This window comes from Lynx canadensis, chromosome B2 (assembly GCF_007474595.2).
Source record: "Lynx canadensis isolate LIC74 chromosome B2, mLynCan4.pri.v2, whole genome shotgun sequence".
Classification (NCBI taxonomy): domain Eukaryota; kingdom Metazoa; phylum Chordata; class Mammalia; order Carnivora; family Felidae; genus Lynx; species Lynx canadensis.
This window is the reverse complement of record NC_044307.1, coordinates 39,885,615-39,956,465: the sequence shown is the minus strand read 5'-3', so window position 1 is coordinate 39,956,465 and position 70,851 is coordinate 39,885,615. Positions and strand designations below refer to the sequence as shown.

The window sequence follows — 70,851 nt, the reverse complement described above, 5'->3', positions numbered from 1 at the left end:
TCATCTCCAGGGGCTTTCCATTACCCTCAGTAAGCCATAAATTCTCTCTACTTGGAACCTAAGACCCTCCCACTGCTTTTCCAGCCCTCTTTTTGCCTGGTTCTCTCAAATGTGAATCCCTTACCCCAGCCAAATGGTCTTCTGATTCCTGATCCTACTTTACATTTGTTCCAGCTACTCTTTCCTGGTTCCTTGACACAAACTCATGCATTCTTAAGCCCAACTCCACTCTTCCTCCTCCAGCAGAAAGCTTTCTGGACCAACCAGTCTGTGGAGTGGACCATATTAGCTCTTGGTGTCAACACATTCAATCCAGCAGATGGGGGGTAATCGCCAGTGGTATTCACATGGTGTCCTGTGTGTGCTTCTCCCCAGCTAGACTGCAGGCTCTGTGAGATCAGGAAGAGTGCCGTATTCTCCATGATAGGTCCTACAGTTCTGGGCACATGGTAACTGGAGTGATGAAAAAGCCTGACATGTTCCCAGAACTGATGCTGTTAGTGTACTACCAAAGGAAGAGGCAGGCAGGGCCTTCTAGGCTCCATGGAGAGGTCCACAACTCAGCGACTCAACATGGGGGTCTTTGGGATTGACTAGCTGCAACCCATCTGTGACATCATAGTAGGGACAGGCGCCTTCAGTGATGTGTATTAAGTGGACTTCCATGGATTCAAAAAGACACTGCAAGAGGTGGAAAAGAGAACTCCCCCTTGTCTTCAATTACATCTTTCCTCTTGTCCCCTCTCTCACATTTCAGTTTCCAGCCCAGACTGTATAAAAGAGTCACTCTGACCAATTCCACCACTAGAGGTATGTGTTGGGAGAGAGGGTTTTGTGGGATGTTCTAATCTCCCAGGCTGAATCCTCTCCTCCTTGTCCTTTACCCTCCTCTCCCTTCCCAGAAAACTCCTCTGACTCACTGATATTTACTCCCTCCCACCCCAGCTCCCAATTTCTCTTCATTTTAGAGAAAATGAAGAGACATCCTTTTGTAAAATCCATGTCTAAGTCCTTGCTCCTGGAGGAAGACAACTTCCTTCGGAAAGAGGCAGGGTGAGTATTGCATTGGGACAGGGAGGCTCTCGTGGCATTTTCTTTATTTCTCTTTTCAACTGATCTGAATTTCCCCTCCTTTAGGAAAGCCAGGCGCCTCAAGGGATCAAGGTGGGAGGCAGAGGGAAGCCCTCAGTCTCTGCCCTCTAACTCATCGGGGACCAAGCTCTGCTTCTCTGTGCCCCATGTCTCTGAGCCCTGCCTCTGTGGGTGCAGCGTGAGGACCAAGGCAGTGCTACATCCCCGGCCCTCTCCAGTTTCCCGCCCAACCTCTCAGGTACTCCCTAAATTGTCAGTAGGGAGGAAGCAGCAGTCTCCTCCGGTGGTTATCTTCAGGCCTCAACTCTCCCAGAGTTCTCCAGAGCCCAAGGCCAAGACCAAGGCCAAGGCCCAGCTGCTGTCTTGGGGTGGGTCAAGAATTTCTTGCAAAGGCAAGTCACGCAAGCTGATACCCATGGGCGTGTGGCCCCAGGGATTTCTTGACCCACTCGCCAAGTCCTTGCCAGGGGACTCACTGCACACTATGTCCCCTGGGAAGGGAGCCATCTCCCCAGCCAGGAAGCCACATCCCCAATGATATTACTTGTGCAGGGTGACAAATGCCAGTCCTCTCTACCACTCTTATTTAAATAAAAATGTATTTAGTCAATTATGGTCTTTCTCTTGTGTCTACTGAAAGCATGGTAATCGTCTGTTTGAATTGAGAATATATTTTATCTTCTCATTCTACTCCCAGTTGGGTTTTCCAGGGTCCTGGTCTTATAATTGAGGGTGTTAATGATTTTTCAGTTATGGCTGCCTGTAACCCTGGGCACAGGGTACACTGTGACATTCGGATTTTTTTTTCCTCTAGTGTCCAGTTCCAGTGGGTCATGGACTGAACTACCTGAGTTCAGTTTCAATAAACCATCAACCTGGTGGAATTTTGACTGGAATTGTATTGAATCTATATATCAGTTTGGTGAGAGGTGGTATCATTAAAATATGAGTCTTCCCATTTGTGAACATGGTATATCTCTCCACTTATTTAAGACCTTAAATTCTCTCCATAATGTCTTACAGTTTCAGTGTAGGAGTCTTGCACATTTTTCGTTAGATTTGTTCCTGGGCATTGGAAGGGTTTTGCTGCTGTTGTAAATTGTATTTTTTATAAGGATTTTTAAAATGTTTTTATTTATTTTTGAGAGAGAGAGAGAGAGCATGCAAGCAGGGGAGGGGCAGAGAGAGCGGGGGGGGGTACAGAGAATTTGAGGAAGGCTCTGCACTGACAGCAGAGAGCCCGATGTGGGTGGGAACTCAGGAACCATGACATCATGACCTGATCCAACATCAGACGCTTAACCGAATGAACCACCCAGGCACCCCTAAGGAATTTTTCTAAGTACTGGTGGTGGGTAGTGTAAGAAGAAGAGCCTCTGCAATACCTACCTTTGGCTTTTTTTCTAAAAGAACAGCTTTACTGAGATGTAATTCACATACTATACAATTTGTCCATTTAAAGTGTGCAATTCAATGGTAGTATATTCACAGATATGTGCAATCCTCATCATAATAAATTTTAGAGCATTCTATCACCTTGTAAAGAAACCACATACCCTTTAGGTATCACCCACCTATTATTGCATTGCTTTTTATGATTTGATTTTCTATTTTTTTGTTGCTGGTATAAAAAATTGTAATTTATCTGAGTATATCACTTGCATTCAGTGACTTGGCTAGATACACCTATCAATTCTAGTAGCTTGTGATTCTTTGGGATTTTCTATGTACAATTTCATGTCATCTATGAATAAGAATATTTTGCCTTTTCCCTTCCCAATCTTTAAGCCTTGCATTTCTTTTTCTTGCCTCATTGCCATGGCTAAGACGTCCAATGCAACGCTGAATAGAAATGTTGAAGTGGACACCCATTATCTTGGCCTGATCTAAAGCCATGCTGTATCCCTAGTGTTTAGAACAGTGCCTGGAATAAAGAAATTGTTTCAGGCAGGACATTAAAAATTTTTTTGATGTTTTTATTTATTTTTGAAGGAGAGAGAGAGAGACAGAGCATGAGTGGGAGAGGAGCAGAGAGAGAGGGAGACACATAATTCGAAGCAGGCTCCATCCAGGCTCTGAGCTGTCAGCACAGAGCCCCATGAGGGGCTCGAACCCCACAAACTGTGAGATCATGACCTGAGCCGAAGCCGGACGCTCAACCCACTGAGCCACCTAGGCGCCCCAGCCAGGACATTTTTTGATTAATCGATGTCAATTTCCTCTTTTCTAGAGCCCTATGATTATGAAGCATTGTTCCGGGGCCTGGAATTATAGTTACCCCTAGAGAATCACACAGTTCTCTTGGGAACTTCCAAAGTTCAATGCCCAACTTACTTTTGACTTTGAAAAAATGTCGTTTTTTTTTCTCTTTCAGGTTGTTTAGTCAACATCTGCGATCCCTTCTTCCCTAACTTGCTATATGTCAATGATAGAGCTCTAGGGTGGAGCCTCAGCCTTCTCAGATGCATTGCATGGCGGTGGACAAGTCCTTCCCCATGAGTCCCTTAGACCCTAGAGATTTCCTCCAGTTGGATTCTAGTGCAGATGTGATACCTGTGGCCTTGCAAATCTCTGAGGACTCTGCTTTGCTTTATCGAAGTCTCTCCTGAGATCATCAAAGAAACCAGGTCCAGCATGAGCCTTCTAGACCCCCAGCAAGTTCGGAAATCAGGAAGGTGAATGAGGAACTTGCAGCCTGAGGGATGACGACCAGAATGGGCGTACCTCTGGGCACTCCCCAGTGCCATCTGCCCTCCGGTTTTCCAGAACACACCCTTCTCCCCCCCTGGAGTGCCTGCCCTTTGCCACCAAATCCTCTTTATCCTCTAGATCAAGAATTCTCAACCTTGGCACCACTGACATTTTGCACCAGACAATTCTTTGTTGTGGGGACTGCCCTGCGCATTATAGGGTGCTTAGCACCATCCCTGACCTCTAGCTACTAGGTGCCCAGGTGCTCCTGCACTCTGAGTTGTGATAACCCAAAATATCTTCAGACAATGCTCAATGGCCTGTGGAGGGCAAAATTGTCTCTGGTTGAGAACCTCTGCTCCAGATCATCTTTCTAAAGCCCCCCTCCATCAGCCTCTCCACAGCTCAAGTTGTCTGTTCCTTGGCCAGCCTTTCCTCTTCAACTTACACTCACCCCTCTTCTCTGAACTCTGAGCCAGGTGACAGTAGTGTCCAACGTTTCCAGAGCACCTGCCCCATGCTGTTGCACGTAGTATCTGATGTAAGCATCACCAACAGCCTTGTGAGCAAGTAGACGTATGGTCTTCTCCATTTCAGATACCAGGGCCCAGAGAGGTCAAGTCACTTGTCCAAGGTCACACAGCTGGTAAGTGGTGGACTGGGAATTCGAATCCGGGCTATTCAGCTCACATGATCATAAACTACTCATTGTATACCACTAGATAGTTCCTCAGTTGTTTCCTATATGTTCATCTGCCTCCAGACTGGACTGAAAGCCCTTTGAGGGCAGGGACTAAAATACCTTTGTGGATGCTCCACAGTGCTCAGCACAGGGCAGGAGGGCCCAGTACGACATTAGTGTTTGACTTCCTGCTGTTACAGAGTTTGAGGCATTAGAACATGAGGGTGTGTGGATGAGGCTGAGGATTGAGAAGAAAATCTCCATTTGAGGCTTAAATATATATTCACAAAATGCATTTAGCATAGGTGCACATCGCAGTGAAAGTTCACAAACTGAACACACTTGTCTGGCCTGATCAAGATCCAGATCACCATCAGCCCAGAAGCTTCTCTCATACTCCCTTCCCCTCATCTTCTCTTGAAGTAACTACCATCTTGCCTTCTAATAGCATAGATTCCTTTTGCCTCCTATTGAACTCTTAATAAATGGAAACTTGGAGTGTGAACTCCTTTGTGTCTGGTTTCTTTAGCCCACCATTGTCCGTAAGAATCATCCCTGTTGTTGTTGTGTAGCCATAGTTTTCTCTGTAGTATTCTGTTGCGTGCCTGCCTATACCAGTTGGTTCATCCATGCTATTGACAATGGACTTGGTAGTTTCCAGTTTGGGGCTATTGTGAGGAGTGCTGCTGTGAACATTACTGTATATGCCTTTTGGGGAACATGCTAGGCATTGGGGAAACGCCTACCCATGGAACTGCTGACTCACAGCTATGCTTCAGCTTCAGTAGACACTGAAATTTCCCCAAAGTCTTTGTATCTGGAGACTTTTTAGAGCCATATTTCTTTCCCCAACTCTGGGCTGCTTTTCTGAAGAGATGAGGGGAGTAGAGTGGTACGGCCTCTCTGGAATCTTCTAGGTGACCACTGTATGAGAACCTTCTTTATAGGAAAGTAATGTCAGAGATGGAAGGGACCGTACAGATCCCAAGTCCAAGACTTCCCTTATGCACAGGGAGAAACTGAGTCTCAGAGACAAAGGTTGCCTGGTCCAAGGTGGCATGGTTCTAGCCTGGTCTAGAAGCCAAGTTTCTGGACGTTGGATCCCATTTTGCCTTTTGAGTACCTGAAGATGGATGTTCATCTGGAAGGTGATGGAGCGGATCTAGGTGTACGACTGGACCCACCAGGATTGTATGTGAAGCATGAGAGTGTGTGTAAGTGGGGGAGGTGGGACTGGTGAGCTGTCTTGCTCCCTATATTTTCCTTGAGTCTGGGCTGAAGCCAAGGAAAACAGAAGCCTGGCTGCTCCCCCCACCCAGGGGAAGTCAAAGTGAGGGGCTTTACAATTAGAGTCTGGAAAAATCTTCCACCTCACAGCCTCCTCCCACCCTTCCCACCCCCCAGTCCAGGGCGAGGATTGGGGGCGGGGCGGGGGGGAAGGGCTCTTCTGGCAGTACTGGCCGGAGGTTCCAGAGTCTGGAAACAAGATGGGCTTCCCCCTCAAGGGGCTCACAATCTTCGGTAAAACCAGACAGACCTTGGGCGTAGAGCAAAACCCATTCATTACATACTGAAATTCCATCTACTAGGAACCTGGCGGGAGCCTTGAGCCAACCTGAGCGGAAACAGCTAAGCCCCGACGACCCGCCAGCTCCAGTCTCGGTCCTCACCTGGTGCCCCAGATCCGCCCTTATTCCTGCAGCCCTCATACTTACTTAGCCAGGTCCCTCCCCCAAGATCCACACCGGCCCCATTTGAAACTCATTTTCCGGTTTCAGAGTGGCTGAAGCAGACAGCCAGGAAGAAATAGAAGACATCCCCCCACCTTGCCCCATCTTCCCTCACCTCACACTCCCTCCCCAGACCGACAGGTCCCCATCGGATAACTGAGACCTAAGAGGATAAAAGAGGGGTTGCTTCTCTTTGCAAACTCTTTTGGCACCCCCCTCCTCCCTCCTCAACCATCTGCCTTCCCGCCCCGGCTCCCGCACCGGGCCGGGGAGCCAACTAAATCTGATCAAAATGCAATTGCCAAGTCGTTAAGGTATTTGAATTTAAAAAAAAAAAAAGAAAAAAAAAACAACTCCCGAGAAAGAAAGTATTTGATGGCTAATAATCTCATTTCAATATAATGGGACCTTCTTCTGCAGAGAGCAAGACAGGTTAAGAGATATAATTATGACTTTGCAAACTCTCTCCCAAGCGCGGGAGACGCGCTGACAGGTCTGCGCGCGGCTGCGCCCGACTCCGCTCGCTCCGAGGGGAGACGCTTTGTCTGCAGGGCCCGTTAAAGAGACACGGTCCCTTTTCCCCCCTCGGCCTACATTGCAATTTAACTGTCAGCCGCGTCTTCGCCCCAGGATCGGTGTCGGAGTCCCACGCGAGGATCTGGGTGGGGTGGAAGAGGGGGACCGGACAGAAGAGAGCGAGGGGCTGACCTGTCAAATGCAGCCCCAGGAACCTGGAGCTGGGCTTTCAAACCCGCTCCCTCGGGGGGTGGGGGGTGGGGGCGGACTCTTTCGGGTCAGGTCTGCGCTGCAGGGTCTAGGAGGGGCAATGATTGGGGTTGGGGGGGTTTAGGGTTAGGGTTAGGGCAGCGCGGATTTATCGCCCATCTATCTCCAAAGTGGGCCTTTTTGAAGGACCTCAAAGGAACGGATTCCTTCCTGGCAGAATTGTTTGATTTCAGCTGGTGGAAAGGAACCGAATTACGGAGCTGGGGAGAGATGGCGGTGGTGCTGTTCACTTTCCACCCCCCCCCCAACTCTAAGCAAACTTTTTTCCTCTTTTTACTACAATGGGAGATAAATAGCCATTTTGGAGCTCAGATAGGAAATCCTCAAGGAAAGGGGACTTTTCTTGGTTTTATATCTCGCCCCTTCAGGAAAGTTCGAGAAAGGAAATCTCTGATTTGGTGTATACGTGTGTGTATGGGGAGGGAGGTGGAGGCAAGCGAGAGGTCCCGCACTCAGGTTGTATTGATTGCTGTTCAGGTCGAGAGACTTGGTGTAAAGTTAAGGTCAGGAGCTCCAGAGGTGTTTGAGCCGTGGCAGCCTAGGAGCTGCGGGCGCAGCGGCGCCCAGGGACCCAGGACACCCAGGACACCGACTGGCAAGTGTGGCGAGTGTGTGTGTGCGCGCGCGCGCGCGCGAGTGCGCGGCATGTGAGCACCGCTCCCCGGAGAGCGCTCGGCTCCCCCGCAGTCACTAGTTGGAGCCGAAAAGAGGAGGCAGGGACGCCCTGAAGACAGACCAACAGACACGCCTCTCCCGAGAAAGGGGGCTGGAGGCCATTGGGGTCCCGGTCTTCGCTTGTCCCCGACTCTCACGGAGCTGATGGAAAGCGTTACTCGGGGCATTCCCGGCCGCTCTCGGAACCGCCCAGCTTTGCAATGAAGGATTTCGGAGGAAGCGGGTGCGCCACCGCCCCTCCCCAGCACTCCAGTGCCGAAGCTCCAGCCCCCTAGAATGGTGGCCAGGAAGCGGCGTGGCCCGGGCGAGTCCTTGGGCCGCTCTGACCGCCGAAGCCGCCGGGCCACAGGACGCAGCGACCCCTCCTCCAGCTGGAGAGGCTACAGGGCCCGTGTCTCTCCGATCCTCGCGCCCGGGGCAGGGCACTGTTTGCACGCACAAGGCGACTCCCCAGAGTCATTTGCGCAGCAATAAAAAGGAGGTTGGCGCTGTCGCGTCCTGCGTGGACCGCACACCCAGCTGTGTATCCTCGAAGTGAGGTTTGGACGCGTGCGAGGTCATCCTCCCTCGCCCGTCGGCTCCCCCTGGTGGCCCGGGACGCAGGGTTTCCCGGCCGCAGAAGACCTGGGGAGGATGAGGCCTCGGGAGAGAAGCGATGCTCACCTGGTTGGTCCGGAGAGAGCACCCCGAGCCCCAGCATTCCTAACCCCTCGGCTTCGTCGGGCCCGCGGTGGCCTTACTGTGCTGCGGCGCCCCTAGCTTCCCCGGCCGCGCACCGCAGGATGGAAAGGGGACACATCTGGAAGTCCCCTACCCCCGATCCACTCACTAGGCAGTAGTTTTTGCCAGGCGGGTTTCTGACACTCCTTTGCCATTTTTGTCTCGGTGTTTCACGATCCCAGGACTGAGGCCTGGCGCGCGGCAGCCGCAGGGGAGCGATGCCGACAGGAGCCATGTGGCCTCGAGGGCACGGGACTCGGCTGGGGCTCCCCGGGTGGCGCTCTGGGGCGGGGGCCCGGCCCGGTGGGGGGGCGCCGGAGAAGGCGGGCGCGGGCCGGGCGCGCCGCCGGCGGGGTCAGGGGCGAAGGGGCAGGCGGAGGGCAGCGCGCGGGGAGCCGGCGCGGCGGCTCGGGTTACCGAGGCCCGGCCCTCCCACCCGCAGCTCGGGCGCGGGGGCCGGGGCGGACTCGGGCCGTCCCCCGCTGTTTGCATTTCTCTGGCAGGCGGCGGGGCTTGGGTTGAAAGGAATCGCCTCCATTTGGAACGTTGTTTATTTTTCTTAACTAGCCCGCGCCGACAGACGACCTCGAGAGCACGGCGGCCGGACTCGGCCGGGCCCTAGCTGGGAAGGGGTCAGGACCAGGGGCGGCCCGGCGAGAGGGCGCTGCGAGCCCTCGCCGGGGGAAAGAGCCCGGGTCCCCCCCACCCCCTGCCCGGGGTGGGCGAAGGGTCGCGGTGGGGCGGAGAATGACTTTCCTCCACGTAGGAAAACATACTTTCTCCTGTCGCAGTTACCTTAGCTTTGACCTTGCGCCAGGCGGGGCGGCGAAACGGTTAAGCTTTCCGGCTTTGGCGTCCGGCCGCCTTCGATTTCAGTTCCGCTTCCTCCGATTTTAGTTCCATGACCTTGAGCAAGTCGTCTCTGTGCCTCAGTTTCCTTGATTCTCAAATGGGTATAAGGTAGTGCTTAGCTCTTTGCGTTGTTGTAAGGACTGACTGAGATCATTCACGTAAACCCTTAGCGCAGGGCCTGGCACTTGACAAGGGCTCAGGAGAGGTTAGCCCCTCTCGTGGGGGCTGTGGGTGTTTGTGATGCTCTGGCCACGGGAGGAAGCGGGGGTGGGGGGGTGGGGGCGGCCGGCAAGTGGGCGGCCCACAGGGAAGGGGCTGGAGCTGGAGGCCCGCGACTTCAAGCTCTGGGGAGAGGTGCGGGCTGGGGAGAGTTCTGAGCGTTTTGACATGAAATGAATAAAATGCAAATGATATTCAAAGCAAGATGCTAATGAGAATCTATTCTTTGAGCGTCCACGGCCCTGGCCGTGCCCAGAACAGTGGCGGAGCTGGTGTGAACTCAAGCATGGGCAAGGTCCAGCAGCCCAGATCTCGTGTGTGTGTGTGTGTGTGTGTGTGTGTGTGTGTCTGTGTGTCTGTGTGTGTGTGCGCGCGCGCGCGAGTGTGAGTGTGTGTCGGCGCGCGCCTGCTCCGGAATGTGCGTAGCCGGCTCCGGGTGTGCTCGCGCCGTCATGAAAATGAGGTCAGGGAAGGTCGTTCCACTCTGCAGCATAAATCAAGGAGGAAAGGAGAATGGATGTGAGAGACAGTCCCTGGAGACCGCCCCGAGAGAGGCAGAGTGAGGGACGAGGGAGGGGGGAAAAAGTTCTGCGGAGAATAGGCGAGAAGCTGGCCCAGGCAATCACCCTCCGCGCGCTTCTCCCCACAGCGGGTCCCTTCGCCGAGCCGTGGCTCCCGGAACCGGGCCGAGATCGTGCCTTTAATCCCCCACCCTGCTCCCCAGGCTCCCGACACCCTTCCCTGCCCCCCCCACCCCCGCATTTAAATGTTCCTCGTCTAAACGCTCTTTGTGTGAACACTGAAGCTCCGTGCACCCAGCCTCCTCGGGAGCATGCAAGTGCCCACGCGCACACGCCAGTTGCACACGTAATTGCACACTTGTTACTCGCGCGCACAACCGCCGGAGCTCGCAGTCGAACGTTCCGGAGCCGGCTGCTCTCCGCTGTCCTCCTGCCGCGCCACGCCGGCCCGCCCGCGTCCTCTCCCCCACGCGGTTTGTCCCCCGGGTCTCGCCAGCACCTACTACCGCCGCGCTCGGGCCCCTTCTGCTCTTCGCCTTCTGCCCGCCGGCGGGAGAGCGCGGTGCTCCGGGCCCGGGTTTCCCCGCGCATATCCTGTGACCCTAGCCGGGAATCTCCGGAGGCTCGGGCCGCCCTGGGCCGGAACCGAGGCACGCATCCCGGGCGTCCCGGCTCTCCGGGGAAGAGGCACGAGTGTGCGACAGCCCGGGATGGAGGGGAGAAAGGGGGAGGGGCATCTCTGACCTCTCCCTTACATCTTTGAGACTTCAGGGCTAGAGGGCAGAAAGGCCGGGGACAGGGCAGAGACCGCCCGCTTCCCCTTCGCACCTGTGAAGCGCCCAGAGCGCTTTGCTCTCCGCTGGCACGATGGCTCCCCGCCACTCCAGGAATGGGAAGAGAGCTGGGAAGAGGATAGACGGAGCCTTAGGGTCTGCGTTTTGAGCCCAGATCAGATTTATTTCCCGCCCCATTCTCTTTATGACAATAACAACAACGATGATGCCTAAAAACCTGTAGAGTAGACACAAAACAGGTGGATGACAATACATTGAATTACATGGGCTGTCACCACGATTCCTCCTGAGCTTCCACACTTTGTAGATTAATTCATGAAGTCGTGAATTTATTCAACAAATATTTAGTGAGCTCCTACTGAAACAGAGAAACAGGATGCCAAGAGCCTGGCCGTCTGGGCACTTACATTCTCCTGGGACAGAAAGACAGTAAACCGATAAACGCAGACACATCATATGATGTTAGGCAGGGTAGCCCTCTGTACCGGGAAGGAAAGATTAAGCTGGATTGCAGAGAGCCTTCGTGGGGAAGAGGAGAGGCCTGAATGAAGTAAGGGAATGAGCCCTGCGGACTTCTGGAGGGACAGAGCCCCAGGCAAAGGGAACTGGCGGTGGTGGAGATGTGGGCGGTGCCTGGGGTACAGCCCGACGGGGAGGAGAGGGGAAGGAGGTGAAATGGAAGGTCAGGTCTGGCTTTGTAGGTCATGGTGGGGATTTCTGGATTCTATACCAGGTGTGATTGGGGAGCCACGGGAGAATTTTTAAAAAGGGACCCAAACAACTACTTGATTTGTGTTTTAAAAAATGATAAAGAGAATTTAACTACCTTGCCCGTGGTTTCCAGGTTAGTGAGTGTCTTAACCCAGATCTCTAAATGTGTCCCAGTCGCAAATATCCAACAGGCATGCTTAGGCAAGACCGTCCCAGAAGGGGCCCAGGAGATGTCGTGAAGGGTAGTCTGTCTCTCCCACCCATACATTTAGGAAGGTTCCAGAATGGGACAGTGGGTGGGGTCTCTAAATAGGTCAGCTCAGGAATCTAGGCTGTGGGGCGAGGACCCCCGGCCTGAGGATCTTGGCGTTTTCACTTCCTGATTCCCCACCCCACCAGCTGCCTTTGCTCTGCCTACCTGGGCCTTTACCGGCTGTGGAGACTCGGAGCGAGGGCAACTCAGGCACGGGAAGGTAAGACCTAGTCTCTCCGACGCTCCAAGTCCGCTGCACTTCAGGCTGAGGAATTCTTTCGCCCACAATGAATCCGGTTGTGCGCAAACTGGCACTGTGGTCCCGCACCGCCTCCTGGTGGCCAAGGAGGATACTGCAGCCGGAGTCGGTACGGAATGCAGAACGTACCAGAGACCGCAGGGGGCGCAGGAACAGGCTTAGTGATCGCGTGCCAGGTGCCAGGTGCCGGTGAGAGGCGCTTCAGTTACTCTAACCATCAGAGTAACTCCTGGAGAGAGAACTGCTATTTCCCTCGCTATACAGATAAGGAAATTGGCGCCATGAGAGGCAAAATACTTTGCTTCAAAACATACAGCTTTGTAAGAGGCAGAGTGATGTACCTAGTTTCACGTTCTCTTTTGCCCACATAGAGCACGAAGTATTGGCCTCCGTCCTAGAAAGCTCTCCTTCCCTTTTGGCCCTAAAGCATCATCCAGGAGATGTCTTTAGCGGGTGCCCTAAGCTTCCAAGTGCGTCTCTGGAAATGTTTCAAGGTCCTCTTCCCAACTCTTGCTGAGCCCATTTCAAATGGGTCCATGGGCTGCAGGTTGAGACCAGTTCAGGAACAGCTGTGCAACTCTGTCCTGCATGTTGTCTGACTGAGGGGTAGGGGGTCAGGGATCTCCGTCTCCTTTCTGAGATTCAGGCTGATTGAGCAACCTCGCCCCTGACGGTGAAGATCAAGGTGCTCCGAGTGGAGTGGGAGCTCCGGAACCTCAGATGGCACGAAAGAAGGGAAGGCAGGGGGTGACCACCCTGAGCCGGCTCTGTGCTCCTAACCCATCTTTAATACCAAGGTCGGGAGACCCCTCCTTTGGCTTGGCATTGGAGCTCTTTATCAGGCCCTGGGGCTGCACCTGCAGCTGTCTGGGTGGGCAGAGGACTGCTGGGCAGAGCCTGTACCCTTCCCAGGAGACGCTGCCAAGCCTCAGCGCGGAGCTGGGAACCGTTCTCCATCCTCTGCTGCCCTCTAGTGAGCTAGGATATGGTTGCCGCCGCCAGCCTCCTTCCCAGCCCGGGGGCGGCGTCTTCCTGTGCCTTTCTTCCCTGGACAAAGATTCCTTCCCAGAGGCCAGACAGACCTGGAAAGGTCTGGCTGCAGAACACCCCGGAGCTGTGTCCCCGGAACACCAGGATTATTACCCTCAACAAACATTTAATAAGGGCCTGCCATGCACTTGGCTCCGTGGAGAGTCAAGAGGAAGCCCACCCCCAACCTGCCCCTCCCTTTCAAGCTTTGGGTGTGAAGGGCTCCCAGTTTAATAGAGAAGACAGACACAAAATGACTCCTACAATCATTTTTCTAAGAGGCTTTTCAGCTTTTTAAAATAATTATAGATTAATAGAGAGTTCAAAGATAGTACAGAGAGGTCCTGGGTATCCTTGCCCCGCATATGTGAGTTCTTGAAACCATTGCTACAATCAACCACTGACACTTAATGTTTTGCATCTCTGTAATGTTGTCATTTCCAGAATTTTATACAGATGGAATCATACAGTATGTGGCCTTTTGAGACTGCCTTTTCTTTTGACTCAGAAAAAACATTGAGATCCATCCAAGTTGTTGCATGTATTAGTAGTTTGATTCTCTTTGATTCCTTTAAAAAATGCTGATTTATTTTTGAGAGAGAGAGAGAGAGAGAGAGAGAGAGAGAGAGAATGAGCAGGGGAGAGGCAGAGAGAGAGGAAGACAGAGGATCCAAAGTGGGCTCTGCACTGACAGCAGAAAACCTGATGCGGGGCTCAAACTCGTGAACCGTGAGATCATGACCTGAGCTGAAGTTGGAAGGTTAACCGACTGAGCCACCCAGGTGCCCCAAACCTATGCTCCATTTTGACCGAGTTTTTGTAGGTGTGAGGTTAAATCAAATTTCTTGTTTGATTTTTGTTTATAGATAGCCAATTGTTCCAGCATCATTTATTGAAAAGACCATTCTTCCTTCATTGAATTGCTTTTGTATATTTGTCAAAAATCATTTGGCGAGGGATGCCTCGGTGGCTCAGTTGGTTAAGCATGTGACTTCAGCTTGGGTCATGATCTCACAGTTTGTGGGTTCAAGCCTGCTTTGGATTCTGTGTCTCCCTCTCTCTCTGCCCCTCTCTGGCTAGCACTCTGACTGTCTGTCTTGAAAATAAACATTAAAAAAAATAAACATTAAAAAATCATTTGGCTATTTATAGGGGCACCTGGGTGGCTCAGTGAGTTGAGCACCTGACTCTTGATTTCAGTTCAGGTCATGATCCTAGGGTCATGGGATCAAGACCTTCATTGGCTCCACTGAGCACAGAGCCTGCTTAATATTCTCCCTCCCTCCCTCCCCCCCTGCCCCTCTCCCCTGCTCTTTCTCAAATAAAAAAAAAATCATTTGGCTATTTATGACAACATGGATGGGTCTTGAAGACATTATACGAAGTGAGATAAGTCAGGTAAATAAAGATAAGTAGTGTATATCACTTATATGTGGAATCTAAAAAAAGCCAAACTCATAAAAGGATAAAATGTGGTTACAGGGGCTGGGGGGCTGGGGGAATATGTTGTTTAAGGGTACATACCTGCAGCTAGTAGGTAAACAAGTCGTGGAGACCTAATGTATACAGACAGCAATACTGCATTATAATCATCAAACTTACGAAGAGACTAGACCTTAATTATTCCTACCATAAAAAGGAAATGATAATTTTGTGATGTGATAGAGGTGCTATCACAACCGTGGCGATCATACTGCAATATATAAATGTATCAAATCAGTATGTTGCACATCTTAAATTTACACAATGTTATATGTCAAATATATTTCAATTAATATTTCAATTAAAAAATCAGCTGGCAATCACATGTGGGTCTATTTCTGGGTTCTCTGTTCTCTTCTATTGATCCCTCTGCCAATACCCCCCTCCCCCAGTTTTTATTACTACAGCACTATAATTTAAGTTTTGAAACTGGATAGAATGATTCCTCCCACTCGGTTCTTCTTCAGAGTTGTTTTAGCTCTTCTAGTTCCTTTGTCCTCCCACATACGTTTTAGAAGAATCTTGTCTATCTGTCTAGGATTTTAATAGAAATTGCATTAAATCTCTATCAATTTGGGGGGAACTGACATTCTTATTATAGTAAGTCTTGCAATCCATGAAGACTCCATTTATTTAGATGTCCTTTGACTTCTTTCATTTGTAGTTCTTAGTATACAATTGCTACACATGTTTTGCTAGATTTGTATCAAAGTGTTTTACCTTTTGTGAGTGACTGTAAATGGTGTTGGATTGTTAATTATGATTTCCATGTTTATTGCTAATAGATGGAAATACAATTAATTTTTGTATCCTTTGACTTGCTGAATTTGCTTATTAGTTCAAGAATTTTTTTTATTTTTGTAGATTCATTGGGACTTTTTTTTTTTTTTACATAGATCATCATGTCATCTGCTAATAAGGACGTTTTGTTTCTTCCTTTCTGATATGTATGCCTTTTATTTCCTTTTCTTATCTTATTGCATTGTCTAGAACTTTCAGTACTATATGAATAGCAGTGGTAAGAATGGACATTCTTGCCTTGTTCCCGAGCTTAGGGAGAAACAGTCTTTTACCATTAAGTATGTCAGCACTACGGTTTTTTTTTTTTAATAGATATTCTTTATCATCTTGAGGAAGCTCCTCCCTATTTCTAGCTTTCTAAGAGTATCATAAATGGATGTTGAATTTCAAATGATTTTGTGCCTCAACTGATATAATCATATGATTTTTTTTCTTTATTCTGTTAATATGGTGAATTACACTGATTGATTTTCAAATATTGGATTAGATTTGCATCCCTTGAATAAACTCCACTTGGTCCTGGTATATAATTATTTTTACATATTGCTGAATCCTATTTTGTTCATATTTTTGAAAAGATTTTTTTGCATCTAAAAAAGATTTTTTTGCACCTATATTTATGAGGTTTCTTTCTTTCTACTGTCTTTGGTTTTTGAGATCAAGGATAATTCTGGCTTCATTCTTCTATTTTACAGAAGAAATTGTGTAGAATTGGTATTAATTCTTTTTTAAAAGTTCAGTACAGTTCTCAAGTAGAAACATCTGAACCTGGAGATTTCTTTTTCAGGGGGGTTAAAATTACATATTCAATTTCCTTAATAAGCTATAGGTTTAATCAGAAGATCAATTTCGTATTGGGTGAGTGGTTATTTGTACTTTTTTAGGAATTGGTTGATTTCATCTGTCTTGTCAAATTTGTGTGTAGAGTTCTTCATAGTATTCGTTATTATTGCTTTGGTTTTTGTAGGGAATGAGGTAATATACCCGTTTTGTTCCTGATGTTAGCAATTTGTGTCTTTTCTCTTTTTCTCCTGTGTTGGTCCTGCTAGAGGTTTGTCAATTTTATTGATCTTTTCAGAGAATCAGCTTCTTGTTTCATTGATTTTCTCCATTATTTTTCTGTTTTCAATTCATTGATTTCTGTTGTTTTATATTTTATTATCATTATTATTTACAAATGGAGAAGGGTAAGGTTTGTAGACATGATGCAAAGTGTTAACATGTCAACACAAATTATACATATATAATGTAATACATTGGTAAGCCATATACATATATATATATATACATATATATACATATATATACATATATATATATACACATATATATATATAATTTAGTACTTAGGGGAGTCACTAAAAAAACTATGCAAAAATACAAAAAACCTCTATAGATAAATCAAAATGATATTCTAAAACATCTTCTGGTAACCCACAGGAAACCAGGAAAAAGAAAACAGAGAAGCAAAAAAATTGGGGAACAATGAGAAAACAAAAAGTAAAATGGCCAACTTAAACCTAGCTTGTCAATAATTACCTAATTGTTCATGGAAATAGTCTAACATCTATGCATCTCAGTGTTGGTGTCTTGTGATGATCTTCTGTCATTCAGTTTGAGATCTTCCTGGTGTTTGGTGTGATGAATAATTTTTGACTGAAACGTGGGCATTTTGGGTGTTATAAGTCGCTGGCTTTTACTTAAATCTTATGTTTTAGCAGTCCTTCTCTGACACTGGGTGAAGGCAGGTGCCCCTTATTACTGCCAGGTGGGGACAGAAGTCTAGGTTCTCCTCTTGGCCTCTGTTTAGAAGGCACTCCCCATAGCTGTTGGGTGGGGGTGGGAGTTAGGCCTTTTCTGATCCCACCCTGCCTGGAAGGGGTGCCTCATCACTGCTACCCACATGGGCTCGACTGCCACTATTGGAGGGTGGCCTTGTTAAAAATGAAAAGAGATGAAATCCTGGGCGCCACTAGTCCTCTGACATCACCCCATGGGGAGGGGGAGGGCCATCTTATCACTGCAAGGTCTGGGGGTGCGTAGTCCAGTCTCCCCATGTGGTTTCCACTGATTCTGCCCCCAGGAGAGGAAGGTCCTGGCTTCCCTCTTGTCCGTTCCTGGCTCCACTGCTGGGTGGTGGGGGGTGGCTTCCTAAAGCCTGGTGATGGCAGGGGCACATCTTGGCTCCTCTCTCAGGCTTTTCTGGGCCAATGAAGTGAGGCTGTAGACTTTTCAGTGATGTTTGGTTGGGGTAGAATGGTTGGTATCTAAACTAGACTGCCTGGGGCACCTGGGTGGCTCAGTCATTTAAGGCACCAACTCTTGATTTCAGCTCAGGTCATGATCTTGTGGTTTGTGAGATCGAGCCTCACATTGGGCTCTGCACTGACAGCACAGAGCTTGCTTGGGATTCTCTCTCTCTTCTTCTCTCTTTGCTCCTCCCCCACTCACTCTCTCTCTCTCTCAAAATAAATAAACATAAAAAATAAAAATAAAAGTAGACTGCCTGTTCCTGGTCCTCTGGCCAGAGAAAGCAGGCATTTTTTTCTGTGCCCGGTGGTGTTCCTGGGTTGCAGTTTCTTGGGTATCCAGTGTGGGATGTCTGAAGTAAGAAGGAACCCAGGGAAATGGCCGCAGTGCTGTTCCTCAGGTCCTGAGGCCTCTCTTCCTCCACCTTCCAGTCATCTTGTCTTTGTTTTATATACACAACGTCCAGGAGTTTATGGGAAGAAGAGAGTAAAATACATCCACTCCATTTTCCTGGACATGGAAGTGTTTCACATTTTTCAAAATTTAATTTGGAAAAACTTCCAGTGGTTCAAAAAAATAGATAAAAATGTATCTAAAAAGTGAAAAATCTCTCTCCCACACTGTCCTCCATCACTCTACTCCAAAACCTTCTATGCTACCCCCAAACCCACCATGATTGGGTTATTGTTTTCCTCAAGAATTAAAAAGAATGTAAGTATATGTCCTTAATTTCCACATTTTTAAAAACACATAAGCTAGCATTTTATAGACAGAATTGTGAACCGAACCAAATGCAAAGTGTCTTGCAGAAAAGTCTCTATCAGTACGCAGGGAGCTTCCTCGGTCTGCAAAAATGTAGACAATGCCATTGAATGGATATATAATAGCTTGGATATTGTTGTCAATCTTCTGAAACTACACATGGCACTGTGGTAAACAGGCATCTGTGCACGTCATTTCACATATGCGTATCTGTGGGACATGTTCCAGAAGTGGGATTTCCGAATCCCTGAAGTCTTGAGAGACACATTCCTCCTGAGATAGTTGCACAAGAGGCTGAAAAATGAAGCTTGTTAAGGCTGTGTCTATATCATGGCAAAGCTGATGGTCAATCTGAAAAACCAGTCTCTCTTCCCGGACTCAGGGCCCCACGGACCTCTTCCGATGAGAAGGTTGGGAGAAGGGCACAGTGGACAGGTTGTTGGAAAGGACAAGTTTTCCCCCTCATGTTTCTGTTTTGTTATCCCATGACCAGACCAGTTAGAAGACTCTAGAATGGTTAAGGTAAGCTGTTCATCATGACAGCCCCTTTCAGTGCCTCCTGGAATGGTCTCTGAAAGCCACGTTGTAGGATGGTGGGGAGCACAGACCATGGATGCAATAGGGGGGCCTCAGTTTCTCCATCTGCAGAAGGAAGAATGGGGACAAACTTCTGTTGAGAGAGGCGCTTACCCTTCTTCATTAAGAGCCACACCACTCCGGGGCACCCGGGTGGCTCAGTCAGCTAAGCATCTGACTTGAGCTCGGGTCATGATTTCACGTCATGGTCCGTGAGTTTGAGCTGTGCTGACAGCTCAGAGCCTGGAGCCTGCTTCGAATTCTGTGTCTCCCTCTCTCTCTGCCCCTCCCTGGCTTGTGTGCACTCTCTCTCTCTTTCTCTTTCAATAATAAATAAATAAATAAACATTCAAAACAAAAAAAAACCCCACATCACTCTAACAGGTGTCTGCACTGGGGTGCATGTAAGGTTCCATTTGAAGAGAACTTTCCACTGTAAAGGAAAATGAGAGAAGGAAGAGGACAAAAAAGAGGAATAAAGATTGGAGCAGAAGGAAAGAAAGCCCAGGCTTAGATGCGCTCTATGTCCCTGTGCATGGAGCGGGCAGAGGATCCTACAGTGAGCACTCCCTCTGGCGTGAGACAAATGTCTGCATTCTGTTTTGTTTTGTTTTGTTTTGTTTAATTGTGGGTATGGCTAATGTACACAGGGTACAGTTCTGTGAGTTTGACAAATCATAGTCCTGAAACCATCAACACAACCCAGATATAGACACACTTCTCCCTGCCCCCGATTCCCTCGGTCAGTGATTTCTGTCCCAATAGTTTTACCTGTTCGAGGATGTCAGTTGTATGCAATCATGCCATATGTAGCCTTTTTAAAAAAAAAAAACATTGAGGCATAATTAGCCTTTTGAACCTGGCCTTTTTCCAAATGCACTTGAGATTTATCAATTTTGTTTGCATGTGCATTGGTAGTTTGCTCCTTTGTACTGCTGAGTTGTGGTCCATTGTATGGAGATACTACAGTTGGTCAGTGGAAGGGCCTTTGGGCTGTCTCCATTTGGGAGCAATTATGAATAAGGGCATTAGGAGCATTTGTGTCTGGGTTTTTGTTTGAACATAAAGTAAACCCACGTGCTGGTTGTACGGTAAGTGAGAAGTCAGGGGTGGGGGGCGGAGCCAGGCTTCCGCTGGTCATGTTAAGCGCGCTGGATGTTGGAGGGGATGAAACAAATACACACTTCAAGGGTGAGGCAACCTACGAGAGCATGTCTTGTGGAAGATGAGCCTCTGGAGAGGACACTGAGACCATCCTGTCACCATGGGACATGGTCAGGACAAGATGCACTCATCCCTCCCCTGCATTCCTGGGGGCAGGGGTGGTGGTACCAATCTGCCGTGACCTCTGGCTTCCTCGTTGTCCACCGGTTTCAACAGTCAGGAAAAAATTTCCATCTTCTCCTACTCAAGTACACTTTACTGTGAAAATATTCAAACAACACCGAATACCCAGTAAAATGTGAAAGTCACCCTTCATGCCCGCATACCCCCTACCCAGATTTGACTCCTGTTAGCATGGGATCCTTGCGCGCATTCTCTCCTGGTTTTACACACACACACACACACACACACACACACTCTCTCTCTCTCACACACACACACACACACTGTATCTATGGATACAGCTTTATCTTTGTATCTTTTTAACTTACATTAATGAGGTACCATGACATGTATCATTCAGTAGCTTGATTTTTTTTTTTTTTTTTTTTTTTGGTCCATGCACATCAGTACACACGGACCAGCTTCATTTCTTGTAACCTGCCACACAGTACCCTGTCCTAGAGATGAAGCATCGTTTATTCTTCCTTTCCTATTCATGGACACTTTAATTTATCTCAAAGCTTCACTGTTACGTAGAACGTTGTGACAAACAACCTTTTATATACCGCTCTGTGCACGCATGATTCTATTCTGCCACCTAAGCCCCAGAAATGATTAACTTGTTTGTAGGAAAGGGATGTGCATTTAACGTTTTGATACATCTGGACAAATTGATTTCCTAAAAGGGTGCGCTAATTTATATTCCCATCAATTTTTTCACAAACTTATCACCACTGGAAATGACTAAAATTTAAAATTCTTATTAATTTAATGGGTGAAAAATGATCCTCCCTCCATTGTTTTTAATTTTGCACTTTTAATTTTTGCACTTTTAATTTTGTTTTAATTTGCACTTTCCGATGTATTGATAACATTGATTCTGCCACATATGAATTTTCTCTGGGTGTTAACTTTGGATTGCAGTTTCTATCCTTTTCTGTTTCTTCTAGTGAGCTGTGGCCCTTTTCTTATTGATTTTATACATTCTTTATACATTCTGGATATTAATCTTTGTGTAACATATACCATTTTCTCTATCCTGTCACTTCAAAAAATATTGTTTATGGTATCCTTTATTATACATATTGTTAAAAAATGAAATTCAACTGAGTGATTTTGAAGATATTGGCTTTATTCAGAGATTCATGAATTGGGCGGCATCCCCTTTAGCAGCTGGAAAGGAGCTTCCAGAAGCTGTATACAATGTACAAGATGCTTTTCTAGGCAGAAGGGGGCAAAAATAGGAAGTTTCTGGTAAAGAGAGTTTCAGGCAAGGTCACCTTTCTGTGGCGGAATGTGTGGTCTATCAAGCAATGCTCGCCAGCCAGTGCTGACCAGGTAACTCCATATTGACTGGTTCCTAGGAGGGATGGAAACTAAACTTCGGTTAGGTATTAAGCCTTGGTTTGCTGATGTGGGGCTTAGCACAAGTGACTCCATTTTGTGTCTGTTGTTTCTGTATTAACAACAAAAATCGGTCCTTCAAGTAAGAAATCTATCAGTGTTTTTGTTCCTGGCTTCTGTGGTGGGAGACCTGTTTGGAGAGGGCAGTCCTCTGGGGAAAGGGTGGGTGAGTAGCACTCTTTTCCAAAGACTGAAGCCTGTGGGGACCCATTTCCTCAGAGTAGGTGTTTACCTAGGAACACCCAGAATGACTGTGAAAATACGGACAGCTGCAGGGAGCACTGAGTTTCCCTTAAGTGTGCCTGAGCTTGCCTCTTGGAACCCAGTTAGGGTATCCATGAAACCAGGCATGCTCCTCTGGGTTCAGTCTTGCTTTGTGCCAGTGACCAAACAGTCACAGAGATTTGCTGAGACTCCCTGTCCCGAGAAACCTTTCTCATTCCCTCAGGCTCCAATCTCTCTCCCCAGCAGCCTGCAGTAGAAGGCCTCAGGTCAGGGGCCCTGCGGGGCTGGGGGAAAGGAGTGGCCTGCTTTGTGTCCATAATCAGAACATACCTCCTGCCTGGCCCCTTGGCTGCAGGGTTGCTTCTCCTTGCCCCACCCCCCCTCCGATCCCCCACCTTCTCTCCTTTCCTCTTCCCCAAGCCCTCATCTCCTGTCAAGGGCATGGGCAGGCCAAGTGGAGGTGGTTTAGCAGCAATAGTAGGAGCAGAGGTCTTCCCAGACAAGCTGCCCCTCTCCTTGGGCTCTTGGATGGGAGTGGAGGAGCTGGGGAGATGATGTGGTCCCTTGGAAATGGGTCTGAATCATCAGGACTCCCCAGCACCGCTGAGAAGGAAGGATTGAGGAGAACAAAGGCCTCCTTCGGGGAGGTGGGAAGCCTAGGCTGGTGGGAATAGGGGGCCAAGAGAACCTGTCCTCTAAGGTGCATGGATGGTCTCTGGGTCCTGAGAGGCATCAGCATCTCCCCCAACCCCGGTCGCTGCACAGCAGCCACAGGAAACGTAGATGCTCTTGGTTCCCCTGTGCCCAGCTTTCCCCTCCCCATTTAGGACAAGCAGAAGAGGTGGGTGGGCAGGGGAGGAGCTGAGAAGTCACCAGAGGAAACTGTGGTCAACTCAGCACTGTCCTACTCTTTCTCTTCTCTCTCTCTGCACATTGTCTGTCTGCAAACTCTCATTTCCTGGGTGTTGGTTTTACCCCTCTCTCCCAGAAGGATGGGCTAGAGACATGACACGGTCAGAGGGTCATTTGGGTCCTGACCACAGTCCTAAGTCCCATTCGGTCTCATAGGAGTCACATCCAGGTCTAGGTGGTGGGCCAGTGATGTGTTTCCACCCTGGGAGGTTTTGTGGGCACCGGAGGGGGGAAGAGGTGCGGGGTGAAGGATGGGAGGTGCAGGGAGGGGCTGGGGCGAAGGTGGGGAGAGGAGAGCTGAGAGCAAAGGGGGTAGAGCGTGCTGGGCAGCGGTCCCCAGGGGGGCTGGTGGGAGGGGGTGCGGCTGGCTCAGGTGGACGGAAGCAGCCTGGGGCGCTGGGGCCACTGCCGGTACCTCAGTCCCTGCTACACCCAACCTCCCGCGGCTTGCCAAATGTCACCTGAGACAACAAGTAGTTGAAAGAATCTAACGTAGTTTCCTTTAATGAACTCCAGGGCTTTGAGAATCAAGAAAATGTTGATGTTTATACATAATCTACAAAGAAAAGAGAAGAAAAAAACAAAGAAACCTGGTGTGGTATGTGCAATTCTAGGAGCAGCCCTTGCAGAGATCTGCTGACTGACATCAATTTCAGGGCTTCACAGAGATGTGAGCGCATCACCAGGACTGTGGCTTCGATGGTGGCTGCATTTTCTGCCATCGGATGACACCTGGATGGAACCCTTGGGTGCATCGGTCATCGGGGCTGCCCAGGGGCCCCAGTGGGGCTGAGTTGGGCCCCAGAAGTGGGTGCGTTTTTCTAATCAGCGGGCCTAGGAGCATGCTTTTTTGTAATCTCTCCATGGGAAGGGGGTTTGGGGCGGGGGGAACATCTGTCTAACTTCCAGAGAGGAGACAGATGTGCCTACGGCAGACACTCGTTGGAGCTGAGTCCAAGTACTCCACTCCAGTTCTTTATTTTTAACTCACTGTATTTTTTATGAGGAAGTATTTTAAAATAAATTGCAGATATCCTGACATTTCACCCTTAAATAATTCAGTATGCAGCTCCGAAGAGAAGAAGAAAGAACTTCTTGCTACATAGCAAATTAACATGATCATAGCCAATGTAATTAAAAATAATTTCTTGCCGCGCCTGGGTGGCTCAGTCGGTTAAGCTTCCGGACTCCTGATTTCGGCTCAGGTCATGATCTCACCGTTTGTGAGTTCGAGCCCCACGTTGGGGGCTGACAGTGGGGACCCTGCTTGGGATCCTCTCTCTCCCTCTCTATCTGCCCCTCCCTTGCTCTCTCATTCTCTCTCTCTCTCTCAAAATAAATAAATAAATAAATAAACAAACAAACAAATAAAAATAAAACACAACCCCCTCTCCCCCATTTCTTAGTAGCTTGTACTACCCAGTCTGTATTCAGATTTCTCCAGTATGTTCAGCATTTCCATTATGAACAGAAGTTCAGGTCTGCCCAAGCAAGTCGGCTGACTTCACCAGAATTTCCCACATTGGGCCTGGTATGGATCCTGGTCCTCAGAGGAGCCCAGAAGGAAGGCTGAGGACTGGGAAACAGAGGTGGATTTCTGAGGGAAAAAAAAAAAAAAAACCCAAACCTGGGAGCCCGAACAGTCCCTGGGTACCAGCATGCTACCAGACTCTTAGGGGTGAGTGGCGATGAGACAGGGGGCTCCAGTGCCTTCCTGGGACTTTGTGCTCTCTCTAGGGAGCACGTGAGGTGATGGCCACTCCAAAGACTGATGCGACTTCATAGCAAAGTTACTCATTAAGCTGTGAGTTTTTTTCCGTACCAACCAAGCAATTCACACAGTTCTTCATGGACACTGGCTGGGTGTCCCACACGTTACCTCGGCTCTGACAGTATTGACCTGGAGTTAGCATCAGATCCCGCAGGTGAAGGGCTCGCCCCCACTTCAGATGCCAGTCACAGGTCCTGGACTACAAACTGGGGGTTCCCACAACCCCTCTTCAGGCTCGACTAATTTGTAGAGTGGCTCACAGAACTCAGGAAACTTGTTTACTCACTAGATTACTGGTTTATTACAAAGGATTACCAGTCTGTTCCAAAGGATATTAAAGGGTACGAATCAACAGCCGGATGAAGCAATACACAGGTGAGTTTCCAATCGCAGGAGCTTCTGTCCCCGTGGCTTTTGGGCCCGGGACAGCGGCATGTGGGGGCATTCTGGTTCCCCAAGCTGAGGCTCCAGAAGCCCCCTCCTTTCTTGTTGGAGGCTCCGTTACATAAGCACAATTGATTAAATTATTGGCTGTCGGTGATTGATTCAACTTTCAGCCTCTCTCCCCTCCCGGGAAATCAGGGGATGGGATTAGAAGTTCCGACCTTCTAATCATGGTTGGTTTCCCTAGCAACCAGCCCCCTTCCTTTGGGGATTTCCAAATACCACCCTGTTAGCATAAACTCAGAGGTGGTGGCAAACGGCTTGTTATGACTAACAGGGCACCCATGTCACCCTTATGGCTCTGAAGCCATTTTGGGAACTGAAACCAAGAGACCAGACGTGACAAAAGATACTTCCATTTCAGGAGCAAATGAGGCTTTGATCACTCAGGAAATTCCAAGGATTTCGGCAGCGGTGAACAGGAACCATGAATAAAGATCACAATACACATTTATTATAAATTGCAATATCACACCCATCCTTGCTGGGATCCTTCTGCCACTCTCTGATGCCCACTAGTGTCCTGCTTCTTCCATCCCTCCCCAGCCACCTCCTGTCCAACTTTGCTCCTACACCAGTGCTCCTTCCCTCAGCCACCACTGGAATCTTCTGCAGGGGCCCCTGGACTCGAAGCTGTGTTCAAGAGCTGCTGGCTCCTTTGTGTCCCATGGTGCTCTGTCCTCGGCAGCCCTAGTTGGGCACCAGAAAGTGTCTGTATCGTGCTCATCAGCTTAGCCTCCTGTGGAAGGGGCTTCAGAACTGATCTTTATCCCCTTCTTTTTCCAGAGAAAGAGACAGAAGTTCAGAGAGGGACGGTGACTTGCACCAGCTTATGCGGGGCTGAGCCCAGAAAACTAATCAGGGTCTCGTTTCTAAGCCTTGCTCACCTGTGTCCCTCCACTCACTGGGCTTACGTGCAGCGCCTGTCCCTGCTCAGAACAGTACCCACGGGGGCTCCAGGGCATCCGGGGGCCAACTGGAGAACGGAGGATAAAGAAAAGCAATGGTGGAGGGGCGCCTGGGTGGCTCAGTCGGTTGAGTGTCCGACTTTGGCTCGGGTCATGATCTCACAGCTCGTGGGTTCGAGCCCCGCGTTGGGCTCTGTGCTGACAGCTCAGAGCCTGGAGCCCGTTTCGGATTCTGTGTCTCCCTCTCTCTCTGCCCCTCCCCTGCTCACGCTCTGTCTCTCTCTGTCTAAAAAATAAATAAACTTAAAAAAAAGAAGAAGAAGAAGAAGAAGAAGAAAAGCAACGGTGGAGAAAACAGGGCAAAGCAGAAAAGTTGGTCCTCTGGAGATCAAATGTGCGTATCCAGGACAGTTTTAGAATTGGAAGAAAACTTAGGACACAATATATATTCACGTAATTTTATAACTTGCAAGGCTTGTCCACTTGCACTGTTTATTTAAATCCTCACAGCAGTGTGGTGGTAATATGTATCTCCCTACAGGTGAGGATACGGGTCTGGAGAAGGTCAATGACCAGCTGAAGAAGCAGGTGGCTTAACTGGCATCTGGGCTCCTGAGTTCCAGCAGGGTTTCCAGTGCATTTCCCACCTGCAGCCAGAGCAGGGTGGGGGGGCAGGAACTGCTACAGAATGGCACCAGATTCAGAGGCAGCCCCTTCTTTGTCCCATTACACCGGGTTGGTCACCACAGCCTCCTGGCAAGGAGGAATGCTGCCACTTCTTTTTTTTTTTTTTTAACATTTATTTATTTTTGAGAGAGAGAGAGAGACAGAGCATGAACGAGGGAGGGTCAGAGAGAGAGGGAGACACAGAATCTGAAACAGGCTCCAGGCTCTGAGCTGTCAGTACAGAGCTCGACACGGGGCTCGAACTCACGGACCGCGAGATCATGACCTGAACCAAAGTCGGACGCTTAACAGACTGAGCCACCAGGAGCCCCAGAAGGCTGCCACTTCTGGCCACTGTTGGCCAGAAGAGGGGTGGTAGTGAATATGCATGTGTTCTCAGCCAGCCTAGTCAGTTTCCTCACCCTGATTCTTTCCTGGGTTCCCTTCTGCTCTCCACCAAGAAGACTGGAGTCCATTCCCCGTAGGTTATCTGTCCCTCCAGCCGAGATCAGCTCTGAGTTGCCTCTGCTGTGTAACAGGTGGGTCCTCTTTCTACTCTACCCCACTCCCTCTGAAGCTCGGCCTTTGTTCAGTGTCCTCCGTATGCCTGATGCTTTATGAATATATCATCCTACTTAGAAATGCAAATAGCTTGGTAACGTGGATATTATCAGTTCTCCTTTTTCTATTGATACAGACCTTAAGAATGTTCTCCAAACTCGCTTAGCCAGTAGCGGAGAAGGAAAAAGGATCCTTGCGATGAAGTGGCAGAAGGTTTAGCAGCATTGCCACCTGCAGTAATGTGGCACGTAGAAAAAATACTTAATGAACTGGGTTGGTGTAGCCGAGATTTCCGGTCAAAGTGTTGAGGATGCTGCCTGGTTTCTTCTTGTGGCTTATTGGAAAATGTGAGAACAGGGACGTAAACTATAGGCAGGGTTATTCAACACGAAGGAGCCAGAACCTGATGGCTTTGGAAATTCTCGGTATCTTTGGACAGTAATGAGGCTAAAATGAAATCCAGAGTGCTGTCAGGAAAATAGGGTCTAAAGATGAAACCAAAGGTGACTGTGAAATCCCTTGTTGAGACCTTAGGAAGAGAAAGGTAATTAATACCCTCGAAGGAGCTTGACAGTATGTGCCTCACAGATTCTTTCAATGAAACTAGAGGGCTTCTAAAGAGTTAAAAGACATTTTCCCTCAGCTTCTCAGCAAAAGCCCAAGGTACAGAAGAGACATTATCTTCACAAATGAAGACATTTGTGAGTGTGGCTTTTGTCTAATTGAGTGGATTTCAATAAGATTCACAGGAGACCCACACATTTTTAAAAGAAAATGCTATTCACAAAACACTACCAGTGTGGACTGAAAGGACCAGAGTATAAAACTAAGAAAAAAGACCCTTGTAGACCCTTGTGCCCCCCAGATTCTATTGGAAAGAAGCAGTTGAGAAAACTATGAAGCTGTACATATAGACTGCCTTCCTGGAAGGTGAAGGATGCCTCAGAGGGGAAAGCAAGACCCCAGGGGGTGGAGCCAAGACCCATGATCAATTATTCCCAGGTACATGTAGCCCAGAGTCCAGATCATGGAATTTCCAACATCTGCCCAGCTGAACTCCAGTTTTTCTGTGGATCAGTGCTCCATTTGCCTCCAGTCTCCCCCTCTTTTGACCAGGGATGTCTCTCGGTGCTATCCCAGGCCAGTATCACCATTGTATGTTGGGTTTGCATCTGGCAGATAACTTGTCTCTTCAGCCCATGGGTCCTCATACTGAAAACTGAGCAGCTGTATGCCAGGGACTGTCCTTGAGGTTCCTCTGCCATACCTGGTCCTGATTTATACGACAGTCTTCTGGACTTAAAGCTGATGCCACAATTGGGTGAGATTTGCGGAGGTCTTTGGGGGAGGGGATGTGTGTATCTCTTTCATTTTTACCTTTCAACTCCTTTCACCCATGAGTGTATTTTGAATGTGGGAGAAATGTCAATAATTTGTGGCCAGAGTATATACGGTGTGGTTCTGTATCCCTTCCTTCAGGAGATGGAGTCCAATCTCTCTCCCTTTGAGTGTGGGCTGGCCCCAGTGACCAGCTTCTAATGAATAGAATGGCAGAAGTAACGATGTATGACTTCAGGGACTAGGTTATGAAAGGCACCATGACTTCCTCCTCAGTCTTTCTTGGATCGGTCACTCTGTGATCTCCCACATCATGAAGTAAGGTTCACATGGTGGGAAACTGAGGCCTCGTCTTGACAACCGTGTGGGTGAGCCATCCCCATTGGGTGAGCCATCTTGGAAGTGGTCCAAGATGTCAAGTGTTCCTATGACTCCAGTTCTCACCGATGTCCTGACTGCAACTGCATGTGAGATTCTGAATCAGGAGCACCCAGTTAAGATGTTCCCAGATTTCTGACTCCCCCCAGAGCTGTCTTTGAGATCATAAACATGTCATTTGTAGTCTTATGCTACGGAGTTTTTGGGTAACTGATTACACAGCATCAAATGAGCTGGGAGGCAAACAACATGATTTTGTTGTTGGTTGTTGGAAACCAAGGGAACAAAGCATTTCAAGAAGGGGGTGTGGTGGGTCACATCCAGCACAGTTCATCTTTTCAATATGATGACTTTTGAGGATGGGCCTATGGAGTTAACAATGTGGAAGTCACTGGACACTGTGGCAAGATGTTGCAGGGAGTGGCACAAGGGCCCGACTGGAGGGGGTTCAAGAGACAACAAGAAGAGATACATTGGGGGCTGAGAGTGTTTCCACTCCTTTTATGGTTGGGTTGTAAAGGGCAATAGAATGTGGAGGAGTAGGTAGAGATGCTATGGGGTCAAGAGAGGGTTTTTAAATATGTCATAGCCCATTTATTTTTATTTATTAAAAAAATTTTAATGTTTATTTTTGAGAGAGAGAGAGGGAGAGAGAGAGAGAGAATGTACACAGGGGCGGGGCAGAGAGAGAGAGAGAGAGAGGCCCAGAATCCGAAGCAGGCTCCAGGCTCTGAACTGTCAGCACAGAGCCCCACGTGGGGCTTGAACCCACAGACCAATAGGTCATGACCTGAGCTGAAGTCGGACGCTTAACAGACCGAGCCACCCAGGCGCCCTTAAGCCTGTTTATATTCTGACTGTTGTGACACGTGAGAGGGCAAAGAACTTCTGGAGCGATTTTCTTGTGTAGACAAAAGAAGATGGGATGGGTCTTATGTGGAGAATTTGGCCTGCATTGGGAACTGGGAGAAGAGAGTGAGCCTGGGGTAAAGAAGGGGGATGATTGACAGGTGCAGCGGGACTGAATAGGCCTCATTGTTTTTAGTGAGTTTGGGTGCAAGGACACCAGCAGAGGGTGAAGAGTGGGCACTGGAGTTTGAGGGACCAGAGGATGGCATGAAATAGAAGTCTAGGGTGGAGACCATGTGGTTACAGGGAGACACTTCAGCATGATAAGTTGCTTTTCTCCGGCCACATTCAGCCTTAGGACAAGCTGCAGGATGGAGAAATGGAAAGCTGGATACAACCAGGGCTGGAGGTGTGCCAGGAGAGTTCAATGACAGCAGAGGGGGGGAAGAGGAACTGAGACTCTGTGCCAAAGAGTGATTGTGAGTATGGGCCATGGAATCCAAGGGAAAGAAAGGCACGAGTGAGGTAAGGGAGAGGGACGAGCTGGCAGGACTAGAGGGTCATGGATCCCAGTGGTGTTGAAGAGACACCATGATCAGGTTGGCTTGAGCTAGAGAGACAGGTGGGGGCTGGCAGGTGGGTGCTCAGAGTTGAGACCAAGGAGGGGAGCTGCTATTCCTGCTGACCAACTGAATGGGAGGCTGAGACAGAGAAGGGGACGAGATCATTGCAGGAGAGGAGGTCAGGAACCAGGAGGCCAGGGATTTGGAAGGATCATCTATGAGTCCAAATGGCCTCAGCTCACCAAGCATTGTGACAGTAGCCATGGGAAGTGACAGTGAGCCAGGGGTTAAGACCGGTGAGAAGAGGGGGACTCCCGATTACATAGAGATGCCACACTGATGGACGTGGTCTACGGTACAATCCGGTGGCAGGAATTCAGATTGTGGGGCTGCTTTAGGGAGGATAAAAAGGTAGGAAGCGGCAGTGAGGAGTGAAAAGGACCCCCCCTCCCCCACCCCGGCCTAGTGGTGAAGGAGAGTGAAATGCCACCGTGGGCCAGAACGACAGAGAGAGCAGTGTTCTCCTAGGAGGCACAGATTTCCTTGAAAGTAGGAAGGCGATGTTCAGAGAAGTTGAGCTCACAAGGGCTCATGTTTCAGAGGGCAGAGCAAAAAAGACGTATAAATTTGGGGAAGAGTGGGAAATGGGGCTCATCTGATGAATTCATAAGGTCTTACTGAGATGCCATCCTGGGTGATGAGGGCGGACCAGGGAGCCCCGGGCTTTTGGGACTAGGGTGGGCAGGGAAGGAAGGAATGAAGCCGCAGGTCTGGGGGTCCCAGCACTGGCTGTGACGGAGGGTGGAGAAGAGGCCAGGAGTCTTTACAGGAGCAAGTGGAGATCTGGGATCTCGCTCTTTCCTGCCCAGGGTGGTGGGAGCTGGAAGGGGTGATTGAATGGAAAATTTGAGGCCCCTCTGCTCCTGCTGAAGAGATGGGCAAGCTGTGTGAGGGAAGTGGTGATAAATGGGCAAGAATTGCATAAATCCATCCTCAAGGATGAAGGGAGAGCTCCATGGAAGTCTTAAAGCTGGGTAACATTTGGACGACTTTAACGGACCAGAGAAACGTGGGGGAGGGAGACATAAGAAGCAAGTCTTTTTTTTACCTTAGAAACCCAGGAAGCCTTAGGAATCGGAGGTGGGGGGACCTCAGGATGCAAACTACAAGCTGGGGACTGGGGTTGAGAAGCAGTCTGGCTCCTAGCTTCTCTGCCCCCCCGTGAGACAGAGTGAGTGGGTCAGCTGCCCCCATCCTTTCTCCCTCCTCGCTCTCTCTCTCTCACCCGACAGAGAACCCACAGGTTAGTCTCTGAGGAGGGTCTGTCACAGAGACGCCCTCCCAGGGCACCAGGCACCTTGGAGAAGGACACTGTGTTCCACCTGGGGCCTGAGTGAGTGAAAACGGAAGCTGCTTTGCCACAGCTGGTGCCTAGAACCAGGCTTATATCCCCAGGAGGACGGTTCAAAGCACCTTTTTGGAGACACTGAGCTGTCAGAAAAAAATGAAGCGGTGCTTGTCTTAGTCCGCTTAGTGGCTGAGACAAAAATGCCACGGACCGAGGGGCGTCAGCAGCTCTTACTTCTCACAGTTCTGGAGGCTGGAAAGTCCGAGGCCAAGTTGCTGGCAGATTGTGTGTCTGGTGAGACCTTCCTGGTTCCTATAGGGCTGTCCCCTCACGGCATCGTCACAGAGTAGAAGGAGCCAGGGAGCTTTGTAAGGAGCTTTGTAAGGGCAGAATCCCATTTGTGAGGGCTCCTCCCTCATCACCTTAGGAGTTGGGGTTTGAACATATAAATGGAGGGGGGCACATAACAGCCCGTAACAACACCCTTGCCAAATCAACGTAGAGTCCACAAATCTCTGCAACACACACAGGGCCTCCAAGCTTTTAAATACCGGTGCTCTGCCAAGAAGCAGCAGAGGCTTCCAGAAAGTTCTGAGGAAAGACAGCGGTCAATGAAAGGAGAAAACGAAAGATAGAAAAAGGTATTTGGGGGAAACAGAAAACAGACAAGGCTTAAAAAAATAAAACACCACAACCCTCAAAAGTTAAAACTTTAACACTGCCCGAGAAAAAGTGGCGTCGCCAAAGCAAACACACGTGTCGTAAAGGAACATTCGGAGCACAAATAGACCCTTTAGACATTTTAAGATGTGAGAGCATAAACGGTAAATCTTTGAATAGAAGAACCGGAATGCAACCTTGAGAAACTTTCCCAGAAAGTAGGAATAAAGAAAAATAGAGGAAGGACAGGAGAGAAAAGATAAATTTAGAGGCTCAGTCTGGGAAGTCCGACACCGAGATAGTAAGTGTCAGAGACACAGCAGTCCTACGAGGGGCAGTGCCTCGGGTCAGACCAGGGTGGTCTCCACTGTGGAGCCTCCCACTCAGCTTGTGCAGGACGGGGGGGGGGGGGCGACTCCTCGCCAGAGCCTGTGGCCATCTTGGTGGCTTCAAGGGCAGTAAGCGTGGTACATAGTGACGTGATGATGGTGACTAGGGTGGCTGAACTTGGCAGAGCAGAGGCCCCCACCTCCTGTGCAGTAAAAATGCACAGAGGTGTTGTTGAGAAAGGACGGACAAGGGGGAACAATCTAGGAGGTGGAGACCAAAGGCAGGACGCCAGTTAGGTGACTGAAAGAGTGGCCTGGGTACAGGTGCCAGGGGCTGGGGATTTGCAAAGGGGGAGGAAGAGGAGGAAGAGGCAGAAGCCACAGAGAGCAGCAGAACAGAGGTCTTGGCAGAGTGTGGCCGAGCAAACAGGGATGGAGAGAGAAATGCTGGGGGTGACCTGGGATCCTGGCTGAGCTGTGGGGCCACAGACAGGAGGGGAAGGGGAGGAGGAGGAGGAGGAGAAGGGAGAGGAGGGGGAAGGAGAGGAGGAGGGGAGGAGGAAGAGGGGGAAGGACAAGAGGAGGAGGAGGAGGAGGCAGGGAGCAGGAGGATGAGGGGGAGGCCTAGGGGAGAAGATGATGGGGTCAGAGTGGCCCTCCATGGTGGCTCCAGATTGGTGGACAGCCACTGCACTGGTCTTCAGCTCCCATCCCTGGATGGTGCTGGCCCAGATGCCAGCTGTGTGTGAGCAAGCCGTGGGCCTGGACCTTGGGAGGAGGCCAGGCTGAGAAATCCTCAACACTGGAGTGAGGGGTGTAGCCAAGGGTGTTGGATCAAGTTCTGGGGGACTTCCGCCTTTTCTTTGCAAGGAGCGAAGGGTTCAGAGGTCAGGGAGGCGCCCCTGGGGAGCCTGGGGGATACTGGCCATCCTTCTTGGGCCCTGAGGCCTGGAGTCTGGACCGAGCTGGGTGCATCAGAGACCTCCCTCTGTGTTGCGCATGTCGACTCCTTAAGGCCCTAACATGGGAGGGGCGAAGAAATACAGGAAGTGACTCAAACCCGCTCTTTGAGCCTGTTGCCCTCTCCCCACAGGCTGTCCCCCCTTCAGCAAGCCTGCGCTCTGCCTGATGGGTCCCTGTCGCCACACCTTTCCCTCAGCCCCACCTACCTTTGCCTTGTGCATCCCCTTCTCCTTGGACGTGACCCTCCCTCCTGTGCATACCCTCCCTCTGTCACCGCTTGGGAAGGGGCTGTGCCTTGGGTTTGGGCAGGCATTCCTGGAAGGGCAGGCAGTGGGAGGGATTTCCTGGTTGGACAGGTCAGTGATACTGAATCAGAGGGGGAGAGGGGTAGGGGAAGGAAAGGAGGAGGAGAAGTGGGGAGGAGAAAACAGGCGGAAACATGTGGACAAAGCATCTGAGTTTTGGAAAGACAAAGGTGATCCTGTGGTGAGCAGGCAGTCAGTGAGGGTCTAATTTGGACAGCCCTGCTGGGGATCATTTTTCTTGCCTCTGTGTTCACTGGCTGATTCCCTGTCTGACCATCTGTCCAGGGATGGAAGCCCCTCCCTGCTTCATTCTCTCCCAAGCCCAACCCAAACCCACTCACCAGACAAGCAGGGCTGACAACACCACGCTCTTGGCCAGAAGGAGTCCACAGAGCACGGAGACCAGGGCGCCGGGGGCTGCAGGGTGACAGTGGAGGGTGCAGTTTTGTTGCCTGGAGAACAGAAAACAGAGAGGAGGGGAGCCGGTTGGGGTGGCAGCTCTCTGCTGTGGGCCCCTGAGCCAGGGCCGTGTGCGTGAGGGTCCCACCCTTGAACTCACTGTGAAGGGGCAGTGATGGCAGAGGAAGTCCTGGGGGCCTCTCTGGCTCTTCCAGTGGAGGACACACAGCTCTGGGTCTGTGATGAGATCAGGCCACGGGAAGCCCGGGTGGCCTGCGTGGAGGCGGAAGCTGTCAGAGAAAGAAAAAGAATCTGAGTTAGCTGGAGGGACAGCACATCTGTTCTAGCTGGCAGGAAAGCTGGAATGGGGACCTGGGCTGAACTGGGAACAGAAGCTCAGAGCCTGGGAAAAAACCAATTCTGGGGTCGGGACTGGGCTATGAAGTCCCATGGCTTAAGACTAGACAGATCTGTGGTTTAGGCTCTATTCAGTGCCTGTGGAGGTGTTCTTGGCTCCAGGAAGAGCACTGGAATGGGAGTCAGGAGGCCGGGGCTTCTCTCCAAGCATGTCTACATGTTTGGAAGGGCACTGTCTAGCTCCGAGCTTCCCCAAGTGGGGAAACAGTCACTGTCTTTAAGTGGCTCTCATCTCTGACATCCCTTCCCATTCTCATACTTCTGGCGCTATTAGGGGGAAGGGGCTCCTCCCCGGGGAACTTTCAGACTGCTTTCCCACCCCTGTCCTTCCTGGTTCTGCCGCAGAACTCTGGGTCCCTCTGCAGACCCCACTGCCTCAATGATCTGGGTAAGTACATTTTATGGGGCCCCCTCTTGATTCTGAAACTTTTGCGAGCTCCCTGTCCCCTACCTCCACTGCCCTGCCTCCCCATACTTACCAGTGCTCAGAGCTCTTGATGGAGGCTGGTGGGAGGCCATCTCTGGAAAGGTGATAGGGGCTATTAAGGATGAAGAGAGAATAATGACTACTGGGGATGGGTGAGGCCCAGAAGGGAAACGAGTGCTGTCAGCCCCAATGCTGTGACAGGAAATGGGGACTCTCGGTGTCCTCAGCTAGGTCTATATACCCATCCACCCAGGATCCATGAAGGGAACAGCTGAGGGAAGGGCTGGGAGAGGCATGGGGGAGAGGGTACCTCATGTTGGGACATCCCATGGCCCAGGGGCTTCCCTGGAGAGAGTCCCAGGTCAATGGACATGTGGCCATGACCCTGTCCCACAAGGGCACTCTCTCTGAGGCTGCCCAGAGTGACTACTGGGAGCAACCCGTGTGCCCAACCTAGAAGAGGTTCTCATGACACTCAGGGAAAATTCTAGTCCTGAGCTACAGCGTGGGATCTGTGGGTGGATGCTGGTCCACAAATTATTTATAACCTGCCTGCACAAGGTAAATATAGAAATCAGGAGTAAGGATCTTGGAATTTATCAATCTGACATTGCCTCAAGGTCCAAGCATGTGATTAGTAAACCGGTCTGGTACTGGCAAACTGTCACGGAGAGTAACACATGGGGCAGGCTGCATGACAGCAGCAGAGCAGGACCGTGATCCCTGAAGGTTCGTTGCTCGACTATAACCCAAAAGTGTATCAAGACCTGAAAAAGTTATTTTTATAAATTTTTATAATCATCGACATTTTCAATCTATCCGTTATGAATTTATTTTTAAAAATATTTACTTATTTTGGGGAGAGCACAATCAGGGGAGGGGCAGAGAGAGAGAGAGAGAGGATCCAAAGTGGGATCCATTCTGGCGGGCTGACGAGCCCGATGGGGGGCTCGAACCCACGACCCATGAGATCATGACCTGAGCTGAAGTCAGAAGCTCAACCGACTGAGCCACCCAGGTGCCCCTATCCATTTTTTTTTTAAATTAGAGTTTAACATGATTAGCTAATGTAGACTAGTGATTAGTTAATTCTAGTACTAAATTAACAGAGAGCAAAACAAAGTCACTGAGCATTGTGTCAAGAAAAGCCCCATCTTTTCGGGATGTAGCAGTAATAATAAACCAAATGGTGATAGCAGAATTAATTCCAAAGATGCTTTTCCTTCTGAGATCATTCCAAAGGGTTTGCATTGGTTATGTCTGAACATGGAATCCTTCACTGTGGTAAAGCAGAACCCTGTCCACTTCCTAATCTCAGGAGCCCGTGAGTGTCACCCCACATGGCCAGAGGGGATTTGCAGATGTGATTAAGGTTAAGGACCTTGAAGTGGAGAGATATTCTGGGCGAACCTGAGCTAATGATTAGTATTTAAGAGCAGAGAATGTTTCCCAGCTGTAGTCAGAGAGCAGTGCAGCTTGAAAACGGCTTCTGGCTTTAAAGACAGAGGAAGGGGGCCACAAGCCAAGGAATGTGTGGAAGTGGCTAGAAGCTGGGAAAGCTCTCAGTTATGCAGCCTGTGAGAAAACGGGACTCTGGTCTTATAGCTACAAGGAACTGAATTCTGTCCAAGACCTGAATGCGTAAGAAGTAGATTCTAAGAGCCTCCAGAAAGGAATACAGCCTGCTGCTGATACCTTGATTTTAGCCCAGTGAGACCCATGCCGGACTCTTGATCTATAGAACTGTGAAGTCATAAATTCGTGTGGTTTTAAGCCACTACATTTGTGGAAATTTGTGATGACAGCAACAGGAAACTATGGCACTCATAAATAGCATGAGGTTTGTAGTTCTAATGAATGGTGAGGCACTCAAACCCACTGAGTTCATTGTTGAGGTTCAGTGAAGAGGCTAAGGAACAAGTACATCATGAAAGCAAGTGACACTTACAAAACATTAAACCACAAGTTCAAAATGAGCTATTTGTTTTTAAAAGAGTCCTGAATTACAACTTTCTTCAAAGCAGTCAGTATTTCACCTAGTAACTCTAGAGTTCTGTGGGCTTCTTGTAAAGTAATGCTTTGTTGCTAAGACAAAATGTCTACCTACAGGTGTCAAAACATTATCGAAAGGCTGTAACAGAGGTGTCTGCTCTACCTTGTTGAGCTAGTCTGTGGCAAAGAAGGGAAATTAAATATCACTTTATTGACACATTAGCTCAACATACTCAGGAATTGGCTAATGAGGAGGAAGACCAACTCCTGGGACAAATAAAGTTAGCAAGGTGTTTTTCACGGCAACTTGAGCAAAATGCACGCACATCGCAAACATAGTTATTCTTTTTAGACTACGTGCAATTTGAACATGATGATAGGAAGGTATTCCTCTGTATCATTTCGTTTCATTGTCAAAAACACAACTAGCCCTGAGCTGAATAGAACTATGAAGGATTTTATTATCGACCAGTGGTTTGGGGCTCCAGTTTCGCATCCGAGTATGTTCTGATAGCTGCTATGTGACAGGAAAACACGTGGGAGCAGTCCTTCAGATGAAGGAGACTTGCATCAGAGTGTAAGCCAGTGCACCGCCTCCTTCAAATTCTTGCTCTGAGAAAATATCAGCTGAGCTGTACGCGTGCCTACCAAAGTGGGAAAAATCGTGAATTACATGAAGATGAACGCGTTGAATTTGAAATCGTTCTCTTTATTATGTGATCATGTGGAAACCCCTCTGAGTTGTTATTGTAAGCCAGGTTGCACTGATTCATTACTGAGGGTGACAGTTCTGTTGAGAATGTTTGAGCTACGAAAAGGACTCCTACTATCTTGGCAAGATAGAAACCAGGTCAGTACTAACTTTTTAAAGATGGGAATCACATGGTCAGGCTTGGTTATATCACAGCTTTGAGGCTATTCCATGCCAGGGAAGGACGCAACATATTTTTAAACGGCAAATGAGATCTAAGCGCCAAAACAAAAGAGGCTTAGAAGGATAGTTTCTATAAACTTTCATGACATGTTCTTAATTCAGTAACAATTATCAGCAAAATAGGTGATCTTGTCTGCAAAAGTGCTTGTAGAGAAACCTGGATAGTTTGATGGAATGTTTTGCCTTTTATTATCTGTCCAAAGAAGATACATGATAGGAAATTCATAAAACCAGAGACCATTTTTTCATCAACAGGTATTTCAAATGTAAACAGAGCTTTATAAGATAAAATTTTGGAACTAGCCCCTGATGAAGGATCGAGGATGCATTTTGAAAATATAGCATCGCTCGCTTCCTTTTGTAAAAATTAAAAATAAAAATATTGAGCTTGTAGGAATTGATTTAGAATTCCTTCTTGGATTTCAGCTATAATGTTAACAACAACATCCATCACCCACATGCATACTTTCAATAATCAATGGGAACCGTTTTTATAACTGAACTTTTTTCCCCCTTATGTTTGTTCTGATTGTCTTTGTTGAAAAGTAATTTTATGCCTGTAAAATCAAATCAGCATTTTGGGCTTGTGCTTTGTATGTGTGTGTTTTTCTCTCATTTAATTTTTCTAGTAATTCATTTTTATTGTGTTTTACCAGAAGATAGTCATTGATGGATTGGAGATGTTTTGAAAAGGTCCTCCACCACTGTCTTAACAAGACTTGGGCTGCCATAACAAAGTGTCACAGCCTGGGTGGTTTGGAAACAACAGAAATTTATTTCTTACCCTGGAAGCTGGGAGTCTGAGGTCAGGGTACCAGTGTGGTGGGGTTCTGGAGAGTTACCTCTGCAGGCTATCATTTTACATGGCAGAAAGAGGAGGAGAGAGCTTGCTGGAGATCTCTTTGGTAAGGGCACTAATTCCACTCATAGGGGCCCCACCCTCATGACCTCATCACCTCCCAGAGGCCCCACCTCCAAATACCATCACATTGTAGGTTAGGATTTCAACCCATGACTTTGTGGAGGCCACAAACATTCAGTCCGTTGCAACCACAGATGCTTTGAGAAGCTCTGATTCAGACTCATGTTGGCCAACTTGTTTGTAAAGGGCCAGAGAGTAACTACTTTAGGCTTGTGGGCCATATGGTCTCTGTTGGAACAGCTGCTCCTGTAGCATGAAAATGGCCTTAAATCATATATAAACATACGGGCATGGCTGTGTTCCAAAAAACCCTTTATTTGTGGACACTGACATTTGAATTTCCTGTAATTTTGTGTGACACAAAATATTATTTTTCTTTGACTTTTTCCCCCCGACCATTTAAAAATCATCCTTAGCTTTCAGACCAGAGTTTGCTGACCCCTGATCTGGGCCAGGAAGAATAGACGGACCAACATGATACCAATATGGTGGGGCGGGGGGTGGTTTGTGGCCAGGGCCACACATTTACTGAGCACCTACTATGTGCCAGGTACAGGTGCCTTCTCTAAGAATGCCAGGCAGTCTCGGGCTCCCCTGTGGCCAGGTCATATGAGCTCAGGGTCAGAATGCTCCCATGATCTGTTTGGGCACCTTTGACGAGGTTTGTAAATCATCAAGACAGTGAGTGAGGGGTGTGTGTGTGTGTGTGTGTGTGTGTGTACATGTATTCAAGTCCCTGGGACACCTGTTCCCAACAACCTTCCCAGGAGATCTGAATGGGGGGGGCAGCCTGGCTTCATGACTAAGAAACTAGGAGGCACCCAAAGGGAGCCAGGGGACCCCTAGGAAGAGGCTTACCTGGAGACACCGTCAGATAGAACCTTATGGACTTAGAGACAGAGTTGCCGGAAGCATGGTAAATTCTACACCAGTAGTGTCCTGAATCTTCCTCCTTCAGCCCAGTCATGGTGACAATGAAGAGGCCGGTGCTAGGGTTGTCCCAGATTGAGAATCGCGAGGCCTGAGCCAGCCTGCGGGGACCGGAGCTGGTGATTAACCTGGTGCACTTGGACGCCGATAGCTCCTTACACCAGCTCTTCCTCTCATAGGGCCAGCCCTTGGGGGGGTACTGGCATCTCACAGAAAGCGTCTGTCCCGCCACTCGGTGAAGTGGCTGTGCCTCTGGCACAGCCCACGAGCCTGGAGAGGAGGCAGCAGGTCAGGGCCACACCAGGAACTGCTCCTCCAGCAGCCCCGGGCACAGAGCACTTGCTCCGGAGCCCGCGGTCCTGTAGTCCCTGTACCACCCTCGCCTCTCCTCCCCAGGCTCTCGCCTTCCTCCTCACCTGGGATCAACAGTGACAGGAGCAGCAGGGGTGGGAGCGGGGCTCTCTGGACCATGTGGCCGTTTCTTCTCGTGCTGGTGCCAGGGGACATGGGGGACGCTGGGGAGAGGGAACCTGGAGCTGGTCTGATTCTCCTCAGCTTTCCCAGCACCTCCGAGATAGATAAAATGAGAAAGGCCAAGGGCAGCTTGGGGAGTGGGAGACCCGGGGAGAGCCGACCTGGCCGGCAGAGGCAAGCGGAGACCAACGGTGGCAGTTGTAAATCCGGACCAGGAGGGAACAGCCCTGCGTGGCGCACGGCTCCTGGGTGTCCATAGAGGCTGCTTCTCTCCTCTGTGCCCCACTGCCCCTTCCCCCTCAGGGCCTGCCCTTGGGGGAGGAGCTGGGACAGCCAGGAGGAAGCTGTGGTCATGGGCTGTCCACTCTCCTCCCTCTGTGCACTGCCTCTTCTTTGCAAGACCCTGGCTTTGCCCCTCTCTTCAGGGCGAGCCACGCTGAAGGTGGGTGACCAGCTCAGGGGCACTTGGAGGTCTGTGCGAGACTCCACTAAACCCCACTGGCCCTGGGGGTCGTCAGAAACTTCAAGCCCGGTCCTGCCTGGTGGGTCACTGACATGTTTCCTCCCTGGGAGGCTTTGTGGGTGCTGGAGGGGAGAGGGGAGGGGTAAGAAAGTATAGGGAGAGTCCCTGGCAAAGGAAGGGAGAGTGGAGCTGGGGGCAAAGAGAGCCCGGCTGGGTGGAGGGACGGGTCAATGGGGGATGGAACACAGGAGCCTGGACCACCAGTCTCCTGTGAATCCTCGACTCCTGCCTGTGGGCACTAGAGCGCTGTTTGTGTCATTGATGCGTAGATGGATGCAGGGCTCCAGCATCTTTAGGGAACGACTTTTAAAAAATGACGCGGGCGCCTGGGTGGCTTAGTCGATTAAGCGTCGGACTCTTGATTTCGGCTCAGGTCACGATCTCACGGTTCGTGAGTCTGAGCCCCTGCCTCAGGGTCTGTGCTGAGAGAGAGGGTTCTCTCTCCCTTCCTTTTTGCCCCTTCCATGCACTCTCGCTCTCTCTCTCTCTCTCTCTCAAAATAAATAAATAAGCTTTAAAAAATGATGCAGTTTATAAAGAGGTTTTATATGAAACATACAAATGTTGGGAGAAAGAAGGGATCGAGAGAGAGAGAGAGAGAGAGATCAGGACCCACAGCCCTGTGCTAACATGTAACTCCACATGCGACCACCAGGGAACTCTACTCAGAGCTCATGCCTGAAGAGGGAATTTGAACGTATTGAGGGTGTTAATTCCAAGTCCCCTGCTCCCCTGCACCCCGCCCCCCACTCCTGCCCTCCTCTCTGCCTGGGCGCAGAGCCCTGTTCCTGCAGTGAGAGGGGGCAGAGACTGAGGATAAGGATGAAGGGGCAGAAAGAGGACGGGCATGGGAGGCACCTGACTCTCTTTCCTAGAAACGACCAGGGAAAAGCAGGATGGGGTTGTGGCACCGAAAGGACTGCTCAAGACGACGCCCACTACCCGTTTGCACCCATCAGCGCACCTAGGGTGTTCGTGTGTGCTTTCTCCTAATTCCACAGTGGGCTTGGCAGGGAGGTGTGCTTTGTTTTCCCCCCACGTGGGGAAACTGAGGCCCAGATGGGTCAGTCTGACCTGCTCAAAGTCACGTGATGATGTAAAGATGTAACCAGACCAGCTTCCTGACTTCTGACGGGGACTTTCTGTTGAAGTCTGGCCCGGGGACAGGGCAGGAAACCAAAGCGTACACCCTTGCAGAGGCAAGCTCCTGGCGGTTCGTTTCCTGGCGTTCAGCTGGGCTCAGTGTTTCCTCTCTTAACCTAATTACAGACAAAATGCGGGGGTGGAGGGCACCCTTCTGAGGGGGAGGAAGGGAGGCTCTGGCCCCGGCGGGCGTAGATGTGTGTCAACTTGTGTGAGGGTGTGCAGCCACTGGTTCCCACACCAGTGTCCCCTTTGTCTGGTCGCTGCTGACCCCTGGGAAGGGACGCCTCCTTCTTGCAGTCCCCCAAGATCACTCTTTGCCCACATACCATTATGTCTAGGTGCCTCCAGTTTGGGGTTGGCTCTGAGCTGTTCTCTGCCGAGTCAACATGGGTCCGTGGTGCCCAGGGGAAGTTTTTGAGGAAACTTCTAAAGCTCTAAAAGTCTCAGTTTTTTCCTTTCTTAAATAGCTAACAATGGATCACTGATACAATTATTCTGGGAATAAATGATTAAGCCCTTCCATTTATAGAAGTGCCTGTTACATGGTATTAATGAATGTCTGCCATCATTAGTAATCAACATTCACGATATCTTGTTTCCTTGACTTTTAATTATATATATATTTAATATATAATTCGATGTCTATATATATATAGACATCAAATAGCAGTATAGCAAACTTCTAAAAGGAAATAAAAATAAAAGTTATGTCATTTAGAGTAGAACGTTCTTCTTTTAAATATATTTTTTTTAATTTTATTTTTTGAGAGAGAGAGACAGAGAGAGCAAGCAGGGGAGGGGCAGAGAGAGAGGAAGAGAGAGCATCCCAAGCAGGCTCCACGCTGTCAGCATAGAGCCTGGTGCGGGGCTTGAACTCATAAACCGTGAGATCACGACCTGAGCCGAAAGCAAGAGTCAGATGCTTAACTGACTGAGCCAGCCAGGCCCGCCTAGAGTAGAACTTGCTAATCATGGCCCCAATGCCAGAAACGATATAGGGAAAAATGCTGGGTCATCCTATATACAAATTAATACTTGGACATTATAAAAAGATATGGCAAATAACATTTAAAGGCAAATCACAACTCTGAGTTAAGGTTTCCTTCCTAATTGGCAGATACAGGGTTATTCGAGTTCATATAAAAAAAAGTTTTTTAAATAATAAGAGAAAATGAATATTTCAATAGAAAAAAGGAGTGAGGTTATGAGCAAGTACTTCCTTACAGAAGAAATACAAATGAACCACGTTAAGGAAAATCTATTCAAAGTGGACATTGTTAAGACAAGTGCCAAACTACTCTTCTCCTCAGAGTGACAAAAGTTAAGAGAAATGATGACAACCAGGGTTGGGGGAATTTTAGGGAAAAAACAATCACCTATTCTGCTGGGCAAACATACTGATACCACCTTTCTGAAAGACAGTGTGGGCGGATTAATTAAAATCCATTTTGAAAAAGAAGTCATCGTGACTCAGTTCTACATCTAGGCACAGAAACCGGGCACAGTGGCTGTTGCAGTATTATTTTGTTTTGAAAATTCGTCAAAAGAATGCACATACATATCTTCCAAACTTGTAGCTCTAAAAATTTTAGGTTTATAAACTCATATTAATAACAATGCATCAGTTTTATGTCCCAACAGTCTACACCCCAATCCTTTTCTTCCTAGAGAGAACTTTGTTTTTTAGTTAATTAATTAATTAAATGTCTTATTTATTTTTGAGGGAACGTGGGGAGGGAGGGGCAAAGAGGGGGACAGAGGATCCAAAGCGGGCTCCGTGCTGACAGCAGAGAGCCTGATGTGAGGCTTGAACTCACAAGCCACGAGGTCATGACCTGAGCCAAAGTCAGATGCTCAACTGACTGAGCTACCCAGGTGTTCCCTTAGGGAGTCATTTTGAAGTATTTTTCATATTTACCCTGTTACTGATATTTCTCTATTAGACAGGGGTAGGTAGTATACATGAAATGTGCCCTGTGGAAGAATGAGGGATCCTCTCTTTCCCATCATGCTCCTGTCGGTCCCTTCCCTCACCTTTATTCTCCCAGTAGTCAAATAGAGTTACCGATAGAATTAATTTTTAGATTTCATATTTTCTGACCATGTGCATATATTTTTCAGAGCCCAGTCATGTAGTTTATAATGATTACATTTCCTTTGTGGTACAGCTTTTTACTTTCTGTGAAGTTATTAGTTACCTTATTTTATTATTTTGTTAAAAATTTTTTTTTCATGTTTATTTATTTTTGAGAGAGAGAGAGAGACAGAGTGTGAGCCGGGGAGAGGCAGAGAGAGAGGGGAGACACAGAATCTGAAGCAGGCTCCAGGCTCTGAGCTGTCAGCACAGAGCCCAATGTGGGGCTCGAACTCATAGATTGAGAAATCATGACCTGAGCTGAAGTCAGACGCTTAACCAACTGAGCCACCCAGGTGTCCCGACAGTTAATTTTTTTAATGTTTATTTTTGAGAGAGCGAGCAAGGGAGGTGCAGAGAGAAAGGACAGAGGATCCGAAGCAGGCTCTGTGCTGACAGCAGAGTGTCCGATGTGAGGCTGGAACTCATGAGCCGTGAGATCGTGACCTGAGCTGAAGTTGGACGCTCGATGGACTGAGCCACCCAGGCACTTCTGTTGATTGTTAATTTTTTTTTAAGGACCAACAAATGGTGGTGGTTAGGGGCACCTGGGTGGCTCACTTGATTGAGTGTTCGACTTTGGCTCTGGCCATGGTCTCTCAGTTCGTGAGTTCGAGCCCTGCATCGGGCTCACTGCTGTCACTGCAGAACCCACCTCAGATCACCTGTCCCTCTCTCTCTCTGTCCCTCCACCACTCACAGGCTCTCTCTCTCAAAAATAAATAAACATTAGGGGCGCCTGGGTGGCGCAGTCGGTTGAGCGTCCGACTTCGGCCAGGTCACGATCTCGCGGTCCGTGAGTTCGAGCCCCGCGTCAGGCTCTGGGCTGATGGCTCGGAGCCTGGAGCCTGTTTCCGATTCTGTGTCTCCCTCTCTCTCTGCCCCTCCCCCGTTCATGCTCTCTCTCTGTCCCAAAAATAAATAAACGTTGAAAAAAAAAATTAAAAAAAAAATAAATAAACATTAAAAAAAATAAAAAAATAAAAGGACTAATAAATGGTGGTGAGACAAATCCATAGAAAGAGGAATTTCCCTAATTATGGCATCCTGGTGATAAAGGTGACCACAAACAATGTCACTATAAAATCATATTTTATAAGCAATTATTTTTTGTGAATACATGTGCAATTAATTTTTGTATGTAGATCTTCTGTCTAGCTAAAATAATAATCTATTATTTCTAATAATTTGATTATACATTTATGATTTGTTATGTATTTAGTTGTAACATAAATCAGAAATTTACATCAGTGCAATTAGTGTAAATTTAAAATGCATATAATGTTAAATATTTTATAAGAACATATTTATATTTAAGTATGTATACATATAAAATAGATAACATAAACTTATAGTGAAAAACAAGACTGTCCATCCAGAAAGAAAAAATTTGAACTAAAATGAAATGAATAAATAGGCTGCTGGAAAAAGATTTTTAAAAGGAAATACTTCTATGTTCCCTTAGGAGTGACAAATTGGTTGAAATCACAAATATGAAATGTATTAGAAAACATATGAATGAATGAATGAATGTAATTCTTTAATTGCAAAATTAAAAATGTAAAAATCCTGATTGGATGACCTTTCATTTCCTAGGGCCACGGTAACAAATCACCACAAACTGGGTTACTTAACAGAAATGGAGACCCCAAGTCCAGCAACAAGGTGTTGTTAGGGCCACACTCTCTCTCTAGAAGTTCTAGGGAAGATCCTTCCTTGTTTCTTTCAGCTGCTGGTGGCTGTCTGCATTCCTGCGCCTGTGGCCCCATCATTTTGATATCTGCCTCTGTAATCACTTTGATTTCTCTGTGTGACACTCTGTCTAACCCCCTCTGCCTTTCTCCTATAAGGAGGCAGGTGACCGCATTCAGGACCCACAAGAGAATCCAGGGTAAAGGCCATTTTCAAGACCCTTAATTTACTCACACCTTTGGCCATAGATAAGGGCAATACTCATAGATTTTGGCAATGAGGAAGTAAATATATCTTTGGGACCATTTCTTCTGCCTTCCAGAAATGAGTTTTTTAAGATGAAAATATGAGTTATAATTAGGTCAAGATTTAAAATCATCAGCTGACAATTCACCATGGATGATACTTGTATGGGTGTTAAAAAATCCACCTACAAATCAGTATACGTGCTGATTTAGGGGTAAGTCCCAAGATACTTTCAAGAGACAGACAGTGCTCATCACATCTGAGCTGTTACAAAGAAGCAAAAAGATGAAATGCTTCCTGGCAGATTATGACAAGATAAAAAAAAGTTTAAATTCTTACAAAAACTTGACCAAAAACGAAAAAAGGCCCAAATTTATACACACACACACACACACACACACACACACACACACACATATATACACACACACACATATATGGCAAATTAAAAACACAAGTATATGGAAAGAATAATATATCATGACTAAATATCTTGTATTATGTGAATACAAGTGTGTCTGGCTATCAAAGTTAGATCAATGCTTGATTCTTTTTTAGTAAATCAAAGGAGAAAATGATACGAAGATATTGATCAATGGGAGAAAGGCATTTGGTAAATTCAACATCCATTCTAGACAAATCTTTTTACTATTGTATGAATAGGAAATTGCTTTCTTAACAAATAAATGAGTAATTGAATTAATCAGCTAAAATCACACTAGTGAGGAGTCATGTTAAAGGTTGGAATCAAGATAAAAATGCTCAATGTCAAAAGTATTGTTTAACATGTTTCTGAAGTACCAGCAACTATAATTACATAAGAAAATAAAATGGAAAATATAAACTTAAAATAAGAGGCCAAGTCACCATTGTTGGCTGGTTGTGTAGTTATCTCCCTGAAAAACTCAAGGATGTTAGCTGAAAACCCATAAGAACACAAGGAGAGTTGTCAAAGAAAAACCAGAGCTGGGCAGTCAAGTGGTAAAAAAACCGATTTTATTTAGGAACTGTGGCAGTAGGAGAAAAGAGACCTCAGTACAGCCTCAATTCTGAATACAGCCCGGGCTGCTGGGGATTTACAGCCAGGGAGCAGGTGGGGGTCAGTGCATGGAACATTTTTGAGAGAAAACACCAAGAGTAATGGGGGATAGGAGGTTCTGCTAAACAGACTTGACCTGACAGGATTCTTTGCCGAGGACAGGCTGGGGTGACCAGAGATTACAGCGGTGATGGAGGGGGAGGAACTCTATCAGATGTCAAGGATATCCATGCAGGGTCTTCAACGGCAAGGTGGGCTACATGTCCTACACCTGGGCCCTGGAGGACACAGAATCAATGTTGAGCTTTAGAAGGAGTGTAGAACAGTGTGGAAAGAGCAGGATTCTCGCTAAAACTGCACTTTACGGGGAGCCTGGGTGGCTCAGCAGGTTAAGTGTCCGACTCTTGATCTCGGCTCAGGTCATGATCTCACAGTTCATGAGCTTGAGCCCCACATTGGGCTCTGTGCTGACAGTGCAGAGTCTGCTTGGAATTCTCTCTCTGCCTCTCTCTCTGCCCCTCTTCCCCCCCACCTCAAAATAAATAAATAGACATTAAAACAAAACTGGATTTTACAAGGATGGGCCTAGGAGAAGGTTCAGGAGCTTAACGTTTGGTCAAGTGAAGACTCTCTCAGTGTTTATTTGTTCATTCACACCTACATTCAACAAATATTTACTGAGAGCCTACCATTTCAGACACAGGGAATAGACTGATACAGCTTGCGGTCATGCAGCCTATATTCAGAGAAGGGTGTTTAGCAGGACGGGGAAGGCAGAAAAGAGAGAAGAAATTAACATACAAGTAAACAAATAATAATAAAGCCATAGTTAAGAGTAAGCACTGTGCCAAAAATCATAATACAGTCAATACTGAATTAAACATTTAAAATAAATAATAATCTATTATAACAATAGGAACTATTTCAGACATAGAAAAATTTGATAGAATTTGCCAGTGAGAGCCTCTGGGCCTCTAGCTCCAAGAGAGGCTGAGGAATTAGTTATTTAGCAAGACAAAATGCCACAAATCTTTAAGACACACTATGAAATTTAAACTCTTTAAGAAAATAGACAACACATCCCAACTTATTTCATAAGGCCAGAATTACCCCGATAAGAGAAAGGAATTAGAGGATAGGAAAATGGCCGACCAATATCTCTCATGATCACGCATATCCTGAGCAAAATATTAGCATACTACATTCGACAATATGTACAAAAGATAACAGACCTGGATCAGAGGGGATTTTTCCTATGCAGCGGCCTGGTGGAGTCCTGTGGCTGGGTGAGGCCAGTGACAGCCAGTGGTGACAGTGTTGGCCCCCGGAGCCCGGACCAGAGGGGACCTCACACCCTAGCAGATGGCAGCATGAGGAGGGAAAAAGAGGAAGAAAAGAGGAGAAAGCCTGACCTGGTACGAAGCTAACCACACCAAAAGACAGGCCCTGATTCTCTCTGCCCCAGACCTGTCTTAACGGTTTCACTGACAAGAAAGTTGTGTGCTTGCTCAGATCAAAGTAAGGGCAGGCTCATTTCTTTAAATGACTGCTCAGGGTGCCTCACACACATGTTTTAAAACCATTCTCATGATGGGGCACCTGGGTGGCTCAGTAGGTTAAGCGTCTGACTTCAGCTCAGGTCATGATCTCACGGTTCGTGAGTTCGAGGCTTGAACTCACAGAGTCAGGCTCTGTGCTGACAGCTCAGACCCTGGAGCCTGCTTCCGATTCTGTGTCTCCTTCTCTCTCTGTCCCTTCTCCGCTCGTGCTCTTGTCTCTCTCAAAAATAAATAAAACCTTAAACAAAATAAAAACAAACCGTTATCATGGTCAAGATGGAAAAAAAATGGAAAAATTCTATAATTAAGAAAAACCCCTCAAAGAACTTGCGTTTTCCTCTATTGTACGATATTGTAAAACTTGGATAAATATCACATTTGAATCAATGGTGCTAGAGTTTCATATCTGTCCCAAGTTTGTGTCAAACTGGAAAGTTATAAGGGCTTTCAAATGCATGATATCCTTTGTCACCAAACCCACCAGACCTTTTTCAGTGTCTGGAATCCTTGCCTCCTCCTTCTACCTAAAAGATAACAAGAGCCACCCACCAGACTCCCACCATGCAGGGTCTTACCTGCAAGTCCTGTACCTGGCCCTGGAGGACACAGAATTAAAGCTGAGCTTTCGGAAGTATGGGAGGATTGATCAGCCTGACCGTGTGTGTGTGTGTGTGTGTGTGTGTGTGTGTGTGTGTGTGTTTGGGGGGCTGGGAGTGGTGGGAGGGGTTGGGAAACAAGAAACTCAGACCCACTCAACTCAGACATTTGGCCCTGAACATTCTTCTGGACTGCTAGAAACCTCTGTAGGGACCCCGGACCAGAGGGGCCCCAGGCAGGAAAACCCAGGGAAAAAGCACCCAGGGAAAGACTTTAGAAGTTTACCAGAGCTATTGACCTCATGGACTTGATGGGACAGAAGGTGCAATTTTCTTGTTTTATAGCCAGGGAAACTGAGTCCCTGTAGAGAGACAGGGCCTAAGGGTGCAGTGACGAGAGAATCACAGAGCAGGGGGCTAAGACTCTCCAAGAGTCTCCTGGCTCAAGCCTTTTTTATTTTTGCCATTTGTCTGATAACAGCAAGCACATACAATGTAGTATTTGGCATCTTGACAGGCCGTGCACCTGCAGGGTATTCCATACTGGGTCATGAGTACGTCTGGCACCAGACAAAACATTCTTATCCCAGGCCTGGTGCCCGTATGATGTCCTTCTGGAGAGAACGAGCAGTCCGGCGGCCTTCTGTCCTGGGAATGAAAGTGCTTTCAGTTCCTTGCTGCTCCGTCCCTTCCCTTCAGGACATTCTTATGGTGCCTCCGGCTTCTTGTTTTCGACAAGTCCCTGTGTCCCTGCAGCCATGCTGGGAGGGAGGACTAGGCAGGCGGAGTTGCCTTTCCTTACCTCTCCTGGGACTATTGTGGTTCTCCCAGTTTCTTCTCATGTCCTGAATCTTGGGTTTGGAGGAAGAAGGCAGGTTCTCCCTAGATGGTCAACAGAGTGGGATTCCAGAGGTAACCGGGGCCACCCAAGGCTATTTCCTCTACCAGGGCCACCGACAGCGCCATTCACTGACAGCGAACCCTAGTCCCACACTTCCTGGCCACCTCCCAGAGCCCAGTTCCCACACAGCCCTGTGGCCCAGGCTCCTCCCGGGAGAGAGAGAGCTGCACCTCTGAAGAGGTGACCTTTCCAGAATTGGGGGCCAGAGATTGATTTGGGGTCCTGTCTCTGCTGTTTTCATCCCTGGGGATCCCACTGCGCTCCGGCCGGGCCAGGTCTGAAGGCCCAGATGCTGTGCACTGTCTGCACCCTCGGGGAATCTAAGACCCCTGACTCAGACACTGGTGAGGAGCCCCCAGCTCAGAGAAATGGTGACGCCACCCTCCAAGTGCTCCCTGTCTGCTGCGAAGGGGGGATCTCCTTGTCTCACAGCAAAGAGCAGGTTAGAAGGGCTGAGGGCCACGGGGAAGGCAGTGTAAGAGGAAGGTGACCTTGGGACAGTGCAGGGAGGGAGAAAGGGAAGACTCTAGAATGTCATATGTGGTAATGGCGCTCTTCAGCCAGCAGGGGGCAGGGCAGCCCATCCGTCTCCGCCAAGCTCTCCCCTGACTTGGTGGCGCTGCAGGACAGCCCAACTCCTAATGTGCTCCCTGTCTTGGGGGGGGGGGGGGGGGGGGGGGGGGGGGGGAAGTGAGGGGGGCCAGGGTAGGTGGCACTGGCTGCAGAAGGAGCTCTGTGATGCCAATTCACCAGGGAACCTTAAAGAAATCACCAAGATTCCTCGGGACTCAATTTCCCTATGGTGAAATGAGGTAGCGACTGCTTCCCAAGGATTTTGTGGAAATTAAATTAGATCCCTGGTTCCCAGACTTGTCTACACACTGAGGTCACGTGGGCAGCCTCACCAACACTGATGCCTGGGTGCATCCCCACTGGGCTAGGTTCTTTGGTCTGGTGGTGGCTTGGACCTTGACAGTTTTTTCAGGAGCCCCCGGTGATTCTAAGGTGCAGACAAGTTTGGGAACTCCAGAGTTAAATACTCTCGTGACCAGGCTTTGGAAACTCGACGTCGCAAATCTGTTTTTGCTCTTTTTCCTCAAGTCCCTTTTCCCCTTGCTTTGATTCCATAAAACTGAAATCCCATCCCCTCTCTCCTTGTACCTGCTGGGTAACGCCTCAGAATGGAAAACGCAGATTTCCCTCATGATCTGGACTCCCGCTACTCAGACATTCCCTCCTAGCACCTGTGCAAAGTTTGTCCAAAGGGCACTAATTAAAAACTCGGATCTGACAAGCCTCCTGCACCAAGGGAGACAGTCAGGGTGCTGTGAGTCCAGGAGGCAGTCGGGGGTCCGCCGCCCGGTGTCTCGACTGTTGCCCCCCTGGGATCACGGTCAGAGGTGGATGGTTCAGGTGCCTGGGGGCGCACCCAGCCCAGGTCCAACTTATATAAAATCTTAGTAGCTCTAGCTGATTGCTTCACACTTATTTCCACCACAGCAGTCACTGTTTATGACAGTGTAGAAGGGAAATGTGCTTTGTATCCAATATCATGTGGAGTCCCGGTGATCTTCCTACAAACCTGCTCACCAAAGAGACCACCAAACGTGACATCATGTGGGATTTGGCATTTGGGCGTTTAATACGGTGCCATAGTTCTTGGAGCTGACCTTTGGGGTGTGTGAGAGGGTGCGTGATAGGGGAATTGCCTTGGGGTTGGACTGCCTGGGGACCTTTTCCTATGGCTCCTATTTGTCATGATGGATCTCAGGGGCTGTGAAGAGTCTACCTGTAGGTGTGCCTGGGTCGTTTCAACCATGCCCTGCAGGCCAGGCAGGGCCCCTCTGCTCTCCCTGGGGACCACAGGTACTTAAGGGCTGGTGCGGCCTCTAATAGTCCCTACCTGCCTTCGGCCATTTCTTCCCTGGCTTGTGGGAGGTGGGTGGATAAAGTCAGGTGTTTCAAAGGATGAAGGGAAAGGAACAGAGATTGTAAGAAGTGGGATGGTCTCTTATTTAACTAGCTTCCCCTGTAAGTGCTAGGTGGGGTGTGGGGTGGGCAGGGGGAGCCAGCAACAGCCACGGTGTCTGGGCCATCCGGCTGAGCTGAGCGAGGCTGAAGCAGGGATCCCCCCTCCCTCAGCGGCTGGAGGTTCCCCCACGAGGCCCCCACCTTCTCACTGCCCACAGAACCCGCCCTGCAGGCCTCATACTTACCCAATCAAGACCTTTCCTTTCTCAATCTTGTATTCAATGTGCTGGGACATCTGGGCACGGTCAGACCTGGCTCCTGGGTCTCTCCATCCCGTAGCCACCCTGCACACCCCTTCTTCCATACACCCTAGCACAGGGAGAGGGTGATATGACCTGGGAGGCCCTACACCTGCGGCTGGTCCTGCTGCTGCTGGCCTCAGGTAAGGGACAGGGGGAGGAGGTGGCTCCAGGGGGACAGGGTGAGAGAGGGAGGGAGGGAGGGAGGAAGGGAGGTTGGTGAGGAGAGGTGTGCAGTGGACTGTGGGATGGCGGGACAGGGTGGCAGCGTGGTGCTGGGGCTGGAGGGCCATCTGGGCTCTTGCTCTGAGTGTGGCTGTGTCCCATTCCCTAGCCTCACCTGAGGACTTGTTTCCTAGGCTCCTGGGTGCAGAGCCAGAAGGATGAGTTGGTGTGGGCCATACAGGACCAGGTACTCTCTGTGAAATGCCCATCCGCCCCCCTGCTAGGTGAGCATCAGAACAAAACCTGGTCGAAACCCGGTTATTGCTTGAAGTTAGTCACCAGCACCAGTCCCCAGGTAATGGCCCAAAGCCCTCCACATTTCATCTGGGACAACCCTGCTGCTGGCTTCTTCCGTGTCATCGTAACAGAGATCACGAAGAAAAGTTCAGGAGCGTACTGGTGTGGAATAGACAGAGGTCCTATGAAAAGCATCACTATCCTCAAAAACATCAGCCTGGTGGTGACTTCAAGTGAGCTTTTTGCAGAGAGGGGAGGGGCCTGCCTGGGGTGTCTGGTGGGGGAAATGAAACCGCTCACCTCCTTCCCTCACTTCCTTCCCCAGATCCCACCAGCTCCCTGCTCCCTTCCATACTGACTACGGGCAGTTAAGTCCCTAGTCCCCATATTCAGGCCATTGCCTCCATCCTTGGGTGTCCTGTCTCAGCAGGTATAAGATAATTTGGGGCCCACTGGGCACAGAGCCCTTGTCCACACAATGGCTCAGACCCAACCTCAGCCACCGACCCCCAGAACTGGCCACCCTGTATAGGCACGGGGTGTCTGTGTGGGGTCCTGTGGCCTAGGTCTCTCCCAGGCCAGACATGCTGTTGCTCAGGACCTTGGTTCAGACCAGAAGTGTCTTGAGACTCTGATGGTGAAAGGGCCGTGCCTTTGGGACAAGTGGCTTGTGCCTTTTCCACAGGAGGGCTCCTGACTCTCCCTGCTCTTGGGGGTTTGGGGACCCAGTATTAGGCTTCTCTCTCAGCCCAGGCCTCCCCTAGCCCCTGCTTGTCTCTTTCTACTAGCTCTGGGAAGCTCCCTAGCTTGGACCCCAGTCAGCCCTGGCCTGAGGGACCCTGGGGGCTGGCTCTGGCCCCTCCCCCTCTTCCTCTCAGGCTTTGGGGGCTGACCCCTCTCCCTCTGGGGACTCTAGGCTGCCGCTGCCTTCTCTGTGGTCATCAATCACACTTACTTTTCTAGTGACAACCATTTCAACCTTCATCAATGGCTCTGAGGACTGGTAGATCTGGGGTCCCACCTGAAGGGAGGGGGCTGGGAAGCTGGTGACTCGTACGGGCTCTGATTCAGGAGACCAGGGGGACCTAGACGTCTGAAAGGGGTCCCAAGGTCTCAGGTCTCACCCCAAGGGTGAAGGAATGACTCTAAACTTCCCCCATGATGGAGCAGAAATAGCTACATATCAGAATGCAACATCTTCCATTAGTGCTGATTCACAGGCAAGAAGAATGAGGCCTGTCCAGAGTTACTCAGCTACTTCAGGCCCAAAGCAGAACTAAGATCCAGGCCTTCTGTCTCCTGGTCCAGTGCTCCTTTGGGGCTTAGAGATTCTCCATGGGCACCTCTGGGTGCCGGTTATAGTTGTGGCACTCTCTCCCTCTGCTTTTCCTTCAGGACCAATGGCCTTCTCCCTGTTCATTGGAGATGTGGCATGCCTTGATAGCATCACCCAGAGAAATGAGAACTTTGATCATTGCTTATTTCCTGGCTAACCTCTCCCTGCACCCAAGCTTCCTGTGTTCTCAGGATTCTGTTCCAGGCAGTCCCTGTGGCTCACCCCAGTGAGCTGGGGGTGGGTCTGGCCCATAAACAGGCTCCAGCCCCATGCTGAGTTCAGGGGCTGCTCTCCCCAGCCTGGATCCTCCCCTCCTCCTTCTCCCTTCTCCCACAGCCTGCCTGACAGCACTTTTGTGGTGCTGTTGTGTGGACTCCTCGTGACCAAGATCATGGCTTTGACAGCCCTCCTCCTGTTTCTGACCTACAGAGCCCAGGTGAGTGGGGCCAGTGGGGCAGGGGAAAGCTTGTCTCCTGGGAGAGAGGTGCTGTAGGACAGAAGTAGCCAGGAGTCACACAGGTGGCATTGTTATCAATTGTAACTTATATCAATTTAAATGTTTCTTTCACCTCGTCTGTCTCTGTGAACTCATTTGGTTGTTATAAGCCACCGTCTTCTCTGACATTCAAACTCATGCCCTTGGGGTCATGTCTACCCACAGCAGCTGGGTTGCCCAGTTTTGAGGCTGGTCTCAGGCATCCTCCCCTAACCACGCTGATGTACCAGACACACGCACACGCACACACACACACACACACACACACACACAGGTATCCATCACCTCCATCAGACATCACCTCCGTCAGAGACAAGACCTACACACCCCGAAGTCCCTTCTAAGGGTCGTTCTAACCCTTGAGCCCTTAACTCATGCTCTAGAACTCCCACCCCAGGACTTTGTATCATTCTGTCCTGAAGGGGAAAGCGTGTGCAGGGAGAAGATGAGGGCCTGGTGACAAGGGGAGACTTCAGGAATGGACAGGGGGTGGGGCCAGAGACAGACAAAGGAGGCACGGAGTAGACGGTGAGTGTGTTTCTGAACCCCCTTCCCTGCTTCTCAGGTCTCCGCCGGCATTGTGGGAGTAGCAGAAGTGGCTGCCCCTGGCCCCACCAAGACCCCAGGGCCCTTGAGCACTCCCCACTGAGCCTACAGTCCCCCCACCTCCTCCTGATCCTCCATGACCACTGAGACCTGGGGCCTCCAAGAAAAGGCCATTCCTGTGTTTCCGGAAGACACCTCCCAGCACCTGAATCTGCCAGTGTGGCGGCACCTCTCACCCCAGAGCTGAGGACCCCCACATTGCCTTCTCCAACGCCATGTCCACAAAGCAAGAACCCACCACCTGTGAGACTCTTCCTGGGCATCCAGGCTGCCCCTCTCCCACCCAGTGGACCAAACCCAACTGGTAGGCACCCTCCCCCTAACCTGTGCCTCTCCCTCCTCTCCTGGGTTACCTGTTTCTCTGCCAGCTCATGGTTCAGCTGGTCTCCCGGTCACCAATGCCCACTGCAGTCAGCTTTGGTTCCTGTTCTTCCCGATATGGGAAATATCCTTCGTTCATACCACATACAAATGTAATATTTGCTATTTCCAAAAATGACGCAAATTTTAAAAGTATACAACCGTGAATGAAAAGTGTTTCCATCCTATAAGTCAGATGAAAGGGTCAATAGCTTTAGTGCCCGAACATCTTCTTTCTCTTAAATAAGTAAGAATCAGGCAAATGTTTCCATTTTAAAAGGGCTAAGGCTACGAACACATCATTCATTACAGAATAAGGAACGAATGAATGATATGTATGTATGAACATGTGTCAAAAATGGCTGATAATCAAAGAAATGAGAAATGAAGCAAGACCCCATGCTTTGCCTGTTAGTTCAAAGAAGATTAAAATAAATATGATCATATTCCGGGCTGGAGATGTGTAGGGAAAAGGGAAGGACATAATTGATAGCGTCTTCCTGGAGGGGCAGTATGGCAATGAATTAAAAGGCAGAACGAGTAATTTATTCATCCATTCCACTGTTCATGGACATTTGGGTTCTTTTGCATTTGGGGCTGTTGTGAATAAAGCTGCTATGAACAATAAAAAAAAAAGAGGCACCTGCTTGTGAAGAAACAGTTTTAAACACTTTTCTAAGTAATTTGACATGTGTCATGATTGCTGTTGTTTAAAAAGGAAAATAATGGTATGTCCCCTAGATGTCGGTTTTAAAAAGTATGCCAACTATACTTGAGTAAAAAAAGTAAATAAAAAAATGAAAAGGCAAATAATTGTACAAGACTTGAAAATCCAAAGCAGTCTCACACTGTACCCCTGTGCGCCCAGGTCCCATTCCTCTGAAGGAACATCTCTTATCTGTTTATTCTGATATTTACGTCTCTGCTTGTGGAAGATAAGAAACAAATCTTATACTGTTATTTGCCCATTTTCCAGGTTTTGATATTATCTACTAACTTATTTATTTTGAGAAAGAGAGACAGAGAGAGAGAGAAAGAGCATGCATTGGGAGGGTCAGAGAGAGGAGAGAGAATCCCAAGCAGGCTCTGCACGGTCAGCGCAGAGCCCAACACGGGGCTCGACCCCATGAACGGTGAGATCATGACCTGAGCTGAAGTCGGACACTTAACCGACTGCGCTATCCAGGCGCCTTTTCAGTATAATTTTTGATTATACCCCAACTTGCCTTATTTTCATTTATTTTATTTTCTGCATATTCACCATGGATTAATTTCTAAACTCTCTACCAAAAGTGTAAAATTCATTTCGGAGTTTCAAACACATGAAGTCATCCATTGGATCATTCCCTTGAGACACCCCAGACCTGCCAGGCATCTTCCTGCTGTGCTGGTTTCCCTGTAAGCCCGATGCACAACCTTCTGTGATTTCTCCTCGCCATCTTCTTGGGCATGCCCTTGGCTTCCACTTGGTGTTGGACGTGCTTTCTCCCGAATTTCCTTTCTCTTTCTGAGTTTATCCTTTTTATTGGAACATTCCTTCCAACATCTTCCCTTACTTTTGAGAAGCCTGATGCCATTTATATTTACAATCCACTGATGATGAGTTTTGGTTTTTTTCTCTTGCTCTTGGGGCTTTTAGGATTGTCCTCCCTCCCCCATTCTCCTCCAGTGCTCTGAAATTCCATGCTGTTGTTTATTGTTGTGGTTTTGTATTTTTTTTTTTTTTCCCATTTATTGTGCTGAGTGCCCAGTGGGCCTCTTCAGTCTGGAAAATCATATCCTTAATTCTGAGGTGTATTTTCTTTAATTCTTTTTATAATCTTTCTTCCATTTTCTGTTTTTTTTCTCTTTCTGTGAAATTTCTATTACACAAATGTTAGGCTTTATGGACATATCCTCCAAGTCTCTCTTTCCTTTTCCTTTTCATTGTTTTTGTTTACGATTTTATTGAGGTTGACATTTTTAATTACTATTTTACATACAGTGAAACACACAGATCTGAAATGTATAATTTGATGAGCTTTGGTAAATGCACAGAACCCGCTCCCATATCAATATATAGAACAGATTCACTGCCAGAGGCAGCCACATTACTCTGATTTCTTCCACATAGATTATTACCTTTGTCTCTTCTAGAACTTCTTAGAAGCACAATAATAGAGTACATGATCTTTTGTGTGGCATTTGCATTCACCACAGTGTTTCTGAGTTTCGTCTCTGTTGCTACATGCATTCATTCCTTTATGTTCCTAAGTCATATTCCACCATATGAATATACCTCATTTGTTTATCCCTTTAGCTGTTGACATTTGAGTGATGTGGCTAAAATGAATCACGTTGCTGTGATCATTCTCAAACAAGTCTTTGTATGGGCATACATTGTAACAGTTTCCCAGGGCTGCCAGAATGAAATGCCACAGACTGGATGGCTTACATGACAGAAATTTATTCTCTCCCAGTTCTGGAAGCTAGGAGTCTGAGGTCAAGGTATGAACAGGACTGGTGTCTTGAGGACTCTCTCCTTGGCTTGTAGATGACAGTCTTCTCCCTGTGTCTTCACGTGGTTATTCCTCTGTACTTATCTGTGTCCTCCTCTCTTCTCATAAAGACACCAGTTTTGTTAAATTTTGGTCCACCCTAATCTACTGACCTCATCTTGGCTTAACTCTCTAAATACCCTAACTCCAAATACAGTCACACTCTGAAGTACAAGGGGTTAGAACTTAAACACATGAATCTGGAGGTATTCAGTTCAGCTCATCACATGCATTTTCTCCCCTTTGGTTAAATACCATGGAGATGGAATTGCTGGGTTGTAGAGTAAGAATATGTTTAACTTTATGAGAAACTGCTGGGCAAATTTCCAAGTTATTGTACTATTTTCATACTCTCTCATCCTCCAACCAAACAATACATGAGAGTTTCTGGTTCCTTTACATCCTTGTCAACTTTTGGTATTGACAGTGTTTTTTATTTTGGCTATTCTGGTAGATGCATAGAGAAATCTCACTGTAGTTTCTCTTTGCATTTCCCTGATGAGTAATGATGATGAGCATTTTTCCTGTGCTTACTAGCCACTACCATATCCTCTCTTAGGAAGTTCCTGTTCCAGCTTTTGCCCATTTTTCGTTGGATCTTTTTCTTTCTAGTATTGGGTTCTAGGAATCCTTTAGATATTCTGGATATAAATCTTTTTTCCAATCTTTGAATTGCACATATTTTATCTTGGCCTGTGACTGGCCTGTTCATTTTCTTAATAGTGTCTCTGGAGGAACAAACAATTTTAATTTTGATAAAGTCCAATTTCTTTCTTTAATGTTGTCTAAGTCCTAAGAATCTTTGGCCACCCCAAATGTTATAGCAGCATTTTAAAATGTTTTTCTTCTAGAAGCTTTAGAGCTTTAGCTTTTATGTTTACATCTAAAATCAACATCTAGTTAATTTTTGTGTGTTGATGTTCACTTATTTTCATTTGGATATCCAGTTGTTTCAGATTTTCCTCCTCCATTGAGTTGCTTTGATGCCTTTATAAAGATCAGTTAAATACACAAAATAGATCTGTGTCTGAAATCTCAATTCTTTTCCATAGATATATTTATCTTTTAGCTAATACGACACTCTTTTAATTACTACGGCTTTATAGTAAGTCTTAAAATCAGCTAGTGCAAGTCCTCCAAGTTCTTTTTCCACCACTTCTTGCTGGTTTTTCTAAGTCCTTTGCTTTTCCATAACCTTTTAGAATCATCTTATCAATTTCTACAAGAAAATTCTTTATGGGGCATTATGTTGAACTTCTAGAACAATGGGCACCTTAACAGGGTTGAGTCTTCCAATCCGTGAATATAGGATGTCTCTTCATTTATTTGGTTTCTTGGGTTGGTGGTTCATATTTCTCATATTTTCTCTGTTAATTTTCACCTCTTTTTGCTTTATTCTTCCCCAAACATTTTGCCAGTGTTATCTTCCAATTATTCTATTGAATTATCTTATTGTCATTGTATGTTTAACTGCAAAAGGTACTATTTTTATTCTCAGAAGAGCCTCTTTGTCTAGTATTCTGTCCTAGTTTCATGGATGCCTTCTCTTTTCTTTCTAAAGATATGATGTATAAGGCTTTCAAATTGCTTAATTCAGGTCCCTGCATTATTTATTTTCCTCATGTTCCTTTATATATGTTAAAGCTTTTGTGCTATATATTAGAGGCTTTCTTAAGATGTATTGTTACACATATTCATTATTATTTATATTTTGATGTATATTTGTAAATTTTTAAAGATGAAAAGTTAGAGAAGAAAGACTGCAGCATAAAAGTGATAGGGAATTTGCATATGTGGGTTGCTGAATGTTGCTGCAGAGTTTCTCAGCTTTGGCACTATTGACATTTTGGGCCAGATAATTCTTTGTTCTGGAGGCTGTCCTATGCTTTGTAGATGTTTAGGAGCACCCCTGGCTTCTACCCACTAGATGCAAGTAGCACCCACCCCCTCAGTTATGACAACCAAATTTCGCTAAACATAGACAAATTTCCCGTTGGAAGGCAAAATCACCCCCAGTGGGAACCACTGATCTAGATTAATCAGGCTAAACCGCTTTTCTTTTTGAAGGACACCCCACTCTCAGTATCTGTAGTACTTTTCTCATGAACTGGCCATTCCCCTTTAAAAATGAATCCCTGTAACATTCCTACGTGGGGTGGGGAGAGTGTATGAGCCTAGCTGCCAATATTCTTGAATCACAGTTGCTCCTTTGGTTAAGTCATCATGATATAAAATACAGATATTCCTTGACTTACAGTGGGATTATGCTCCCATAAACACATTGTAAGTAAAAAATGAATTTAATACACCTAATCTACAGAATATCATAGCTTAGCTTAGCCTATCTTAAAAGTGCTCAGAAGACTAACATTAGCTTATACTTGGACAAAATCACCTAAGATGTTGTAAAAGAAATTTGAAGTGAAGCAAACAAACCGCATGTACTGATCAAAAGGAAAAATCAATGAAAAGAGATCTGTATCTTATGGTTAGGATAGCCTCCTTCATGCTGGAGCAAAAAAACAACCCTTAACTTTTAGTGGCTTCCCAATGCCAAAGATTATTTCTCTCCTGTGCAATGTCTCCTGAAGGTCTAGGCACACGATCAAGGTATTATCCTCCAAGGTTAGCTCTGTGTTCCAGGCTGCTTCAATCGTACCATCCTGCCAAGTCAACAAGTGCTTCAACAGCAGGGGAAAACTGCCAGAAAGATCAGCAGTTCTGCACTCTCATCTGGAAGTGCATTTCATCTACATTTCTTTGAGTAAACCAAGCAATATCGCCTTGTCCAATTCCACGGAGGCTGAGAAATATGATCCTCCCAAGTGTCTAGAAATAAAAGTAAACTGAATACTGCTGAATACTAGTAGTGCCAACCATATTCTTCTAGGCATATCTAGCAAAAATTTTTTTCTATGATAACTAAGAAAAATCTATGAGCGTTAACGTGGGGAGGGGAAGAAAGGGTTACTTCTAAAGGACTTAATAGCAATCTTGGTTTCTGAGTTTTCTGCCACTGCACTAAATGCTGGAAGACAACAAATTATCCTTTCTTGAGAAGAGGGGAAAATATTGTGAGCCAGTAATTTTATGCCTCATTAAATTGTCCTAATTTTATAAAGACAACCCAAAGAGTTTTCATATGAAAGAACCTAGGGTAACTTTCTTTGAAAGCATAGATTGGAGACTTGCCTCTGTTTACTGAGGTAAAAAGTAAAAAATGAGATGAAAGATGAGGCAGCTGTAGTTAAAAATACGGAATAAATCAGAAGGCAGTCAGACTATAAAGACAAGCTTACATAGCTGCTGTAATTCTGTGTTAAAGATAAACACAACTTACGCTCGTAATCATTACTGGTGAATGGAAACATAATTGAGTTTTGTATTTCTATCTTATATTGGTTGACTTGATAATTTCTCTTATTATTTTGGATGATTTATTGTGTATGTTTTTTGAATTTCTACGTAGATAATCATATCACCTGCAAACAATGTTGAGTTTTAACACCTGCTTCTGATCCCTATGCCTTCTGTTTTTCTTGTCTTAAGTCATTGTCTTGGTTTTTCAGCACAAAGATGGCTGGAGGAAAGGAGAATGAGGATGCTTGTCTGGTCCTTGAATTGAAAGGAATAATCTCACATTTCAGGAAGTACTCCCACTGTCCATTCCTCTGTGAATTTCAACCACAAGTTATTTTGAAATGTGGTTTTAATTTTTCAAATATCTACTTTCAGCCATATTTTTGTCACTTATTTTTAATCTAATTTCATCGTGGTTGCAAAATGGGGACAATATTCTGGGGGTGTGCTGTGCACAGATTCCCTTGTGGGTAGAGGGGGTTATTTTACTGAAGTTCTACCAGGGTGCTAGAGGTCCAAGTGTTCAGTGTGAATTCCAGGCAATCTCAAGAAAAAAATTTGTCTTTCTCTTCATGCACTTTTGTCCCATGCAGTAAGCCATTATTATTATTTCCTTTTCTTTTTTTTTCTTATTTTTTTTTCTTTTTTTTTTTTTTTTAAATTTTTTTTTTTCAACGTTTATTTATTTTTGGGACAGAGAGAGACAGAGCATGAATGGGGGAGGGGCAGAGAGAGAGGGAGACACAGAATCGGAAAGAGGCTCCAGGCTCTGAGCCATCAGCCCAGAGCCTGACGCGGGGCTCGAACTCACGGACTGCGAGATCGTGACCTGGCTGAAGTCGGACGCTTAACCGACTGCGCCACCCAGGCGCCCCTACTATTTCCTTTTCTGTATGACAATTTGTCTTAACTGGAATTTAAATAATTGCCTATTAAAATTTTTATTTTTTTATGTTATGATATAATTCAGCCCCCCAATTCTTGGCCACGTGTCTGAATCTCCTCTCAAGACATTCTGACATGTCAAGTATTCTACTGATTCTCCTCTAAAAAAGGTCATTCCATGGGGCGCCTGGGTGGCTCAGCTGGTTGAGCATCCAACTTCGGCTCAGTCCATGATCTCATGTCTCATGAGTTCGAGCCCCACATTGGGCTCTGTGCTTGCTGACAGCTCAGAGCCTGGAGCCTGCTTTGGATTCTGTGTCTCCCTCTCTCTTTGTCCTTCCCCTGCTCATACTGTCTCTCTCTGTCTCTCAAAAAACAAACAAATGTTTAAAAAAACTTTAAAAATGTCATTCCTGCAGCCTTCTGTGGCTCCAGTGTGGACACCCTGCCCTCGGCAACTGGTACACAGCCATCATTCAGGGTCTCTCTCCCTCATGACCCCGGGGCTTCTCTTTGTCTTTCCTGTGCTATATTTTTTTTGTTTCCAGTACCTCTGTTTATTTCTTTGTACTGGTGGGACCCAGCTGTCAACAACGGAGAAAGAAGAAATGGAAAATACATTTTGAGACCATTTAGATCTTAAAAATGTCGTTTTCCACCCTGATATTAGTAAGTTGGCTGACCTAATATTTTGAGTTGGAAATCATTTGTCCTCAGAATTCTGAAGGCTTTGCTCTATTACCTTCTAGTTTCCACCATTGTTAAAAAGGCTGAGGCCATCATGAGGACTCTGACCAGTGATCTATCGTTTCCACTTTGCTATACTCATTTTTGCTCCCAGCGCCCTTCAGTGCCACAGCAAGGAGACTCAGAGCAGGTCTACTTCCATCCATTTGTTCCGCACAGTGAGTGACCTTTGCAATCTAGAAATTTCCTGAGTTTGATGAGGGATGGTTTCCTCCTCTGTTTTCTCTGTTTGTCTTTCTAGAACTTACATCTATCATCTATCTATCTATGTATCCTTTTTACATTTTTAATTAAAAAAACACTAGTATAGATAACATACAGCATCATATATAGTTTCAGGTGTACAACACAGTCTAGAACTTCTTTTATTCAAATAGTAGCCTTTTGGACCAGCTGTCTTCTTTTTTCTCTGCCATTTCTCTGCCTTTCTCATTCCCTCTCCCATTCCCACTCTCCTTCTCCCTTACTTCTACTTTTGGGGAGATTTCCTCAACTTACTATTCCAGTCCTTTCGTGGGTATTTTAATTCTTGCTGGCATCTGTATTTTTTAATTTCCAAGGGCTGTTCTGTGATATCACAACCTGTCAGTCTGGTAGTAAAACAAATATGTGCCCTTGTGGTTTTAATTTGCATTTCTTTGATTACTAAGGTATGTTGAACAATTTCACATTGGCTTTTTGTCCATTTGTATTTCTTCTCCAGTGAATTTCTCACTGATGTCTTAGATCCCTCTTCCATTCATGTTTATATCTTTCTAGTTGATTTCAAAGACATTACATATTACATGTAACAATGCTTTGGATATTACATGTTCACATATAGACTTTTTTCTTAGTTTGTCCTTTTACTTTGTGTTGTAACTTTATTTTATGTTATAACTTCTTTTTAATGTTTATTTCCTATTTAGAGATAGAGAGAGCACAAGAGGGGGAGGGGCAGAGAGAGAGAGGGAGACACAGAATCTGAAACAGGCTCCAGGCTCTGAGCTGTCAGTGCAGAGCCCCATGTGGGGCTCGAACTCACGGAGTCGGAAGCTTAATTGGTTGAGCCACCCAGGTGCCCCTATGTTATAATTTTTTAAATGTTTATTTATTTATTTTGAGAGAGAAAATGTGAGAGCAAGCGCTCATGAGTAGGGGAGGGGCGGGGAAAGAGAGAGAGAGAGAGAGAGAGAGAGAGAGAGAGACTCCAAGATATCAGCATAGAGCCCAATGCAGGGATCAATTCCACGAACCATGAGATCATGACCTGAGCCGAAATCCAGAGTCAGACGCTTAACCGACTGAGCCATCCAGGTGCCCCTGTTATAACTTTTTCATACCATCAGATTTTCCAATCTTTCTTGTATGGTTTCTGCCATTGGGTCATGCTAAGAAAGTTCTATTACCAGATTCAGCACATGTTTCATGTAATTTTCTTCTAGAACTTTTCTAACTAGTGTCCTTCTAGGAAAAAAGAAAATAGTTAAAAACCAAGCCAATAACTGGGGCTACACTGTACTCCGCCCTCTTTTTCTCATGGCCTATATCGAGTCCCTGAGGAAACCTTATTGTTTATCTGGTCACCTGCCACCACCTCTACCGGGCCATCATCATTTCTCACCTAGATTTTTGCAATAGCTTCCCAGCTGATTTCTCTGTTTCTACCCTTATTTCCCTACAGTGCGTTGTCCCTACAATAGAAATAATCCTTTTAAACTGTTGATCAGCTCCAAACCATTCAATGGCTTCCCTTTTCAGAGTAAAAGACAAAATTCATAAAATGGCCCACAAGGTCCCCTGGGATCCAGCCCCTCCCTCTCCCTGACCCCTCTCCAAACACTCTTCCTTTCCAGTTTGGCTCAGACTACTCACCTCTTTGCTGTTTATTGAACACACTCCCACCCCCAGGTCTTTGTACTTTTCATCCCTCTGCCTGAGTGCTCTTCCTCCAGAACAGTAGATGCCTTGTTCCTTCCTTTCTTTCTTTGCTTAGATGTCTCCCTATCAGTGAAGGCCTCTCTGTCCCCTGTATGAAATAGCAGCTCCCCACTTCCAGATGGCACCCTCTGATCAGTCAGGCCATGTTTGGGGAAGTGGAAGCATCTCGAATCATTTGAGATTATGGAAATTATACGGCACAGACCTTACACAATGGTGAGATCTGGGGAACAAATCTGTGAGGTGAACTTGGCAGCTGGAGTTTGGCCTAACGTCACTGTGTGTCAGCAGTGCTGACAACTGAAAGAAAAGTTGGACTTGAAGGAAGGGAGAGTGAGGACAGATGGAGACCCAGAAAGACAAAGTAGGGCCAGCCACTGCCTTTCACTGCCTTCCAACCTCAGTGGCGAGGGTGGCCTGCCAGAGGAGCTGTGGCTCCAGGCCCAGGACTCTGGAGGCTGAGTCAAAGGAGCTATGGACCAGGAGCTGCCCCACATCGACCAGGTGAGTGTAGCAACACCAGTGTCGGTGTAGCCCCGACACCAGCCTTCAGGGCACCATGTCTGCTGTTTCACTTCTTCCAAATCTCATGCAGGTTGCTCTTGTGACAAACCCTAACCTGGATCCACAGAGGGAACCGAGTTTTGAGAACTGCAATTCCAGCTGATCGGAGTTAATAACAGTATAAAACCAGGACACCTTCCCTTTCCCCACTTTCTCTTTTTTCTCCCTAACACTTGTCAGCACGTGATATTCCATTCCCCTCCACTGGAAAGTAAGCTCTCTGAGGACAGGGACTTTGTTCATCTTGTTTATTCTGGTATCCCCAGCCCAGGAACAGTGCTTGACCTATAGCGGTAGGTAGTAAATATTTACTATTTCCGGATCTGGAATTTATTGAATAGTATGTACCAGACTCTGTTCTAAATCCTTTCAAATTTTTTTTTAATTTTTAGAAAATTTATTTGAGAGAGAGAGAGAGAGAGAGAACATGAGTAGAGGAGGGACAGGAGAGAGAGAGAAGGAGACACAGAATCTGAAGCAGGCTCCAGGCTCTGAGCTGTCAACACAAAGCCCAACGTGGGGCTCAAACTCACAAACCATGAGATCATCACCTGAGCCAAAGTCGGATGCCCAACCAACTGAGCCACCCAGGCACCCCTGCTCTCAGTCCTTTCAGAAGATTAATTCATATAATCCTTAGAAACACCAGTGAGGGAACCACTGGTGTTAAACATTTTGGAGATGAAAAATCAAACACTTATAGAGGTTTTGCAACTTAATTCAGATGGTTCATAAAAGGTGGAGTAGTAGAACTATAAACCCAAATGGTGGGGCTCTAGAGGAATAGGGCTTTGTGATTTAAGTGCCATGAGAACTAAAATTCAGCAAAAGTGTATGGGACTCTATATGACTCTTCTCCCATTTCATTCATTTATTTCTAAGACAGACATATCATACAGAAAATAACTTTCTAATCTGGGAAAAGGGGCTAGAGCACTCACAAGGGTTGAGTTTGATAATTTGCATATGATATACTGAAAACTGGATAAACACTCAGTATAAGTAGGAAAATAGTAAAAACTAATGGAACAAAATTTACTTCTGAGCTACTCAAAGTTTCACCCAACAGAGGCAGGACGCAAGCATTTGCAAAAATCTTCAAAAGAGCTACACCCATAATACTGTGAAGGAAACCATTACTCCATTTGATAAACATGTTTCTCAGGAACAGTTCTCAATAAGCAAATTGATCCTGAAGGGAGTAGGAGGTCAATTTTAAACTGCTCTGCTCTTGGGAACCTGTGGTGGGGGTGGGGGGCTTTTCTGGAAGTCATGTGACTCCAAGGTTTCACTATACCCTTCTTGGGACTGGAGGCACCTGGGGAAAGCAATGCCCAAGAATCTTCAAACATGGCTTGGGACACTGACACTTCATCCTGTGAGGGTGGCCTGACCCTGTAGGACACTCACCAAAGTGGAGGCCAAGCCTGGAAAATGGTGGTGGTCCTCTCAAGGGTTCATCTTCCCAGTGACCAGAGAGCATGGCGCAGATCCCAGGAGAGCTCCTGATCACTGGTAGCTCCTCTGTCAGCTTTCCCTATCCGTCAGCTAGACTCCTAAGGGTTACCACCCTGACCCAAGACAAAAGGCATGTTCTCCCACAGCTCACATATATCCTGCTTTCATCTGAAATGTTTTCATTTCCTCAGTTTTACCAAAAAAACCCACACACTCAACCCACTCCCCATGGGCTTCAAGCAATGTTATGTTCAAGGCTCTGAGAGTAAGGATATACAAACACCCTCACACATATACCACACACCCACTCATGTATGCACACACACACACACACACACTTTACACAGATGCACACACATACTTATGGGTTAAACACAAACACACATTCATGTGTACACATCCACATGACTTTTTCCAGGCACACATATCACTACTATATTCTGTGCTTTTCCTATGTCATATTCTCTTCTATTCCCATTTCTGCATGTGGGGTTGAATCACACAATGGGACAAACACTCATGGCTGACCTTTGCATGTTGACATTACAAGGCCAGAATGGATGGGGCATTCTCCAAAATCTTTATAGCTTTCTACTCCTTTGTGGATCATATATTAATTTCTTAGAACAAAAGGTGATCAGGTTGAATAGTGGTTGAGTCACTTCACAGATAAAGCCATGCCAAAGAGATAGAAACTTCTTCTAGTAGCAGTGAGGCATTATGAGAACTTATTTACATTAAATGCCCTTAAAAAAATAAGACTTCTGGTATCCAGTCTGGCATATAAGGAGGGTGAAGTTGTCATTCATCTTAACAGCAATCTTGAACAAACTAAAAAAATCAGCAATTCTTTCTAGATCTGTCAGAGAAGCGAGGTCCCAGAGTGAATGCTGTCCCCAAATCAGAGAGGCATACAGGTGGATACAAAATACAAAAAAAATCACAACTTAAAGAGTAAAACCCCAAGGGCAGAAACCTTTGTTGGGACCAGTACTAGGGTAGGAAAACCTGAACAATCATTGATGAATTGCTGGAGGCTCAGTGTGGACAAATCTGAGAGATAAAGGCTCCAGGGGGCCACTACTAGGGAGGTCCCACAATTTAGTGAGTTTTACTTTCAGGATCTATACCAGGTTCTTGCAGGGAATACTGGAGAAAAATTCCCTTGTGCTCTAGTAGGGGGAGGGAAAAAGGAATCATTTTGAAACATACCAGAGCATTCTGTTCTTCCTTGAGATCTATTCTCAAGAGAAACCATTTTACCAGAGCCTAAACTGCTGGGATTTTATCAGAGTCCAACTACGCTGAGGGAAGGAAAATACTCAACTCCAGTGTCAGGATGCTTTAGCCTTCTCAACTGTAGCTGCCTTTAGCTATCCTGTCCCCGCTAAGGAGGGGAGCAAAAACGGAGAACCATGTGTGAAGTTCACAGTCTAAGGGCATGAGCTCACTAAAAGACTGAGTTCTAATCAGTCTTGCCCTCCTCCTACAATTTACCACCACATTACTAAAGCCCTCTTTACCGGGATACTTTTACTCAGTACATTATATCTATCTATCAGGAAAAAATTACAAGGCATACTAAAAGGCAAAAATGCACAGCTTGAGGAGACTGAGCAAGCACCAGAACCAGACTTACATATGGCAAGAATAGTGGAATTATCAGATCAGGAATTTTAAAAACTGTGATGAATACACTAAGGGCTGTAATGAAAAAAGCAGAAAACATACGAGAACAGTGGGAAATATAAGGAGAGAAATGGACATCCTATGAAAAATAAAGAATTGCTAGAAGTAAAAAACATTGTAACAAAAATGAAGAATTTTTCAGGGCACCTGGGTGGCTCAGTCGGTTGAGTGTCCGACTTCAGCTCAGGTCATGATCTCGTGGTCCGTGAGTTCAAGCCCCGCGTCGGGCTGTGTGCTGACAGCTCAGAGCCTGGAGCCTGCTTCAGATTCTGTGTCTCCCTCTGTCTCTGACCCTCCCCCGTTCATGCTCTCTCTCTGTCTCAAAAATAAATAAATGTTAGGGGCGCCTGGGTGGCGCAGTCGGTTAAGCGTCCGACTTCAGCCAGGTCACGATCTCGCGGTCCGTGAGTTCGAGCCCCGCGTCGGGCTCTGGGCTGATGGCTCAGAGCCTGGAGCCTGTTTCCGATTCTGTGTCTCCCTCTCTCTCTGCCCCTCCCCCATTCATGCTCTGTCTCTCTCTGTCCCAAAAATAAATAAACGTTGAAAAAAAAATTTAAAAAATAAATAAATAAATGTTAAAAAAATGAAGAATATTTTCAATGGACTTCTTGGTAGACTGGACATGGTTGAGGAAAGAATATCTGAGTTTGAGGATATATCAATAGAAACTTCCTAAACTGAAAAACAAAGAGAAAAAGGAAAGACTGAAGCAAACAAGGAAACAAAACCAGAGCCAATATCCAAGAACTGTGGGACAGCTACAAAATGTGTAATGTGTGTAAAAGAAATACCTGAAGAAGAAGAGAGAAAGAAATGAAAAATAGATTTGAAGCAAGCAAGACTACCCATACTAATTTCAGATAACGCAGGCCTCAGAGCAAGGAAAATCATTAGGGATAAAGAAGGAAATTATATTATGATAGAGGGGTCAATTCTCCAAGAAGACACAATAATCCTTACCGTCTATGCACCTAACAACAGTGTCAAGTTACGTGAGGCAAAAACTGATAGAAATGCAAGGAGAAATCGATACATCCACTATTATAGTTGGAGACTTCAACACCCCTCTATCAGAAATGGGCAGATCCAGTATGGACATAGTTAAACTCAACAACACCATCTATCAACTGAATATAATTGACATCTATACACTACTTCATCCACCAACAGCAGATACACATCCTTCTCAAGCTTACACGAAACATTTACCAAGATAGACCACATTCTGGGCCATAAAACCTTACCCAATTAAAAGAATACATAAATTATAGAATGTCTGTTCTCAGACCACAGTAGAATTAAACTAGAAACCAATAACAGAAAGATAACTGGAAAATCCCAAAACACATGAGCTCAAACAACATACTTCTAAGTAACACATCGGTCAAAGAAGAAATCTCAAGATAATTAAAAAACTATTTTGAACTAAATGAAAACACAACTTATCAAAAGTTGTAGGATACAGTGAAAGCAGTGCTGATAGGGAAATTTATAGCATTTTTTATTAAAATTTTTTTTTTACATTTATTTATTTTTGAGAGACAGAGAGAGGCAGAGCACAAGTGGGGGAGGGGCAGAGAGAGAAGGAGACACAGAATCCGAAGCAAGCTCCAGGCTCTGAGCTGTCAGCACAGAGCCTGACGCAGGCTCGAACCCACAAACCGTGAGATCATGACCTGAGCCGAAGTCGGACGCTCAACCGACTGAGCCACCCAGGTGCCCCAAGAAATTTATAGCATTTATTGCATATATTAAAAAAGAAGAAAGACCTAAAATCAATAATCTAGGTTTCTACCTTAGGAAGTTAGAAAAAGAAGAGCAAAGGAGAAGCAAATTTTGTCTACGTAAGCAGATGAAAAGAAATAATAAGAACTAGAGCAGAAATGAAAGAAATTGAAAAGAAATCAGTAGAGAAAAGCAGCAAAACCAAAAGCTGATTCTTTGAAAAGATTAATAAAATTGACTAGCTTTTAGCCAGGCTTACTAAGAAAAAAA

The 70,851-nt window shown here is 47.1% G+C and overlaps 2 protein-coding genes across 4 annotated transcripts; one reads left to right on the top strand and one right to left on the bottom strand.

Moving 5' to 3' along the window:
* Positions 1-26,468: 26,468 nt before the first annotated feature.
* Positions 26,469-40,327, bottom strand: LOC115514915 (natural cytotoxicity triggering receptor 2-like). The gene is made up of 6 exons (XM_030317071.1): positions 40,273-40,327; positions 39,785-40,126; positions 34,395-34,524; positions 34,177-34,287; positions 32,750-32,767; positions 26,469-26,508 (listed from the first exon to the last, which is right to left on the bottom strand). The coding sequence occupies exons 1-6, from the start codon at positions 40,325-40,327 to the stop codon at positions 26,469-26,471; spliced, it is 696 nt and encodes a 231-aa protein (XP_030172931.1).
* Positions 40,328-52,421: 12,094 nt separating this feature from the next.
* On the top strand, positions 52,422-56,506 carry LOC115513925 (trem-like transcript 4 protein). 3 transcript variants are annotated; one of them, XR_003968838.1, is made up of 4 exons: positions 52,422-52,579; positions 52,796-52,885; positions 54,571-54,670; positions 55,296-56,506. XR_003968838.1 is itself a non-coding variant. In XM_030315474.1 (4 exons), exons 1-4 carry the CDS (start codon positions 52,528-52,530, stop codon positions 55,318-55,320), a joined length of 420 nt encoding a protein of 139 aa, XP_030171334.1. In that variant the 5' UTR covers positions 52,422-52,527; the 3' UTR covers positions 55,321-56,506. The 3 variants fall into 3 exon arrangements, 1 of the variants encoding a protein (XP_030171334.1); XR_003968837.1 differs by having other exon boundaries at positions 52,796-53,131; positions 55,296-55,544; XM_030315474.1 differs by having other exon boundaries at positions 52,796-53,131; positions 54,664-54,670.
* Positions 56,507-70,851: the final 14,345 nt, after the last annotated feature.

Excerpts from the sequence above, each read along its gene's own strand:
- LOC115514915 (XM_030317071.1), bottom strand. The coding sequence starts at position 40,327 with ATGGTCCAGAGAGCCCCGCTCCCACCCCTGCTGCTCCTGTCACTGTTG. Across the intron at positions 34,525-39,784 it reads CTATCTGACGGTGTCTCCAG|CTTCCGCCTCCACGCAGGCC; the intron begins GTAAGCCTCTTC and ends TTTCTCTGACAG. Across the intron at positions 34,288-34,394 it reads GCCATCACTGCCCCTTCACA|GCAACAAAACTGCACCCTCC; the intron begins GTGAGTTCAAGG and ends TCTGTTCTCCAG.
- LOC115513925 (XM_030315474.1), top strand. The coding sequence starts at position 52,528 with ATGACCTGGGAGGCCCTACACCTGCGGCTGGTCCTGCTGCTGCTGGCC. Across the intron at positions 52,580-52,795 it reads CCTGCTGCTGCTGGCCTCAG|GCTCCTGGGTGCAGAGCCAG; the intron begins GTAAGGGACAGG and ends CTTGTTTCCTAG.